Below are 70,656 nucleotides of genomic sequence, written 5' to 3'. Positions count from 1 at the left end.
ATTAACGACTGTAATTAAGCAAATTAACGATACTTATTCATTAATTCAAGTGTACTAGATTAATTAATGAGTCAAAGTCTTTGCATTCCTAAATTCCTTGTATCCTTGACAATCTCATTCTCCGTAATGACTCTTATATATGTACTTTGTGTTGTTTTGTATATGACTCAATTAGTGAGTGCTTAATAACTTAACATGATGAGGTAAGGATAACAATATATTAAACATGATATTTAATAATGCTGTCGTGTGGTTGAGGATCAATTTGTTACAATTAAGCTTCACTCATCATTTGGCAAACTGACATGTTTGTAAATGAACTTTATTAATGGATTAATTTTTCAATGAATGTGTGTGTGTGTGTATATATATATATTTGGTCTGATCAATGAATGTATATAAATCTCTATTATTCAACCATTTTAGAGAATATATAATATTAAGAAATCCTAGCTCCTTTGAATATTTAAACTGATAGAATTGAAAATCGAGGGTTTAGTGAATTTTTTTTTTCTCCTAGTTTTGATTGAAATGTGTTTTAATTGATTCGTTTTGAAGTAAAGTATAGAAGGAGAGATGTCAACGAGTAACCTCGTTAAAAGTTTATTTTTCCCGAAACTACAAAAGAGTGACCAACTTAAGCATGGGTTTCAACTCCATCTTGTAGCCATGAAGTCCTTTTGATGTTACAAAATTAGCTCTTACTCAACTAATCTCATACTCTGATTATCCTCTCTTGTCATTTTTTTCTGACATCATCATGTGCTGATTATAAATTATTTACTACAAGAATCATGTTACTTTATCAAACAGTCTCACATATATGTGATCAAATTATATAAAGATGTAGATTATTATTTATCGATCTAAATTAAACTATAAGAGATTGAAATTGACACTCATTTTTTGACAAATCACTTTTTTTTTATAAGTATTTTTTCAATGAACATATGCATGGAGGGCGGTGTAATTTGTAAAGAAGTGTCAATTTCACTCCAAACTATATCACTCTGTTTATTTGTTGAAATTAAACGGATATTATGACATTTTGGAGAATCGATCCTGTGAAAGAATTTTTCGCTTCTTGGTTGTGTTATGGATGGGTTGACCAGGTTTGCCTAGTCAATTTCTTCTTCTTCTTTTTGGTTAGTCCAACATTTCCATTTTATTCTGTCAGTCCAACCTTGCCTTTAGATAAGCCTATCAATTATTGGGAGAGAAAGAATTGTCAAAAGACCACGTGAATAAGACTCATACAAAATGAAGACTTTATCAGTAAGAGAAGAAAACCCTAAAACAGGATCTCCTTTCATCAATCTGATCAAAGCACTTGTTTATTAGAAAGATTACCAAGAAGGAAGGAATAATCTAATTATTCATGTACATGTAATAAGTATACTCATTAACTTATTCATTGTGGTCATATTGTCATAATCACAAATTTTATTTTGTTTGCTGAATAAATTCAGCTTAGCTCGTGCGCCTTGATGTTGATCAGAAACCCACCAGCAGCATTATTATATACTACAAGAAAAGGATTTTCATAAAAATATAAGCTTATGATATTGCTAGACTAAGATATCGATCTAATTAAGTAAGATTAGTCACAGAAGATCGAACATGTGTTTCTACAGAACAAGCTAGAAGGATTGATTAAATAAGCAAGCGATGATCTAGTACGCTAAAGAGTATGAATTATCTCTAATTGTGGAAATCTTTTGTAAATATTGCATTTTGATACGAATTGACAATACGATAATTTAAGAGTTAAGACGTTCAACAATTTTGGTTTTTAGGAGATAACGTAACCGAATTTCATATATTGATTTGCCATCCTCCCTAGGGCGCTCGCAAAGTATAGGCTCTAAAAGAAGGAGCCTCCAAAGCCGGAGGTGCACTACGCTCAGCTTCGGTCACACTCCGCTCCTTAAGATGCCGAATTAGTACGCTAGGGTCTTATGCATACATGTAGCTAGAGTGAAGTGCTGCACATTAACGAAAAACATAATAATATGAGAAGCTCTAAAGTACACCATACTAATAATTAATTGTCAAGCCTGTATCTTAACTAAGAACTTATAACCAAATGAATTATTAAGAATGGCATGATTATTGATTGGTAAGTGCCAAAGTATTTTGATGAATTTGCACGTGCACGTACATGTACATATTTTTTTGATTAAAGAATCAAAACTACAAGAAAAATCCTCTAACACAACCTATAGCAAGATTATCAAAATACAAAGCATTACAAGCTGAAAGTTCATTAGCACTAGAATTATGGCCAGTATCCGCTATGGCATACACTAAGAAATTTGCTTCGCTTTTGATGTGCCTATAAAAGAAACTCTGTAATTGACTTGCTAGGGAGAGAATGTCCTTCAAGATGAATTTGATACGCCAAGGGGAAGAGATGGTGCCCGGCTAAAGAATGAAAGCATGAAGACTAGCTCTAAGCGGTAAGACCTCAAAAGTAAGAACATCATTCAATCCCAAATTCTTAGAAGCAGCTAAAATTGGAGTACCATAACCTCCAGCATTTTGCTTATTCATTTTCACAGAGCCGTCAAAGTCGGTGAAAATTCTAGGGTTTTCAATAGATATACGTTTTACTATTTGATAGATGGAGAGATCAATCTAAGGTTTCAAGTTCAACTATATATATAAAAGTCAAGTGATCGACGTCTTGAAATATGACTTATGCACACTAACTTCGTTGCCTTAACCAAAGGACTTATTGCTTGATTATGCCCGTACGTTTTAGAACAAATCTAGGCTCTTGATAAGCTAATGGAGGCGTACGTGTAAATGTAGGTCAACACCTAGAGCTGGCAATACCGCCTTGCACCACAAATTCTAAATTATCAAGGCGATATCCTTTAGAGGGGTGACAAAAGTTGAAGTCGATCGAATTATCAAATTGATGATGTTAGCAAGAAATTTGTTTTTGTACATGTTTTTTTTTATTATAAGTAGGGTATCAGGTATATGTATTCTTCTCGCTCGCTCTTAACTCATTTAACTTTTTCAGTTAACAAAGTTTTGATGAGGCAACTCGAATTGGAATCCTCTTAGTAGATCGAGTAGTTTTCTCTAAAATATATAGGCCCGATCACAGGAGGACGTCCGCATTGTCGCTAAAGTGCAGATGTCGACACTGCAGCAGCTTCCAGGTGGCGCGGGGCTTGCCGGACGGAAGCCGGAGGCATCCCAAACCGCTTCTGGGCAGCGATCGAGGTTGAAGGATAGTCGCCGGCAACCTCATCTGCAATTGCAACGTTCTGGGCAGTGCTGCAACCTCGTCGCCGGCGGCTCCACCCTACTGCAGATTGGTCTGTTTGACCCCTGGCCTCCGTCCGGCAAGTCGCGCTGCGCCATCAACGCTTGATCAAAGCCAGAGGAGCGACGTTCGCACTTTTTCTGGGTTGCAGACGTCTGCTCTCGAACAGCTCTAAATATATATATATATATATATATATATATTATTTTATTTTATTTTAATGAGTTTCACCCACATGAGTCCATTCATCCCAGTTATGTAAGGAAAGGAAGGGTGGAATACATATGATTTCACTTCATTCCATTCTTACCTGCAGGATTATACTTTGTATATAAACAAGACAGAATTAGGAATATTGGATGGTAAAGATAAAATAGCAAATTACCAATAACTACAATCTCAAGCAATTTATTACCAATAGCAGACCTTTTTTTTTTTTTTTCTAATTCCCTTGCTGTACTGTAACTGAACCCAAATTACCAAAATAACCTCTATAGACTTAATGTACTGGGCTTCAGTATCATTCTGAGGAATTGCAGATTTAATGTACTGAGCTTTAGTATCATTCTGACATACACGACTAACTTGGTTCATAAACTCTCGCAAACGTACGAATCGTTGTCAAGTAAGGGGAGTATTTAGACCTTAGTTATCGTACCTCGGGGATTAGGTGCTAGACCTAACCGAGGTACGATAACTAAGGTCTAAACACTCCCCTTACTTGATAACGATTCGTACGCTTGCGAGAGTTTATGAACCAAGTCAATGGCGCCGTTGCCGGGGATTGGGGTCTTCGGATCTTAATCCCTTGGTAATTGGCATTTTGGGTCTCTTTTAGCATACTTTTATTTTATTTTTTATTTTCTCTCTTGTTTCTTTGGTTAGTTGTCATTTTTTTTATTTTATTTTATTTATTTTGATTTTTCATTTCTTTGGTTAGTGTAGTCAAATTTCGTACTACTTGTGTTTAATTTCTCTTCACCCCTTTAATTACTTGTCAATTTTTCGTGAGTTGAATTGGTGCTTATCTTGCTTATATTTTGGTTATTGAGATACTCGATTTCTTATTGGTTCTTCGTAGGTATATGAGCAACACTCTACTACCTATCAATTTGAGAAGTGGTCGTGCTTTGCAAAGACTACCTAGAGGAAGACCAACAAGGAGAGTTAGAAGACCAAGACATCGCTCACAAGCACCTTCTAGGTCTCCTATTCGAGTAGTAGATATGGCCAACGAGCGTCAAGAACTACAAGATGAGGAGGAGATTCCATTGAGCCATTATTCATGTCCTAGCATTGTAAATGCTCCATCTTGCATTGTGCTTCCTCCGACAAATGCCAACTTTGAGATCAAGCCTAACATGTTGTCTATTCTACCTACTTTCCATGGCATGGCTAGTGAGAGGCCATATGATCATATAATTGAGTTTGATGTCATATGTTCCACTATGCACTTGGGAGGATTAACCTTGGAGGGTTTGAAGCTTCGATTATTCCCATTTTCTTTGAAAGATCAAGCACGCACTTAGTTTCATAAGCTTAAGCCAAGATCCATTCTCTCTTGGGCCAATATGCAAAGAGTCTTCTTGAATGCTTATTATCCACATCATCGGACTACTTATATGCGAGATAGCTTGACCAAGTTCTTTCAAGAGGATAATGAGACTTTTTATGATGCATGGGAGCGCTTCAAGGATATTGAGTTAGGTTGCCCTCATCATGGACTCACCAAGTGGCTTCTTTGTGAACCTTTCTACACTGGGTTGATTATTGATGATAGAAGGAGATTGGACAATGCATCGGGTGGAAATTTTCTTAAGAAAGGTCCTAATGCCGCTTGGGATATTTGTGAGGAAGTGGCTACACAATCCGGTCAATGGGATAATCATCAAAGGAGAAGAGGAGGTAGAGATGACCACACCACATCTAGAGGCCAAGTTGATATGGAGCCTCGTGGTAGAGGCGTGTACGATGTTTCTCATGTTGATAAAGATGATGGAGTTATGAATTCCAAGCTTGAGAGGCTTGAAGCAAAGATTGACAAGAAATTTGAGATGCTTCTTCAAGAGCAAAACGGTAGTGGTTCGTCTTCTTCACATGTCAAGAGTGTTACTTCTTCACATCTTTGCTTGATTTGTGAGTCCCCTAATCATTCCACTCATGATTGTCACTTGGCTTCACAATTTCCCGAATTTGTTGAGGAGCAAGTTAGAGCTATTAATTCTTATCAAAGGCCACCAAGAAATGATCCTTATTCTACTACATATAATCCGGGTTGGCGAAACCACCCAAATTTCTCATGGAGAGATGGTGGAGGGTCCTCTAATGCACACCAAGTTGGTTCTAATTCATATGGAGGGAATCAAGACCCTAATTCTTCATCTTTTAGTCCCCACGGTCATGGGATCACGCAATTTGGTGCACAAAGTCATTTTGGGCAGCAAGCATCTACTTACAATTCTCAAGGCCAAGGGCCATCTTTTGGTGCTACACATGCTTATGGAGGAGCCCGACATGACACTCAAGGGTTTGGTCAAAGTTCTCATTCATTTGGAGGTGCCAATCCTACACAAAATCCTCCTCCCGGATTTCAAAATAGGCAAGCACCACAACCGAACCAAAGAAGTCTCATATGGATTATATATTGGCCACCCTAGCTCAAAGTCATACTTCTCTTACACAAAGCCAAGCAAAGACCGATCAAACTCTTAGTATTTTCGCTCAAGGTCAAAGTTCACTTGCACAATGTGTGGGAAAGTTGGAGGTTCAATTGGGTCAAATGGCAAAAGAGCTTGGAACACGTCCACAAGGAGCCCTACCTTCACAACCGGAACCAAACCCAAGAGGAAAAGTCCATGAATGTAATGCCGTCACCACTTTACGTTCGGGAAAGGTATATGATAATCAAGTTTACATGCCCTTATCTTCTAGTTTCCATTCAAATCCTTTATTTGTGCATGATCGATGATGATTTGCATTCATATGGGGCCAAGAGGGAAGAAAATGTACCTCTTGGCCGTGTTGTTGATAATCAATTGCATACACATCATGATTCTTTTTATTATAAAGAGGATGGGACCGGAAGGGAAGAAAATGTACCTTCCGGTAAATATGGAGTGGGTGATGTGACTTTGAATGCAAAGGGAAGAAATAAGAGGGTGGATAAGGTAGCCGGAGGGGAAGAAAATGTACCCTCCGGAGGAGCTATTCTTGATAGTGGCTATGGTTTCTTGTCATTTGAAAATGATGCAAGTAAGTATGGTTTGATTGATAGTGGCAAGGAAAGAGCTTTGTTGAGAAAGAACACTTCTAGGGATGAGGATGTCTCAGATCCTAGATTAGATGGTGAGGCCATGAAGGCTAGGGACCCATCTAAGGCCGATGACACCTCTAGGAAGGTTCTTGATGATATTAGACCCACATTCTATGAGTTTGAGCCATCTACTTCTACCGAAAAAGGGGGAGGAATAAGGAGGAAGGCCTACATGCTCATGGTAGCTCTAGTGATAGAAGTGGTCCGGTCTATTCATCACTAGGCGAGGCCTTGAAGGCTAAGAACCCTAGTGGGACCGTGACTACCCTTAGGGGCACCACCGGGAGTCTCACCTTTGATCCATCTCTTGATTTGAGCACACCGGAACCTCAACTTCCTTACCCTAATATGCCAAGAAAGGAAAATGTGAAGAAGGGTGGGAAGAAGAAGAAAGTTGGCTTGATGTCTGAAGTGCATGATATTTTGAAGAAGGTCAATGTCAATATACCTTTGATTGAGCTCATTCGACAAATGCCGGTTTATGCAAAATTTCTAAAGGACTTGTGCACCCACAAAAGGAAGATAAATAATGATGAGCGGTTCGAGATTTGTGAGGAGGTTAGTGCTATCTTGCAAAGACGAATTCCTCCAAAACTCAAGGATCCGGAGAGCTTTATTATCTCTTGCACTATTGGTGAGAAAGTCTTTGATAGAGCTTTGATGGACCTTGGTTCAAGTGTTAACATTATTTCTTTTGAGACTTTTCGAAAACTTGACCTTGGGCCTATTAAAGCTACTCCTATATTCTTGCAACTTGCAGACCGGAGTATTATAAGAGCTATGGGCGTCATTGAAGATGTGTTAATCAAGGTTGACAAGTTCTACTTACCGGTGGATTTGGTGGTATTGGATATGGATGATGGAGCTCATTGTGACAAGGACATACCTATCATTCTTGGTAGACCTTTTATGGCTACCGCGGGGATAAAAATTAATATTCAAAAGGGCACTATCAAAATGAAGGTGTTGGGTGAAAAAGTATTACTCAAGAGGCTTGAACTCATTTACCCTCCGGAGGTGGTAAAAAGTGTGATTTCTATTAATTTGGTCAAGGGCAATGAAGCAAAGAGAGATAGAATATTTGGCCCATTGAACCAAGTCCCACACCACAATCAAGAGCCATTGGTTACTAATTCTTCCTCTCCTTGCCAAGTGTTTGCAATTTCTACTCTTGATAAGATAAATGTGAGTGAGTATCTCGCATTGAGTGAGGAGCAAAAGAATCAAATCAAGACAATAGAGGAGATTTGTGGGTTGAAAAAGAAGAAGAAGAAAGGATATCTTGAGTGGAACACTCCGGGGAATATCAAGTTTCTTACATCATCTTGTGGAGGTTCTAGTTCTACCAAAGCTTGTGTGGGTGGTGGTGGAAAGAAAGAGCCACCTTGAAGAGACTAAGTTCTATAGACCGGCTTGGGGTCTTAAAAAACAAGCGCTTCTAGGGAGGCAAACCTTGGTAGTTTTGAAATTTTCTTGTTTATTTTGCATCAATAAGGCTATTTAGCCATCTTTTTGGGAGGATGGGAGGTGTTCGGAGTTGGAAGTGTGAAGAAAGCAAGAATGTAGCAGTGTGCAGTTTCTGTCTAGAAAGTTCAGTCGATTTTGGGTGACTATAGCTTCTGACTTACATGGTAATTTGAGCTGAAATTTTCAAATACTGTTCTTCTATATGTTTATTGTCATGTGCCAAAATTTCAGCCCCTTTGAGTTACTTAAACTCTAGTTATTTAATAGTCAATGCATGGAGGTCAGAACATAGACAGCTACTGTAGAGTGACTTTGGGAAGCTACAACTTCTACATCATAAGCAATTTGGAGCTAAAATTTTTCAAAGATGTGTCTTCACATGTCCTATATATTCAGGAGAAACAGTTTTTGATTTGAACCTTCCTAACTTCAGATTTAATGTTCCAGGTGACAAAGGTCAGAAACAGGGCACAGCAGAAATTGTAGAACAGAACAGTGAGTTTGGAGGCCAACGATTTTTGACTCAGAACTTATATTTCAGTGAAATTTTACCATCACTTAGCTTTATGAGTCTAGTTTCATATACGACTCACTCTCTTTGCACCTTTGGAGCCCGACTTATTGCAGTTTTGGTGACTGAGGGTCAGCAGAAGTCTTTATGACAGATTGGCAATTTTGACCAGTTTTGGTTTTCATCTCAGTTGGAGATAGCTGGCTCACTTTATATGGATAGAAAGCTCTCTGAGTCTACTTTCCATTACAAGTGGTTTCACTTATTTATCTATTTCTGAGTTTGAGATATGGGCATTTGAAGACATAAAGGTCATTGCTGGAAGTTTTCTACACTCACTAGTTTTGTTCACTCGGGTTGATTGGACTTCTTTTCACTTCATTTCATCTTTGAAGGATAATCTATGGGCAGTTGTGGAGTGTGTTGGATGTGTTCAAGGCCATGATCTTAATGGAGGACTTGTCCTTATTCTTTGGTGGCCTATTTGTGACGCATTACTCTTTGGACACATATATTTCTCAATGGAATTGATCTTTTCATGAGCACCTAGAGCTATTATGGAGTATACGTAAAGGAAGTCAAGGCCTTGTGCCTTGAGGTTGGTGTCTCATATTTGTCTTCTCCAAAGGTCGTGAGCAATGAAGGTTCTACAAAAGGGGTTTTCCGTAACTTTACTCCGCATTTATATTTTTATTTTCATAGTTAATTTTTGTGCTTTCGCCTGGACTTCACTCTCATGCCTAACTCCGACACTGATTTAGCTTTCGAGCTCACTTTATAACATTGAGGACAATGTTGGTTTTAAGTGTGGGGGTGAGGGCTCGGGTGCCCTATTTTCGTCACTAAAAAATAATAATAATAATAATTAATTAGATTAGATTAGCTTTATGTAATTATATTTTAGTGGTTAATGCCTTTTCCAACCCCAATGACGAGCCATGGACTTAACTTATTGTGATTGTGAATAGATTGAGCATGATCTAGGATTTTGAATTTGTTTTGTGATTAAGTATATATGTGATCTATGTTTGACTATATGTGTGCACATAGCCTATGTTAGGTTTGTTCATCATAATTAGAGAAGCATATAGTTTATTCGATTAACTTGCATGCCTTATTTGTGAGCTTTTGAGCCTAATATCCATAGTGTATGCATTGTTCATTCACTTTTTCTTCATGTGTGTACAATTTCATGACATTGCGTATCTAGATATTGCTTGAGACCTCTTGAGGCTACTTTTATCTTGCGACGGGATAGAAAGGATTGAAGCATTTTAGGTTAATATCACCATGGCCAAAGAAGCATGTGCCCAAAGATATTTACTACTAGATTGCCACTTTGAGCCTATGTATATATTTAGCCTTTTTGTTCATTCGCACCACAAATCCCTACCTAGCCTAAACACTTTTATCCTACCCTTCCGTGATAGTTGGTGAAGCGATTCGAGAGAATGACTTTATGTTGAGTGTGTTAAAAGAAAGAAAAAGTCAAAAGTCTGAGGTTACAAAAGAATAAGTGTGGGGGTGAGTGATATGTATAGAAAAGAAAGTTCTCAAAAAAAAAAAAAAAAAAGGAAGAAGAAGAAGAAAGTTTGTGCAAATAGAAAGAAAGTTCAAGGAAACGAAAAATAAATAAAAAAAGAAGTAAGTTGTGTGAAGAAAAGAAAAGAAAAAAAAAAGAAAAAAAGTATTACGTAGTCTAGTGTGGGTTGTACATTGGGATTAGAGTGAGTGAGTTAGCATTTGAAAGCAAAGTCATATATCTCTACAAGAGAGAGTTGCTTCACTGATTTCCATGGATTTTGTCTTTCCTTATCCTTCATTTCTATTAGCCACTTACCCTTAGCCCCATTACAACCAAATAAAAGACCTCTTGATCTTGAAAGTTGTGGGCTATCTAGCGGAGATGAGATCGAAGAGCAAGCTTATGGCGGCGCATGTTGTGAAATTGCTTTTGAGTGAAACACATATAGCCCCTAAACACTTGAGCGGTAATATTTAGTGAACCTATGTGAGTTTAGTGGGTTATGTCGGGTCTTCTATATGCCTATTTGATTGTGGTGGATTGATTTGACACATGGTCAATACATACATATACTTGCGCATCTATTACATGTGCATCTTAATTGCCTTACAAATTCAAAAATCTTATGTTGTGCTTTGTCAACCTCATGGTCATATACATAATTAGTTCTCCGAGGGTAATGGTTGGAAATGCTAATACCACACTTTCTTTAGGTTGAACACTTGTGTTCGAGTTTGTAGATTTTCGGTTTAGATTTAGTTTAGTTTGCTTGAGGACAAGCAAAGTTTAAGTGTGGGGGTGTGATTACACGCATTTCCATTGACTTGGTGGTTCATAAACTCTCGCAAGCGTACGAATCGTTGTCAAGTAAGGGAAGTATTAAAACCTTGATTATCGTACCTCGGGGATTAGGTGTTGGACCTAACCGAGGTAATTGGCGCTAGAATAACTTAAAAGCATACAATGAAAAATAAAAATAAAATAAAGTAAAATAATATTCACAAGGCACCAAGTCTCGGCAATGCTCGGCTTAGCTCACACTAAGCCTAATCAAAGCCACTAACTTGTAGTCCAAATGAGTTATGCACAATGGAAGGTAGAATTTTGTTTGGGAGTTTTGAATTGGGAATTAACTAAATTAAATGCAAACTAAAATAAAAGTAAACAACTAATTATCAAGCAAGAAATTAAATTTGGATTTTCAAATTAATGGGGATCATGGGAGTTTCGGGTGATTCACACTAACTATCTTGCAAATATCGATACCAATTTCACAAATGCATGCATTTCCTATATGTGTCGAGTCCCGTATCTAGTACCGGTTAAGGCTACTAAACCAATTATCCTTTCGGTGTTTTGACTATGCCGGTTAAGGCCACAATCAACTCTCTAATTTGGGCATTACGCCGGTTAAGGCCGCAATATCCAAAATTAGAGGCCTAGAGTGCAAGATAATAGAGACCCAAGCAAGCTTAGCTACAATTAAGCTAGCTAATGGTTACCACACTTAAATCCTAGATGCAACAAGACCAATAAGTTGTCAATTTATCAATCTATTCATCACAATTGCCCACAACATAATTTCAAAGGATGACAAAGCCTAGAAACATGCTTCTAAGGACCAATAAATTCGGATTTAAAGCATACACAATGAAAATTGCATTTATTAAAATTAAAGCATCAATATTTACACAAGATGAGTTAGGGCTTCACAACCCTAACTCCTAAAATTGAACTACTCACTACCCATACTCAAATACATCATCCAATACATAAGAAATTAAGAGAAATGATAGAGGAGAGAGGGAACACAAATTAAGCTCACAATTTGCTATAGGCAAACATGAACCCAACTTGATATTAAGCCCCCACTCTTTACCAAAGCCAAAATCCCTTGTGGTGATGAAGCCTTGATGATGTGAAGTGAAAACCCTTAATTGCTCCTTCCAATTTTTGAGAGAAAATGATGAGAGAGAGAGAGAGAGAGAGAGAGAGAGAGAGAGAGAGAGAGTGGGGAGGTGGGTTTCGGTGAACAAAGAAAAATAAAAGATGGAATTGGGGGTGGTTGCGGCACTGTTGGAGAAGAGAGAGGATTTTGGGGTCTGGGGTGTGCGGCCGTTCTGGGGTTGAGGTGAGATGAATCGAGGTGAGCGGCTACTGTTTTTGGGGAAGAGAGAGGATGAATGCGGTCTGCGGCAGGTGAGGAAGAGGGTAAGAGTAATAGGGTCCCGCTTTTTTTTTGTGTGAAGGAGGAAGGGATATGGATGGGTCGCACGTGTTGGAGAGGAAGATATGGATGTATGGCTCAAAAGTGGTAAGCAAGTCAATGGGTCTACTTATGTATAATTAGAAGGCCAACACGTGGAGATGGAGATAGAGAAAAAGCCATGTTTTTGCATGACTAATTAGTTAATTAATAGGTTGATTAATTAGCTAAATTAATCAAGCAACATTTTTTTCTTCAATTTTCTTCAAAGTACTCTTGTAGGCATTCTCGTTCTTGATCGGGTTCCGTTCTCTTGCCGACATTAATCATGTTTGACCGCACCAACTAATTCGTCTTTTCATCGGAAACTCCAATTTGCTCAATTTTGGATCATTTTATTTTATTTCCGCAATTCTGCTTATTTCCTACAAAAATAAATAAAAATGAATTAATTATATATTAATTGACATGAGGATTTGCTTAATTCTTGTGTTTTAGATACAATTACATGCATAGAAATGCGTGTAATCAACGACTTGCAATTCTTTCCAGTTTCTAGAGGCAATTCTAAATGATTAACCGATTGAATTGTTTTTATACACATAAAAGGGCAAAAGTTATGTGACCTTGCACCATTTTTTTTGTTTGAAACTTAGTAATAAAATCAATCCATTAACATTAACCAGTAAAGAAGACTTCAAAAACCCTGCATCTATGTCGACTTACTTTCATCAAAATCCTATCAACTCATAAACACAAATCCATGCCATATCCGTAAAAGATCAACATTTTGCTATTAATCTCACTTAACAAAACAAAACGATTCAAAATGATCAAATGTAAATCCTAATCCTAATCCAATCCAACCTATGGTCTTTGCTTGCCTTCAATTATCACCTACTTTCGAATACCAGCTCTTGTCAAGGTGAAGAAATCTCTCCACCATGGTTCTTCTCATGTTCTTCAATCGGTACATCCTTTTTGTCTATTGTAGCAGCTTTCCTCTTTGCCATTTGCGATTAATCTGTGTATATGATAAATGCAAATATATGGGTACTGAGCCTCAATAGTGTACTAACCCTCAATAGTTTACTGACCCTCAATAGTGTACTAATCCTCAATTTGATTAAAAATCACTGTAGCTTATAACCTAATCAAAAGATCCTCACAGTTGCAGCAGATCAATGACCAGAATTTCAAGCAAAAAAAAAAAAAAGACTAACAACAGTAATAAGATCAAACATCCATAGAGCCTATAGGTAGACATAATTTCAATGACCCTTCCATAAAGTAAAGCTAACAAATCTATCCAAAATCGCAAGCTCAACTGAACCAATAATAGATTTGAGTTGAATACCTCATGCAATCAAGCGAATGTACTCATGAAGCTAAAGCTAGTGATCCTCATATATAAACATCAAATGAGGTTGCAATACACATAGGGTTATTGACCCTCAATACACATGGTTCTCTAACTTCAGTTATACCATTCACAATCTCAAACCTCTTAAATCAACCATCACATACAGAAAGGCACATATGTCATTATTGCATATTAGAAACTTACAGGTGTCACTCAAAGAATTATCTTGACATGTTAATGAAGTAATCATTATGGAATATAAACTCGATACAATTCGGCACCATTTTGTATCCAAACATTTTAAGACCTGTCTAAGTAACACCATACTGACGTACAACAACATTCTCCAACAGAGCTTGTCAATTATGAAGATCACAAAAAAATAGAATGAATCAGTCTCTCTATTCTACAAAGCTCCAGCCACATCATCATACCAATTCGAAACACTTAATTACGAAAACCAGAACCAATAGTTATTCTCCTAACACAAGTTTGAGGACAATTGTTAGCATTGAAGCCACTCTCAAGTGCAAGAGGTACAAGTTATAGAATAGGGAATTAAGTAAGGATGTCGAACCCACGAGGATTGGTAAATCCTTTCCTAGCTAGGGAAAACGTAAGGAAAAACTAGAAGAATATGCAAATGTACAATCACAAACAAAGGCTCACAAGTGAACCAAAGTTCATGGTGAGTATGTGCAAGATGGTGTGTAGAGATTTGATTTTGATTTTGAGATTGCTTTCTATTCAAATTGAAATAATGAAAGCAAGTAATATAAACTAAGCTAAACTAAATAAGTTGTTATCAAATGGATGGGAGTTAGGGCATCGGGTTTCAACTTTTACGTCCCTTGCAAGCATTAAAGCAATTGAATATAAATGATGCAAAGCTAATTGTCCAACTACCCTCTTAGCATCCGGATTGGACTACTAAGGCTTAAACCCTTTTCATTTTATTAATTCTAACCGGATAAGTCTAGAGCTAACTACCTAGAGACAAATTCAATTACCGGATAGGTCTCAATACTTTGCCCCTAAATGCAGAAAGCTTAGAGTTTAGGTAACCAAGCAAGCAAACCAATCGCCCAATCCTATCTCTAGGTGATTTTAGCTCACTACCCTCACATGCACACATGGTGTGCTTTCATGCTCTCTTTTTGCCTAAAGGTAATCAATATCTAGGAAAAAAAACTTCATGTCATGGCAAACACATAACTCAAATTGATTAGGTCTAAGTAATGCATTCAACTATTGACTTAGCATGTGAGAATGACAACATAAATTTGCATCAATTCATAAACAAAAGCATCAATACAAGTAAGTTTGGCTAGGGCTTTCAACCCTAGCCCCAACTAATTCACTACTCACACATAGCTAGATACACAAGCTTCAACATTCTATTAAACATCAAATACATAAAGAGATAGGGAGTAAAGGGTGATTATTGATGATGCCGGAAGAGGTGGTGGAGATGGGTCTCTAAGACATGATGTGGTGGTAGTCACATCATTCTCCTTGCTCCAAGCTCTTGATATTGGTAAGAATAATGAAATTTGGAATCTCTAAGGTGAGTTGTGGTGTTGAGTGGTGGAGGAAATGGAGGTTGTAGTGGTGGAAATGGAGGTTTTAGAGGTGGAGATGGTGGTTTTAGTGGTGGAAATGGTGGTGTTTTCTCTAGAGAGAAAAATGGATCTTGGATAGGATGAAGATGATTGAATGGAGTCAAAAATGCTGAAGAATTGGTCTTTGGCCTATCTTTGATCAGCTATGTATGTCCTCTATGGTCCCAAAGTGTGCAAGAGATGCTCTTACACCATTGTCGCCCAAATGGTCCCAAATTGGTAAGGTGACAAAAGGACAAGGTGTAGGGAGATATTTGAATTTCAAGTGATAGGAGATTCTCACCACCATGGTCCTCCTTTGCTGGAGAAAAGACCCTCCATGAGTGGAGCTCGCTGGAAAAGTTTGCAGGAAAAATCGCCGGAAAAGTCGATTTGCAATTTTCTTCTAATCTTCGTGTCTTCTTCCCCTAGCTTCAAATCTCCGCATTTCAAGCCTCAAATAGTCATTTTATTCTCAATGCAAGCTTTCCTACAAATAAAAGGAAATGGATTAAAAAGGGTAAAATAGCATGGAAGACAAATCAATTTTCATAATTATGGGGCACAATTGCATAAGTAATTTGTGACTCAACAACAACAAACATAGTGTTAGTGAAATCATGAAGCTAAGGCTACTAAACCTCATAAACTAAAGCTCATACAATTTCTTTTGTACTATTGAGTCACAAATCTCATCATTTTCCATCTGAACAAGTAAATCTCAGAAAGCTACTGACCCTCAGAAACTATAGTTAATGATCTTTAGAAGGTCCATAAAATCATAGATTGCACATACTGCAGTATTTTAGTGCTATTGACTCTCAATAATCATAAATTGCACATATTGCAAGCATTTTAATGGTACTGAGTCTCAATAAGCTCATACAATTCATCATCAGTCACATAACATCAAGTTTCCCTACTTAGCAACTCATCTTAATTGATACTGACCTCGCTCTTCGGTGGATTTGCAGGCTGAGAACAATCCCTAGCTTCGCCGCGTTCCTTGCCGGTAGATTTGCAGGCCAAGACCAAAAAATAGGTTTTCTGTCTAGCTTCGCCACCTAGCTTCACCATCTTGCTTCTCCACCTTGCTTCTCCGATCTCATCGATGCCTTGCTTCTTTGCCTAGCTACACCGCGTCGCTTCTCCAATGCCAATACAAATCTAGATCTCTTCTCCCCCTCTCTCTCATTTACTATTCAAAATTCCAGTTTGAATGAGAATTTCAAATTCCTCGTCTTGATTGATTTCCATCTCGATCTCAATCTAGATCTGTTATCTCTCTCTCCCTCTCTCTCTCTCTCTCTCTCTCTCTCTCACCATCTCCATCTCTATCTTTATCTGTCTCTTTATTGATTATTATCTTCCTCTATTACCTCTCTCTCTCCATCTCCATCTCTATCTTTATCTGTCTCTTTATTGATTATTATCTTCTCTATTAATATGTTTAGGGACATTTTCGTCAGAAAATAGGCCGCACGGGGTTTGGGCCTTGCGCATGGGTCTGAAACAGTACTGTAAGGGATATAAAAAACAGGCCTGTTAATGGTAAATACTGGACTAAAAGTGTAGTTAGTGGTAATTTACTAAAAGTGTATTACTATGGTTTTTTTGTTTTTTTTTTTTTTTTTTGAGAATAAGAAACCATTATTGATAATAAATAAGATTACATAACACATGAATGACCGGTGGTGGACATGAATTCCCCACTCTCCTCCCTAAAGCCTAAACCAGTTACGGGTCTGTCATCATGAATGACCTCCATAGTCGAAAGGGCCCAACTCCTAACCACCTATATCGCCCAACCTCTCGGGCTATAAAACTTTCCGAGAATTTTGATACCACCTCATAGACAACCGCCAGAAAAATCAACGCCCCCTTCTACACTATGTCTCAAAGATACTAGACCACATGTAAGGATCACTCGTTAGCATATCGACCATAAGATAACACCGAATATAAACTGTTTCGTCCCCAGGAAAGATACCACATCCATGGCACCTCAATTTGACCTAACCCTAGCTGTAAAGAGTAGGGACATGCTAAAGACCAGAAATACCTAACCAAAGACCTAACCAAAAACCTAAACAAAAAAACTACTTTAACCGAGAACAAAAACTAGCCTCCACAATCCTCTTCCCTCCCCCTAGGTACCCCACCGGCAGACCCCCGCCACAAATCCCTACCTTCGAACTTACCACACTGAATAAACACAACCCAAGCAACCAGCCACACCAAACCCCCTTCCTGTTATCGGCGAGGTCCAGACTAGATCCACAGACCAAAATCGAGAACCAGTAACGGGCTTACTGTGCCCTGTCAACCTTCTGTGTCCATCCGATGGAGAGCACGAAACCACCATTGAAAACTCTGACTATCGACGCATCTCAGAGAAGTAAACAGCGCCATAAATCCATGGCATGCTGCCGCCATGATTTGGCCTTTGGCCACCTCCTCCATGCTTGCGCCGCCGCCTGAGAGGAGAGATGCATTGTACACTGCCCAGATCGATGAAGAAAACGCGAAAGCTAGAGCCCCGAGACCCCACGAACCCGTCTGGCAACACCTACCACTCGTCGATGAGGCTGGAAGCCATGGTTAACGCTGAGGCGCCATTGAACAGGCATCAGTGAATTCCTTGAGTTACCCAAACCCTAGTTACTGTCTCCTGTTATCTCAGAGCTCTTAGAGAGACTCCGTAGTTTAGTATTACTATAGTTTGAACTATGGACTTATCATAAATAGATATGTTTTCAATTTTAAACTCTTGTTATTACAACATTTAAGATATTGGCAGAAACTAATATACTAAATCAATCTTTTGGATTGTGCTTGGCCTTTTGTTGCTCCTTGTACTAAGCATAGGGTGGGATGAGCTGCTAATATCAAATTTGCTATGGTTTGGTAAACGGAAATTTCAAGGAGGTAGGGTAATTTACCTTAGCTTGCCTTTTGACACTTTGATCTTCTAGTTAATCTGGTATACGTTGCCAGCACTCAAATATTTGTTTAGCTATTAGTAGTTATTTGTCACCACGTTGCAGAATAATGTACATTTGAATGTCTCTGCTTTGTATTCTTCTTAAATTGTAATGAGACTATACCATTTACCTAAAAAATAAACGTAAAAATATAACCAACAATATTGAAAATGTGGGACAAGTGAAACGATTCAAAATATGGCATGAAATAAAATCATAATAGCAGCACCCTCATTATTTGACCATGTTTAAACTGTCAATTTGTAGTGGTAATTCCTCTATGTTGGGCTTCTCGGAGGAGTTTACAATATGGGTTCCACATATTTGAGTTCGTTTCATCCCATTTACATGAAACCATAAGAATGAGGTACATATGAATTTTACCATCTTATATAGGCCGTTTGTAAAGTTTATATATTGGGCCTGGTAGCTTTTGGAGATAGGTTGAGTTATTATTTTGTTGCATAACAACATGTTTCAATTTTATTTATTTTTGATAAAAAAATGTTTCAATTTTATTTACGGTCAAATGCATCATTGAAGATATTGGTGAAAACTAATTACTAATGTAATCACACATGAGAAAACAATTAAAAAAAAGAATGAAGAATCTTACAAAAGATTATAATACTCATTTGTTTTCCTTAAAACTCTGTCGCAGTGTTCTAAATACCCTCAACTCCTACCAACATCCAAACCAAACTCGGTTGCATATAAACACCTTTGTTGTTTAGATACATCAATATGAACTTTGCTATATTTTGGGACAAAATAATGTCATTCTAAACCTATTTTCATGCAGTGCTACAACTGAGATTCAATGGAGATGACAAGACCCAGTGTGAAAATTACATTTAGGTTCTACTTATGTCGAGTATCCATGTGTGTTGAATATTTGTTTGGTTCACAGAGTGCGATTGAGGAATCTATTCCTTTACTCTTTACTTTTTACTTTTTTATGTGTAGACACAAGAAATTTAATGAAAATAAAATTCATTAAATAAATCGATCAATCTTTGAAATTTTAACTAAACAAGATTAGTTGGCAATGGGTCCTACAAAAGGTACACGTGGCTCATATGTCACCAAAATTATGTGAGATTCAAGGATGACACATGTCAAAACATGAGTGATCCATTGATTGAATGACGCGGAAGCAGCAATTGTGGAAGCCTCAATTTATCGCTGATTGATTGTTGCTCGAGTTAAGCATTTAAAGCGGATCAATCGTATTAAACTGATTGATCTCGACAAAAATCAAGCATTAAATACAAATATCGATCATATTAAATTGTTTGATTCTGATTGAAATCAAGTATTAAATACAAATATCGATTAGATTAAATTGTTTAATTCTGATTGAAATCAAGTATTAAATACAAATATCGATCAAAATTAAAATCAAGTATTAAATTCAAATATCAATCAGATTAAATTGTTTAATTCTGATTGAAATGGAGCATTAAATCAAATCGAAATTGATTGACATATTCCTTAAATAAAAGGTAATTAAATCAATCAATTAAAACTGATTGATTTAATTACACAATTACGGAATGTGATTAATGCTATGTCATCAATGCATTCCAAATTGAGGGAGGCGACAACACTATAAATACCCCCTCTCAAATCAAGAGGGGGGACGACGACAGTCAGACGCAAGAAGACGGAAGAAACCTCTCCAAAGCTCAGTAGTCTCCCAAGCTTGTGAAGAACCATCAAGCTGCCAAATAGCCGGTCTCTTCATCTCACCAACTTCAGACAAACAAGGGAAATCACCTGCAAGCTCAGAAGTTGTCAAACTCGCGGAAAATCAACAAGCACCAAGCAAACGTGCCGATTCATCCGCCATCAAAGCCATACTCGCCACATGACACTTCTCGTGGTTCAAATCCTATCAAGATCAAGTCTCTGCAGCCCTTGATCATCCATCGTCTTCAAGTCGTCAACAAAACAAAGCTTCTACCAAGTTCTTCATCAAGCTTGTGGAGAATCAACAAGCACCAAGCACATGTGCTGATTCATCTGCCATCAAAGCTAAAGAACACTCACCACGTGATATCGCTCGTTGTTCAAATCCGATCAAGAGCAAGCCTCTGCATCCCTTGATCTAGGGTTGGGATTTAGAACCGTAAAACCGGAGGAACCGCACCAAACCACACCGAAAGTGTCGGTTCGGTTTGGTTCTACGACATATGTGTTAGCATTTTTCTTGGTTTGGTCCCTTGTAGTGTCTACTCGGTTAGGTTCCTGTGCTTGATTTAAAAACCTCCTTGCAACCGAAATACAGATGTCAGTGTATAATTGGATGATAAGGCCAAGCTTATTTTTGTAAAATAGACCCTTTCTCATGTGATCAGCCACTTCCAAATGCGATCAGAACCTTCCATCTTATCTCATAATCTCCTATCCATTCGATCAAAACCCTAAAAATTATCTCTTCCCAAGTTCCCTCAAACTCTCATTCTCTCACAGTCTCAGTCTCCATCCTAGACGACTCTCACTCTCTCACTCTCTCAACAATCCTATGATCAAAACCCAGACGAGCGAGACGACCTCCCTCAAAGTCTGGAACCCAGAAACATGCATGATTTAGTAGATCCTCTGCGTTTTCGATTTGTGTTTGCCATGGCTCAAGCCTCAATATAAGCTTTGTGTTGGCCATTGCGTCTTCCATCCGTCTTCGATTTGTGTTGGCCATGGCGTCTTCGATCCGTCTTCGATTTGTGTTGGCCATTGCGATCCGTCTTCGATTTGTGTTGGCCATGGCTCAATGCCTCAATGTAAGCTTTCATTTTTCTCTCATCGCTCTGCAATTTCAATACATGACTCTTTGTCCGTGAAATCTGACCACTTTTTTATTTTCGTTTGAACCCAGTCCTACAGTGGCTGCATAAAGGTCTGAACATTTTTGCTTCATTTGAAGTTCTATTTTAATTTTTTAAAATTATCCTATACCATTAACTGCAGATTTGTAATTTTCTATGTAGATTTAGTATTGATGGAAGGCTGGAAGCCTTGTTGCATTGAGGGAGAGGAAGCCATGCTGGAAATATGTTTGCAGTTGTGCACTGATGAAATATTGATGAACTATTTCAACCTTAGGTTATTTGTTCAGTTTGAGACTTTGAATTGCTCAGTTTCAGACTTTCATTATTTTAGTTTGCTGCAAATTGACGCAGCTGCATTGTTCAAATTGGACAGTCTATTCACTCTATTGTTTATTTTTATTTGGTGCAATTTGCTGGGAATGTGTATTATTGCAGACTTGCAACTTTGCATTGTTCTATAATCTGCTATTTTGTAGTTCTGCAGTTTGCAGATTTTGAGTTTGTAGTTGTATAGTTTGCAGGAAATTGCTTATTTCAGTTTGTAGTTGTATTGCTGGAAATTGCTTGACTGTCGAGTGTTTGACAGTTTGAGAGTTTTGAGTGTTTGATGGTTTAATGCTTTCATCAGTTTCATCTTTCATGCTTTGACAGTTTGGGAGTTTGCAGGAAATTGATTATTTGCTATGTTGATGTTGATTGTTGAATATGTAGATTGTAGATAATGTTGAGTTTGAATGATTGAATAGATTGTGCAATATTGAATCATTTGAATGTATGTATGGAAATCAGGAAAACTGGAAACTAGAAACTGCTGAAAACTGAAAAGTAGTGTTTTTATATGGAAAAACCGAGGAACTGAGTTTGGAACCAATCTGAGATTGGAACTGAAAAACCGAGCTAGGAACCGAACTGATATTGGAACCGAAAAATCGAGAAACCGACCCGAGAATGGTCGGTTCGGTTCTATATCAGTTCTTGATAAAAAAAACATCAAACCCAAACCGATGATCATGCACTTGTCGGTTTCGGTTCCTGGTTCACTACTTGAAACTAGAGAATCGACCCAAGGCCATCCCTACCTTGATCAACCGCCTTTTACAAGTCATCAACAAAGTAAATCCTCTACAAGTTTTTCATCAAGTTCGTGGAGAATCAACAAGCACCAAACACATGTGTCGATTTGTCCCCTAGCAAAGCCAAAGAATGCTCACCACGTGACACAGCTCATGGCCTAAATCCGATCAAGATCAAGCTTCCACAGCCCTTGGTCAATCTTCTTCCTCAAATCGTCAACATAGCAAGAAGTTCACACTACAACCGTTCGATTCAAGATCAAGTGCTCGCCACCCTTGGATCAAATCAATGTCAAAGATTGAATCAGAGGAGATTCTTGTGAAAGAGCATCTACAGAGATTGTAATCCTCATATTTATTAATAAAAAATATATTATTTTGTACACGTTGCTTCTTTCATTCGTTGCTGGATTTTCGTGTTTACAATATGAGAGTGGTAAAGCAATTGACATTCAAATAACAATGTTTCATAATGAAGAAATTAGTAGTATACGCCTATACGGACGATATTGGTATTTATACTCTTTTCCAAAGGTAGACTAATTCAAGTCGAAGCTTGAAAATGTAAATTACGTTTGAGAGAAAACCCTTCTCTCGTCTTCTATTTGGTGTCTCACGACATATTACTCCGATTTCCTGATCTTGTCCCTGCCTTGTTTTCCATCATCGTCTCCTCTTCCAAAATATCTAACGAGTACATCCCTCCCTTTTCGAAACACCAAAGCATGGTGGGCTTCGTGACTGTCAACGTTGTGTTCACGGTGACGACAGTGTCCCAAAATTAGATCATGCACTCCGATCTTGTTTTGATGACGGCTAGGGAACCTTTCTATTTTCGGGTGGACAATCTCTGCTTCCTGTTTTGGCTTCTTGATCCCAGGGGTAGAGTTGCTCCGGATAACGATGAAACTAGCGGTGGGGCGGTCGCCAACGGTGGTGGCGCTGGCGCGGTTTCTCAATACTGAAGCCCGGCTTGCATCCTTGGCAGCTAGGGTTCCTCTTGTGCCCTAGGGTTTTGTTTGGGGCTTCTTGGGCTTGGTAGTGGGAGCCAGGGTCCAATAATTTTTATGAGTTTTTGTCTATTTACCCAATTTTTAGAGATTTTTTTCCCACTTACCCTATTAAGTTTTTTTAATTCTCTCTTACCCAAAACACTATAAGAAGGTCATCCCTAATACCCCATTAAGATTTTTTTAAAATTTTTTTAATACCATTTTACCCTCATCCCTTTGTTACTTAGAGAGAGAGAGAGAGAGAGAGTGGAAGAGAGAGTAACCTTAGGAGACTTTACCGGAGGCAGTCACTGGCCGCTTAAATCCAGTCACCGGTCACAGGATTATGGCCAACTTTCGCCGGATTTTGACCAACTTTCGCAGGAATCCGATCACCGACCGTTGCCCACCGGAATTTTCTGAAAACCTCTATTGCCCCCAAATAGAGGGGCAATAGAGGTCTATTGGCCCCTAATAGAAGTCTACTGCCCCCCAATTGAATTTTCGGTCGCCGGAATGGGAACTAATAGTCTAAATTTAGTCAAATAAACTTTGATTAAAGAAAAAAAACAAGGAGATTACATAAATTGAAAACGTCTATTGCCCTCCAATAAAACTTCATTTTTGCCTTTTTTTCTCTTTAATTTTGAGCCTTCTCCCTTATTTTTTACCAAAACATAAGGTTTAGAATATCCACTTACATATTAAACATAACGTACATGAAATACCTTAATTAAGGCTGCAACATATATATGCTCACAATTTCACATAAGCAAAAGAGATGCCCAATTAGCTTTAGATTTCTTAGCCATCAGCAAACAATACTTAAGCCTTTTCATGCTCCAATTATTTTTTTTCCCTTTCTGAGCCTTCTGCCCACAGAAGAAAAAAAATTAAAATTAATTGAGCCAGATCGACGCGAATCCAGCTCGGTCAAAGACTCGGCCCAAGAAAACTCCGCCAGTGCTTTTCTCTTCCACCGTCACCCTCTCCGCCGATTTAGATTCAGGTTCTGGTTGAACATCAAGCTCTGGCGTTGGCTCAGGTTGAGCTTCTGGCTCTAGCGCCGGTGCTGATTCAGCTTCGGGCGCGAGGATTGCCTGTGATTTGGGTTGGGATTCTGGATTTGTAGTCGGAGATGACGGAGGCAAGTGACGTCGTCTGGGATTCTGGTTGGAGGCAAGCGACGGAGACAAACTGGCTAGTGATGTCGTCTGTCCGATTCCGACGAGGAGGGAGAGAGAGAGAGAGAGAGAGAGAGAGAGAGAGAGAGAGAGAGAGAGAGAGAGAGAGAGAGAGAGAGAGAGAGAGGCATAGTTTGATATTGTTTAATTAGGCTAAGGGTGTATTTGTCATTGTACTCTAAATTGGGTTAGTGGGAATCAAAATCTATTGATGGGGTTTAGCTGATTTTGGTGCTTTGGGTCAAGGACCCAATTTTTTTTCTTTTATTTTTATTTCCCTTTATTGTTGGGTTTGGAAGTGACATGCCGAGTCTCGCACATTGAGTTTAATTTTTGTATGCAGGATAATAGTGAGGTGTGTCCTTTTAGTATGGCCGTGGTCGGCTTAGGCATACCCACATATTGTTCTATATATGTGGACTCTAGGAGCTGGAGTCTTTGTTACTACTTAGGGTTTATTTTCAGACCATGGTTAGTTTCTTGTAACCTTATTATTGTTTGTCCCTAAGTCCGTTTCTTCTAAAAAAAAAGAAAAAAGGTTGACCAGGGTTTCAATAAGGATTCGATGTTCTAATGTTGGACTTACTAACCATGAAAAATGAAGCTTCTTGGTTTGGAAACCTTACACTTCGTACGGAACAAACAAGGTGTAAATGTAAACGTGAAGTACTGAGTTGTCATGTAAATTTGATGGAAAGAAATAATGCTAATTTTGATACTTAAGAAAAAAAGAGCCTGAAAATTTCTAGATCTCCCTCCGTCTCACTTTTCATACCCGCAACAACCAAACCATGCGTATAATAAGTTCGGAGTAGTCCTTTTTTTTTCATTTTTTTTTTTCAAAGGAGTTCGGAGTAGTCCTTTGAAATTCAAAGATGTTTATATCTTTATACGCAAATCCATTTTCAGACCAACAAAAATAAAATTAGATGAGAGGTTGTTTAAAATCTCAAAGATAGTATTCAACAGGTGTCATTTGATAAAACTTCCCCATCTTCTTGTGCCATAAAATGTGTCGTTTTGTTAGGTCTTGTGTCCTTTTGCAGATTGATCTCAAATTTAACATCTAAATTTCCTCTGTTTTAGTCTAATGTTTGTTGTTACGTAGAATCGTACAATATATAGCCAACAACTTGAATCGTGTTGTACTATTGTCTATATATATACCATATACCGGAAAGGATGATAAGGATATATGTGGTAAGCTTGGATGCTTTCTTTGAAGAAAAAATTATCTTCTTGTTCCCATTACAATAAGCTTTCTACAGCCAATACCAGTTCAATCGAATCTCTCAGAAATGTGACTCACATTGGTTTTTTCTCATGGTTAAACAAACAAGCATGCATATGCATAGGCATGTACTCTAACCCTGGCTATTCTGTTGCCCTTTTGGATTAACTTGTAGCCTAAGAAAGCATCTTTCGTTTTTGGCTAATGGAAGCCCAAGAAAATTTCGATAAGAAACAAAACCAAGAACATTTTGATTGGTTTTTTCTATGACAATTAGGGTACCATCAGCATTGTACATTTTCCTTAACTCGAAAGGGCGCCAGCCCAGCTAATGTCCAAGTCCGATCGTACAATTGGTACAGAGTCCCCTTTAGTACAATTGTGAGTTAATTCCTAGGATTAGTCCGTAATCCAAACAATTACGCAAGACTTGATAGGATCATGATTGTTTATATTTTTTTTTTTTGAAAATAAAGGGCTGGTGCTGCTGCCCTCAAGTCTTGATTAATGAAACTGTCAAATACAAGGGGGGAGGACATTGAACCTAAACCCCTGATTACAATAAGCATCTAGAGAATGTCCTGAAATACTATCATGAGTCTCTACCAAATAAATGTATTGAACAAGACACCAACTAGCAAAAAACGCTCTATTGACAACTCTATTTGCTTTGACATAGCGGTGACATAATGGAAAGATAACTCGATATGTAACTCGATTACAACGTAGCATAATTACCATATGCACAGCTTTCCTACTATGTTGTTGTCGGAGGATAAATCCGATGACACTTGGTCTCACCCTGTCACTAAGAGGTAGCGACCATTTGACAAAGCAAGGAACTCGCTGTCTACCTAGAGCAGACAAGGCACTTTGCGTGCACTGCGTGCACACACATGCACATAGCCTGACTAGCCCTACAGAACAAGGGTAGGGACTTATTACTCGCAAAATGTGCAACCAAACTAAACAACATAAATAAATACCAACTAAAAAGAAAATAACAACTAGGGTAGGGCCCAAGAAATGAGCCCAAACCCAACCTCCAACTCTGAATGGGCCCAAAGGCAACATCCAAGCCCAGAAGCCCAAATTAGCAAGGGCATCAACCCTCCAAGCCCAAGGCAACATCTGCACCAGTCCGTCCGCCCCTCCTCCGGGATCGCCGCCCCACCACCGCTGCAGGGACACGTCTCCGCCTACCTGTCTCAGCCTATCGATGTAATACCAGTCAGAAAACCACCATGGTTTTGCATCGGACACCAGATCAAGCCCAGCGCAGCCGTTGTCCCCCCCATCAGGACCTCTATCCCAGATCGCCTTTCTCAAATCACCCCACAACGTCGCTCCGACCCGGAAGAAAGGCAGCCCTCCTCCGAACCTAGCCTTCAGCCACGCCGCCGTGCCAGATGCAGCCAACGTCCGGCGAGAGAGATGAATCCTAACTTATCCCAACTGCCGAGTACCGGATGCGCCTACCAGCACCACAGCCCGTCCGGCTGCACTCACTGTGCACCGGCGCGACGAGGCGCAGCCGGCCAAGCGTGAACTTCGACAACAGCGTCCCTCTAGTTTCTCTCTCTAGGGTTTTCGCTCTCGGTAAATTATTGATTTGTAAGACTCATGATTGTTTATATACAAGTACTGTGATTGGAACAACACGTTTATTGTGAAATTTTTTAGGAGCTTTAGGTAACTCAAATCGATGAACTCCATTATATAAAGACGCTATATGTAATTTCGCTTTTATTATTCATCAATAAAGACAAACATTTTCTGTTCGAAAAAATTAAGCCGACATATTTTAGATTATGATTCAAGCTTCTTATTTAAGTGGAAAGTAGCTGAGTGATTCTACATTACATCATAATCCATCACTACTTAGAAATAAAACATTCCTACATGCAACACCACCTTGCCTAGCTATTAGTTTGAAGCACATAACAATCTGGCAATAAATAAGCGAAATCAATAGTATTCATGAGACGCCGCAACCATATGTAAATCCTCGAGGGTCTCAATAAAAATGAAGTACATTTGATCTAGAAACAACTTGTGTCCATACCCAAATAAGAAAGCCGCCTTGATCTCGTATCCAAATCCAAATTCAGTTACAGGAAAAAAGAAATAAAAATCAATCTGTGTAGGGTTTTCAAATCTGTCTAGAGTTTTCAAACACTACAGTCAAAACAAAAAGAAGTAAACACCATCAAGTACGATAGTCGCAGTAATTTTAACAAATTTGAATCGAGTATTAGAAAGAGACTGCGCGCCGTGAAGTCGACCGTTGTGTTATTATTATCAAAGATTCCAAACCCCAAAAGCAATTCAAGAACAAGATTCCAAACTCCCATCGAAGTAGTACCGAAAGGACTATCTGTGGGAAACCCCGTTAAGACCAAGAGAATGTCAACCCGTACGGCTTTCCCTATTTTGTCATCATCTGCATTCTGCAACAACAATCATCCAATCATTACTCATCATACGTCAATTTCTCATATCTTTGGAAACAGCAGTCGAGTTGTTTGAGCAGCTATGTTGATGCTGGCGACGTTGTTTCAGATGTTGAATCTTTGTCTTGTTCTTTCAAATGCCTCGTCTTCTGGTCTCTCACTGGCAGATTGTTTTATCATCTTTTCATGTCTTATATGGTGGAGGCGTGGCTTGCATGGCACTTATATATTCCATGTTCTCTTCTGTTCTCCAAGCGCACTCTCCATTCGCAGACTCTCTCTCTCTCTCTCTCTCTCTCGTTCGTTTTCGGCTTCTGGTTTGAAGGGTCTTGGTGTTCGGTGATTATCTCAAGTGGGCTAAGCAGTCTGCTTGAGTATTCTGCTGGATTTGGTAAATTTCCGCATTTTAATCATCTTTCTGATGACTGTGTTTTTGTTGCTCACCAGATGTTTCATTCAAGTTCTCTGAGAGTTTATGGTTACTTGTTTAGTTTACGTTTTAGTCTTCCATGTTTATAATTATGCTTTGAAAAGTGAGATAGGATCGATTAATGAGATTAGTTACCAGTGATCGAGGTGCATTGGAGATTTATTTTCCATGCTCATGTGAATATTAGTTCCCTCAGATAGTGATGAAATAAGAGGATCATTTCTCATAGATTGATGCCGCATTTTCTAAATAACGAAGCCTGATTTCTCATATTTCGAAATTGGTATAAGAAGCTGTGGTCTCAAGAAGTTGGAGGAATCATTTGTGACCAACCTTTATTAGATGTGTGTGTATTTGCTCTTTTTAACTAAATTCAACATCTTTTAATGACTACTTTCCGGTTCTACAGATTCTCCATCTTTGTGTTTCTTGTTGAGGCTAAGACTGTATGGCCGCAATGGATACATCAATTGCCCTTCAGCCTATTACGCAGGAAGCTGTTGATCTGGTGCATGTTCTAGACCTCTTTTCATTTATGTTAAACCATGATGCCCCCAAATCTTATGTTGATCGTAATAGGTTCTATTAAACTAGTGTGCATGATGATTTCCTCAGGAAGTAGTACTTATTTACTCGTCATATGAGATCATTTTGAGTACCTCTGCTCTTGATGAACTGGACAACAATCCTCTTGGAACAAAAGCATATTTGTGGTCTAGTACATATAGTCTAATTTTTTACTTTCAGTGTTTGTTGATGAAAGGAGCAATGTTTACTTTGTTGCAAGTTGGGAGTGATAACTACTTTTCTAAGTTGCCTATATCTAGTTCAGAGTCTAATGTATTTAATAGCTATTAAGGCTATCTATTTTCATGCCTCATAGACCGCTTTGATCCATCTTATTTCAAAGGCTGCTACTTTTTCTGAACTTGAATATGCTGGCAGGAGAACATCCCTGTGGAGGAAGTTTTTGAACAATTGAAATGTACAGCAGAGGGTCTCAATTCTGAGGAGGTGCAAAAGCGTCTGGAGGTTTTTGGTTTCAACAAACTTCAAGAGAAAAAGGTTTCAAAGAACTTGTTTCAGATTGTGATCTTTTCGCCTATTGTGATTTTGCTATACAAACGCTCTCTTAAGCAGAAAATTTCTTTGAATAGGCTTCCACCTTCTTGTTATATAACTATCTTTTGCTTTGCAGGAAAGTAAAATACTTAACTTTCTGGGGTTCATGTGGAACCCTTTGTCTTGGGTTATGGAAGCAGCTGCAATAATGTCAATAACTCTCGCATATGGAGGCGTAAGTGACTAGAAGTACACTTTATTGTTAAAAAAAAAAGAAAAAGGTTTCTGGACTGACTTCTTAAAATTAATTCCTCTCAGGGGAGAAAAAGAGACGTTGAGGATTTCTGTGGAATTGTAGCACTACTCCTTATCAATTCAACAATAAGCTTCATCGAGGAAAACAATGCTGGAAATGCAGCTGCAGCGCTTATGGCCCGGCTTGCTCCAAAAGCCAAGGTTACCTCGCTATTTGATTTCTGTACCAACCACTTGATTACATTTTCTTTCTTTGCCATACCGAAGATTGTTTTTTTCGATTTTCTCCATGTAAAATTGACATTTCATCGATTCTCAACAGGTTTTACGCGATGGGAAATGGAATGAGGAAGATGCAGCTGTGCTGGTTCCTGGAGACATTATTAGTATCAAGTTAGGAGATATAATTCCTGCTGATGCTCGCCTGCTTCAAGGAGATCCTTTGAAGATCGACCAGGTAGCTAAGTTATATTCTAATGTGTAAAAAATCATGTCTAGCTTATACTCTTTTTCATTCTGGAAACCATAGCTTAAGATCGTTTATATGCAGGTGCATTGACATTTGAATATGAATATGATTAGATGCATCACTTCATCATATTGTTATGTTATTTCAGAATTTCAGTTCCAAGTTTTTTTTTTTTAATTATTATTCTGTTTTCTTTTCAGTCTGCTCTTACAGGGGAGTCTCTCCCAGTAACTAAGCATGCCGGTGAAGGAGTATACTCTGGCTCAACATGTAAACAAGGTGAAATTGAAGCAGTTGTCATCGCAACAGGAGTACATACCTTCTTTGGAAAAGCTGCTCATCTTGTGGAAAACACAACACATGTTGGGCACTTTCAGAAGGTTCGTTTGAGAAATCTTTCGCCTTAGTGGAGTCAAATCATGTTCATGTTGGTAGAATGTGAAGCCAATGGGCATGTTTCATATGATAAGCTTTTGAATATAGGATCAGAAGCATAACCAATTTCAGTTTTTGAATTACTGAATTACCATATGGACTACTTGTTTCAGGTCTTAACAGCCATTGGAAACTTTTGCATCTGCTCAATTGCCATAGGTATTGTGATTGAACTAATTGTCCTAGTTCGTCAAGGAAAGAGTTATCGTTCTAAAATAGATAACCTTCTTGTCCTACTTATTGGCGGCATCCCAATTGCTATGCCAACTGTTCTCTCTGTCACCATGGCCATTGGTTCTCATCGTTTGTCTCAGCAGGTATAAGAAACTTCATTTGATTTAAAACCATGAAATTTCAGCTTTGAGTTGGCTCTCTTTAGTATGGAAATCAAAGTGAGAGCTTATCCGAGTTTTATTTCAGGGTGCAATCACAAAGAGAATGACAGCCATTGAAGAAATGGCTGGGATGGATGTGCTCTGCAGTGATAAAACAGGAACTTTAACTCTCAACAAGTTAACAGTGGACAAGAATCTGATAGAGGTGATACTTTTTTTATCCTGTCATATGACTTTCTTCCCTTTCCTTTTTTTTTTTTTTTGGTTTCACGGATTTTGCAGTGAAATATGCAATTAATCTAGCTCATCAAGCTAAATGCACATTTTGATGGAGTGTTCTGCACAAAAGAACTATTGACAATGCCAACAGTTTCCATACTTGATATTATAGTATTATACTGAAATACATTTTGCATCTACCAATATATGAATATAACCTCAATACTCTGGGAAAACCATATCTATGAATAAAGTACCTGTTCTCCGAAGCTGTCTTCTTGTAACCATATGTCTCAAGATTAATTTTCAGCTGCTTAGGTCGCTTGCACAAATTAATATGAAATCTTATTGTATTTTCTTCAGATGTAAATTTCATATCGGATTTATTTGACATTTGACTTGCTCTTCCATTTGCAGGTGTTTGCTAAAGATGTTGAAAAAGACTCGGTTGTATTGATGGCTGCAAGAGCTTCAAGGTTGGAAAATCAAGATGCCATTGATGCAGCAATTGTTGCAATGCTGGCTGATTCTAAGGAGGTAGTAGACCTTATAACTGAAAATGTTAATGCAATTCTTACAGGCTTGTAAAAATGATTTTTTTAGAGAAACTGGACAAGAATATGTGATTCAATGTAGTGATTTCTTTATTAAAGGTTTCATTGAGCTGAGTTTTTCTTCTTGCTCAATTGTAAGGCACGAGAGGGAATTACAGAAGTTCACTTCCTTCCTTTCAATCCAACTGATAAGAGGACAGCACTTACATACCTAGACAAAGCTGGTAAAATGCACAGAGTGAGCAAAGGTGCACCAGAGCAGGTACTTAATATATCCATTCAAAATATTGAAATCATATCTCACATGGGAAATGATCTAACCTTCCAAACCCTTCTATTTTTAATCTTATAGATACTCAATTTGGCATGGAACAAATCAGATATTGAAAAGAGGGCACACACAGTAATTGACAAATTTGCAGAACGTGGTCTTCGATCCCTTGCTGTTGCACGACAGGTAACCAAGATTTAATCATGTCCCTGATAATAGATTTCTCTTCCTCTGATGCTAATGGATAATGATTTCTGTAATTTACAGGAAGTACCTGCTGGAACCAAAGACAGTCCTGGTGGACCTTGGGAGTTTGTTGGTCTTCTACCTTTGTTTGATCCACCACGTCACGACAGTGCTGAAACTATTAGAAGAGCTCTAGATCTTGGTGTGAGTGTTAAGATGATTACAGGTATTAAAAAGTGACATTTTTCTGTTTTCAATTCAATGGAGACTGCTCAGTGTAATAAACTAATTCACTTGACTAGACTTTTGATGCAACTTCTTAGATTCTTACTGATTCCACTCCAGCCATATCAAAATCTAACTCTAATTAGTTTTCAAAACTTTTTTTTGACTACTCTATTTGTTTTACTTTCCCAAGGCGATCAACTGGCAATTGCCAAAGAGACAGGGAGACGACTTGGGATGGGCTCAAACATGTATCCATCATCTTCATTGCTTGGTGAAAATAAGAATGGCTTAGATGCAAGTCTACAAATTGATGAACTCATTGAGAATGCTGATGGTTTTGCTGGTGTCTTTCCAGGTAATGTTGGTTACGCTTGCGTCACAGTTTGCTAACGTACTTTGCATTGCTTCTATTTGACTAGATGCTTCATTTCAGAGCATAAATATGAGATCGTTCAGCGATTACAAATTAAGAAGCACATAGTTGGAATGACCGGTGATGGAGTTAATGATGCACCTGCCTTGAAGAAAGCAGACATAGGAATTGCTGTGGCAGATGCCACAGATGCTGCTCGTAGTGCATCTGATATAGTACTGACAGAGCCTGGATTGAGTGTTATTATTAGTGCTGTTCTGACAAGCCGTGCAATCTTTCAAAGAATGAAGAACTACACAGTAAGGGGATTCTCCCTTCTCATTTTTTTAGGAATTGGACCAGCCTGGTCGTAAATCTTGGATTTCTGTTTTCCGTAATTGCATTTTGTTATGGTTTCCTTTTTCAGATATATGCAGTGTCTATAACAATACGTATTGTGGTAAGTATCTTGTAACGCCTCTTTTATTTGAAAATAGATTATGTACATACAAGCAAACAGAATTGTCAGTTCTCATTTCTAACTGAGTTTGTATAACAGCTTGGTTTCTTGTTGCTAACTGCATTCTGGCGATTTGATTTCCCTCCTTTTATGGTCCTCATCATAGCCATTCTTAATGACGGTGAGAATTATCATCCTTTTTAGTTCTCTTACCTTTTGTCTCTAATCCTATGGATATGAATTCTCATTTTTCTATTATTCTTTTCATTTATTCCATTTCTTACTTCTGAAAATAAATCTGAACTTTGAACTATCTTCCAGGTACTATTATGACAATATCCAAAGACAAGGTTAAGCCATCTCCAGTTCCTGACAGTTGGAAGCTCAGTGAAATATTTGCAACTGGGATTGTCTTAGGGAGTTACCTTGCCGTGACCACTGCTATATTTTTCTATATCATTTACGAAACCCACTTCTTCCCGGTAATTATGCATTTCTGTGTAATCATTGCCAAATAGTTATTGTGTAGGGCCTAAATATAATTGTGAGCGCTCATATTGTAGACTTGATGACAATGAAGAAGTTATTAACATATCTCTCTGTGTCTCTCAGAAACACTTCCATCTAGACCTGGACTTCAAGAAACTCGCTGATCTCAATGAGTCGAGTTATACAGAGACACTGAATGGCCAGCTAGCATCTGTTGTGTACCTTCAAGTTAGCACCATCAGCCAGGCTCTAATTTTTGTAACTCGCTCCAGAGGTTGGTCATTCATGGAAAGACCTGGTCTTCTTCTTGTTGGTGCCTTCATAGTTGCTCAAATGGTAATGATCGCATGCAACTTTTGAAGAGCTTTCAATAGATACTATTAGATGCATATTATGTGGGATCATATAATGCTTTCACATCCTTCAGACTTCATACATTCTTTTCTCCACAAGCAAACTAACAATGGTTCATATTCATGAAATGCTTCATGCTCACAGGTTGCAACAGTAATATCTGCTCAGGCAACATGGAAATTTGCTCAAATTCATAGCGTTGGCTGGGGTTGGACTGGAGCTGTATGGATTTACAACATTATAATCTATATGCTTCTTGATCCTATCAAGTTTTTTGTGCGATATGCACTCAGTGGGAGGGCCTGGAGTTTGGTACTGAACAAAAGGGTGAGTGAGTTTAACCCTTCCATATTGAGTATTTGATTAGACATCTAGATTGAATGAAAGTATGTGCTTGATTTGCTGATCGATCTCCTATATATATGGTTCCATTAGTCTTTCTAATACTACTTACACACATACCTATGTTTCTGCAGACTGCTTTCACCACCCAAAAGGACTTTGGTAGGGAAGCTCGTGAGGCTGCATGGGCAACAGAACAGCGTACACTTCATGGCCTCCCAACTATGGACAAAAATATCTTCCATGAGAGGCACACATTCAGGGATGTTAGCATGATGGCTGAAGAAGCCCGACGACGTGCAGAGATTGCAAGGTTGGTCTCTTTTTCAAGTTTGGACATTGCTAGTTCAAGTTCTTTTCAAGCTAGTAACTACATATATAGAACATATATCTGCATAAACCTTGCTCATTTGGATTGCTGTTTTCCTTGCAATGCAGACTAAGGGAAATTCACACGCTCAAAGGGAAGGTAGAGTCCTTTGCAAAGCTAAGGGGTTTGGACATTGACGTCAATCCACATTACACAGTCTAAAATCATTTTCCACTTCTACTGCAGCTTCCCTCATTGTGTTTCAGTTATATACATTTTTTTTCCTTTGTTTTCTTTGTTGTTATTAATCTTTTTCCATGTATGAGGTTGATGGCACATGGAGCTTGATGATGATTAATAAAAACTTTTCCTATCATGATTATCCATTTTTCTCTTGTTATCCTTTCACCCAATTGAAGCCTACAAGTGATTACAATAGTACTGTGATCATCAAATTACAAAATCTCTTCACCAAATTATGATATACATATCCCCACATATCACTTGTATAAAATAAACACCTGCATCATTTGATGAACAAACGTAACGACTATACTAATACACATTTGAGTTTGAAGTAGTTATTGAGAAAATATTTCTTCAAAAATAGAGTAGTACCATATTACGATCATTGTTTAAAACTCTTCTCCTCTTGTAAATAGTGTTGATGACTAAGATGACATTGTTTTTTTTTTTGATGAAATAAACAACTCATATATATACAACAACTAATTTATTGTGAGTCGAACTCACGACCTCCCACTTGTAAAAAGAAGACTTATGCCACTAGACCAAATGGTAATGGGCAGATGACATTGTTTTTATCACAAAAACAGCAAAAATATAATTAAGTGAAAAAAATCTTATTGTCTTTTAGATCAGAAAATATATCAACATTAACTCTTTTGACTGTTTTGGACCCATCCCTAGCATATATATATATATATATATATATATATATATATATGCATCAGAATGCCAGCAAATATAATGGCCACAAAAGAGTCCCTATCCATCTCAACAATCATTGCACCACAACCACTAAAATTATTGCAACAATAAGAGATTTTTTTTTTCAAATATTGAGACAATAAAGAGACTTTGTTGGTTAATAGAGAATAAAGAGATATTAGATTTTTAATATCTTGATGGAAATTGTGTTCCTTGCAAGCCATCACCATGTTCAAAATAATCTTACCTAATTAGTGACAGAAAGCTGCATATAAACGTGTTTAGCGTAGCCTTTGATCATCCTCCAATCAACATTCTAACAGACGAATGAAGTGCAACAGGCCTCCTCTTGCCATCCCCAACATGCCCATAAAATTCACATGTTCTGTGCCTCTGTGGTATTAATCAGGTGTGAACTAGAGTAAAACACTTCTCTTAATTTTAAAGGGAATGAAATAAACATGAAATTAAAGGTGTCAACAAATTATTATTTTTTTGTTGAATGCGTGATAGATTATTATGAAATTACATCGAATATAAATTTAGATGATAACTCATCATCTAAGCTCAAATGTTGAAGACGTAACACAAAAAAGCATTTCGAATCCTGAAAATCTAAATGCACTGGCTGAACCAATCATCTAGGAACAAACAAACTAAATGCACACATACCCGATTGGAAAAATGGAAATATATTCATATTCATGGTGATAAAGTCAGCATCACTATTCTTCATACGCCTATTACTCGACAAACAAAGAAATCATTGGATTCTGTGTATGGAACCAACCCTCAATGTATTACCGAGACTTTTCCTGAGTTGTACGTGGAAGGTTAATTAGTGCAAAATGTAACCCACTCCTAACTATAGACTTAAGAATTAAATACATGAGTGAAGCATCATTGGCTTGCTCACAAACCGCGCGCTAATCAGAGAAAGTTACAAAATTTTCACATTGCTGACCAAGATGGAATATGAAATGCACCACTTCTGTCAATTCACGGAGGACGTGTGAGACTATCACCCTCATTTTTTTCAACTGCATTCCTCAACCGTCGAGTCAGAACTGGACTACTATGGTCTATGTCTCTTTCCCACATTACCAAAATTTCCCACCTTTTGGGTTAAGTTTACCAGTCCTTCCTCATCATCTTCTCTCCATTTCACATAATAAAGCTCTTCTCTAGCTTTTGTTTAAGTTTCAATTATTCCATATTAGGCTGTTTGTATATATCAGAACTGCACCCCACATATTTCACACCACAAATCAAACAAGCATCCCCACTTGGAAAATCTTGATTTCCAGATAAGATGCATGCCTTAAACATGGATTTTATTGGCCGTCTTCACTTGGGTTGTGCCAATTTCATTCCTTTTGTGCTTAACTTTCTCCTTCTGCATTTCCATCTCTTTTAACGCCTTCTCTGACTTTCTGCTCTCAAATTCCAAGTCATTGCATAATTTGTATTCACTTCCCTCGTTTTCTTCACACCCCCGCTTCCAAAACGACTTCGTTAAACGTGGCCTCGCTTGCTTGGCTCTACATGTTTAGTTGTTTATGTAACTCACAACCAGCTTGCTTAATCTGCAAGCTAGCCTCCAGGTTCTAGATCATTCGCAGCGGTGAATCCTATGGTGGTTTCTTGTTCTTGAGCGTTGTGCGATGGGAATGTAGATGTTCAGGGGGAATGTTATATTGAGGAGTAGATTTCATTGGATGGTACAGCTGTGGTTTTTTGTTTAAGGTAGTTGGGATTTTGGATAATGTCTGTAATGGAGATGAGCTTGTTTCAATCGAAATCTCTGTCTGCTTCTGAGATGGCTCAGGTAGGGAGGATGTACTCAAATTCGTTTACGAGTTTCAGGTACTTACCGGCTGGTGTCAAAGTATCTCCACAGTTCTGTTCTTGCACAGGTAATTGCTTTCACAGTCTTATATTTTCTTATGTGATTTCCAAGTTTTTGTTTTGTTATGCCCTGCTTTGTAGTGTATTAGTTGATCAAAGAACATGGCAATTCTCGATGAGTTTGCAGCTAATTTTGCTGGGTAAAGTACCTAATAAGTACAGCATATGAAAAGAGGACTTATTCTATCAGAGAACAGAAATTTAAGTCGATTATTCTCTCCATTATGTGGCACAAATTAGTCCTAGTATGTAATTCTGTTTCCTCATTAGCTGTATTGATTAGTAATCTTGGAAGTCATTTCTCTTTTAGAGTGCTCAGAAAGTTAGATCTTTGTGGGAATTGAGGCTTTGAGGTGATGAAAGTTATGGATGATTTCTTCTGTTTTTTCGATTTCATTTCCAGGGAATCCTCTGAAGGCTTCTTCCTTTTCTCATCCTTCTAGTTCAAACAATAGATATCTGTCAACAAACGCCATTGGTAGTGTTGGAGGGGATAAACTTGCAGCTGAAACTTCCATATTTCAAATCTTTGGAACAAATGGTGCAAGGTCAAATCTATTTCCTAGAGACATTAGAGTACTTGATGCCTTTGATGATGAGTATGGGGGAGTTATCGTTGATCCAGAACGACTACCAGAAAATGCAGATGCCTTTGCTTACATCCTCCACTCCTCGCTTTCTAATTGGAAAATGGAGGTATCTTCCTATGCCTTTCCCTAGGAAAGTTGGCAACTTTAGTCACTTGGGGAGCCTGATTCTCTGATCCTCCTTAAATATAGTTGAAATGTATGTAGGTTCTACTTGGTTTTATACATTCTGAAACCAACATCTACAATTTGCCTATTTGCATAATCAGAGGCTTGAGTTCAATCTTGTTGTCCAAACATGGTTTTAGTGATGATTATATCCTTTTATTAGCCTGAACCCTAAGCATATACCAAATAATTCAATTTGATTGCAGGGAAAGAAGGGAATTTGGCTTAAGCTGCCGGTAGAACGAGCTGAGCTTGTTCCAGTTGCTGTTAAGGTAACTTCTCTATACATACTTTAAGCTATGAAACTATTCTTTCTTGAGACAACAATCAATGGAGTTCATGTTTTGATCGGTTTCTTTCCCGATTGCACAACTACAATGCTAGCCATTCCTTTCTTTTATCTTGATTATGATTATTCACTGAAAGTGTTGAATACTGGGAGTATATGAGATAAGTTCCTTGGTTTCAGGAAGGTTTCCAATATCACCATGCAGAACGAGGATATGTGATGCTGACATATTGGATTCCAGAAGGACCATGCATGCTTCCCGCTAATGCTTCACATCAAGTAGGGGTTGGGGGATTTGTCATCAATGACAATAATGAGGTATAGTTGCTTCTGTTCTGTTTGCTGCGCACATTATATATCACTTTCCTGATTAATAAAAATATCCTTTCAAATTGAAAGGATAGATAATTCTTATTGCTCCAATCAGATTTGCATTTTTCAACTGGCCCAGCTCTTCCGATATTACTAGGAGTATCAAAGTAGCAAACTTATACATAAATCTGTTGGTAAACAGCCTAATGGGCACCACTCGACCATAGTTGTGAAATGATTCTTTTGTTCTGTTCAACTGACTAGCTGTGGTCCACATTATTGATTTAGATACAGCAAGATTATTATTAGTCAAATCTTTTGATCTGCTTGTTCAGGCTTAAATCAAGTACTAATGAACAGATGACTGATCGCAGGTTCTTGTCGTACAAGAGAAACACTGTGCTCCTACATGCGTTGGTTTCTGGAAAATACCAACTGGCTTCATCCTTGAGGTACTTTATCCAACTTTGGACCTTGAACACAATTTTATAAGTTTCACTATGTTCTGCTTGGAAATTATCTGATTTTTCCTTTGGTATCAGTCGGAAGAGATTTTCACAGGAGCTGTGAGAGAAGTTAAGGAGGAAACTGGAGTAAGAATGTGTATTTATTTCTAATTAAGATTGTATTTCATCTATTGTACGAGTGTACTCTTGTGTTGCAAAATCAACATTTCCAATCAAGCTCTTGGTCTAATAGCTCTAGCTGCACTCTCTTTTGTTTCAGATTGATACGGAGTTTGTGGAAGTTATAGCATTCAGGTAATAAACCACATACACATAATTCTTATTCTTATAGATATATGATAGAAGATGATTACTGTAGGATTTAAGTTTTTAGTGTTATAATCATCATTGCCATACAGAATGCTGCATGTGTTTCTCAGCAAAAAGCATTCAAGTAGTGAAAGAGTTGAAACCAATGCAACTGAACAATTCCTATAAATACTGCATGTGTTTCTAATATTTTCTGTAACTTCCATGTCCAGGCATGCTCACAATGTTGCTTTCGAAAAGTCAGATTTGTTCTTTATCTGCATGCTAAAACCACTATCGACTCAGATTATAGTTGATGATCTTGAAATTGAAGCAGCCAAGGTAAGACTTTGCACTAAAACAGAATTCTAAGCCTATTACTGTCTACAATTCTTGCTTATTACCAATTACCACACCTTACCTTTTTGTTCTGCAATAAAGTTGTGAAATTTTGCCATAGTGGTTTAAAATTTGCTAATGCATGCAAATTTGAGGCAATAAGCTACAGTTTCTTATATGCATCACTTGGAACATTGGATTAGTTGACTTGAAGCACATGCTATTATGCAGTGGATGCCTCTGGCTGAGTTTGTGGAGCAACCACTAGTAAAAGAAGATTCCATGTTCAAGAAGGTCATTTCTATATGCATTGCCCGGCTAGGAAAGCATTACTGCGGTTTATCTTCTCATCAAGTGGTCTCCAAGTTCGATGGCAGGTTGTCTTCCTTGTACTATAACGTCGTTGATACACAAGATTTCAACTGTTCAAATTGCTGAAGCTGTAGACTCACTGCCCAGAAACATTCCTGCCTGTCAAGTCATCTGTGATCTGTTGATGTATATATGCTTGTAACCAAAGCCAACTATTTGGGGTTCACTCCTGGAAAACGTTTTAAGCAAAAGGTTACAAGTAATGTTTAACATGTAATTACAATGTTTTTACTTAATGATGTGTAAATATGTCTTCTGATATAGACAGGATGCATGGTAACAACAACGTGTCATCCTCGGTTATGATCATGTACGAGGTTGTTGTAAATACATTGTCGTCAAATTTCCTGATGTTACTGGATGGATACCATTAGTTTTCCTTGAAATTCACATTTCAGTCATGCATAAGCCAATGGGTCAACTGAAATTAACATAAAAGACTTCAAGTTTTATAGCTATAGTGATTATGAACATTTCCTCGTATACTTAATTCGAATTGTCGGATCGTAAATTCAAATTATGTTTCCTGATATGGGTCCTCCGTCGATGACTAAAACAGCCAAACATCCAGGTAATAAGGGGGTAAAAGACTAGACAATACCATGTGTGGTATGATCATCATGCATCATTGCCTCATGCCATAAGGGTAGGTTACAATACAAGTCACTGGGTCATTCACATCATTATTTTGTCTTGCGATTAGGTGACATAATTCAAAATATCATGATCTTGATATGACATTACTATATCACACTTGACAATGATTCATTATGAAACCTGCTTGTTAAGGAGGACCAGCATTTCTGGGGTTTCACCAAAAAGGGAGCCCTTCCAAAGATGAGCCAGACCGGTCTGGAAATAGTTTATAACCACCAGCAGCAACAGATGTACCTCATTTACAATGAAACAATACTTTTTTTTTTTTTTTTTTGTAAGGGAAGAAAATTTATTAATCTAAGAGATCACAATGACGGAGATGACTCCATAAAATCGCAACTACTCCAATTAGAGAAGATGACCTACTCATATCTCTAAATCTGTAATGTAGAACTAGCAGTTATAGATACTATGAACCGATAGGGACTTAACTCTAATCACATGAATCGCCTTTTCTTCTGGGCTACAAACAATCAACTTATCCCATGAGTCTTGATACATCCTTACAGCCAACCTCAAGAAGAGACTAACCCTCTCCGACACCATATACCAAAACCTCAAGAACGAGATAGTACTTTGGCTGCAATTAGATGTACAAACAATTATTAGGATTCAATACATGTACCTTTTCTTTTTAACAAAAACTTTGTTTTCTTGGTGAGTCAAACTTCGAGCAAAATACTTACATTTTAAAGTGATTATTTTGACAGTTTGACACTCTACTTTGTCATACACTATACCACTTGCACTTTACTTTTATGTAGTTAAAAGTGAAGTGCCATAATCACTTCCTTTATTTTTTGTGTCTTAATTCAAAATGGCTGAAACATTCTCTAAAACAATTTGTTGCAAAGAAAAAAAAATTAAATACTGCAAATTACATATATAGTCATCTTAAATGAAAAACCACCTTGCTCATGTAACACTAGATTCTATCACTTTGAGACTCGTTTTCGCGCAATACAGAGCATCTCTTCCTAAACAACTAAAGCGCCCTTCCGTTTGGGAGGCATATTCGGTTTCACTACAATCCTAGTTGATTTCTTGTTCTTGGCTGGAACCCCCGAATCATGTGCTTCAAGGTCAGGGAACTCGGAACAGTTGGCTAACTTGAGCCGGCCTAGCTAAGCTTTAGAGGATCCCAGTGCAACTTCACTAACGCATTAGCCAACCTATAACCTTGTTAGCAACAAAGGTATCTTCTTTGGCACATTTTCGGCATTGGCCTAATACATACTCTATTCGATATCAGCCTTGATTAGAAACAATCTCTGGATGCCTTGATGACCCTGCCCTTGCCTTTTAGTGAATAATTTTTTTTTGTTTTGTTTGGCAGGTAGAATAGTTCATTGTATTAATGAAATCAACCAAATCGGTTAGAACAATGCGGGTAAAAAACCTACATCGGTGCACGACTGCTCGGTAAGCAATAAAGCTCAAAAGAAACTTGTTAAAAACATAATCAAGTAATTAACATTTGAAAAACAAAACCAAAGATTTGAAGAAACATAGCTTTAATTCAAAACTAAAAATATTAACAGAGACCTAATACAAATTAGTAGTCATAAGACAACTTGGTGATAAACCATAAAAACCGAGGGCATTGTCCAAAAGCCCCCATTAAAGTTTTGCCATTCGCCAACTTAGCTTTCAAAATCCAACCCCCAAATTTTGAAAACGCATTATAAATAATCCAATCCAATCCAAATTCCACAAATTTTGGAAACCCATATCTTCAATTCGCAATCCAATTGGCGAGAAGAAGATGATGAGCTTGTGATAACCCGATTAGGGTTTTAGCGACTTCGATAATCCAATGCGGTTGTTCCCTTTGAACTCGAGCCCGAGCTCGAGCTCTAGCTCTAGCGTAGAGAAGGAGCAGCAGACTGATCGGAAAAGGACTCGCGCCCATTTGTACCTCAATGTCTACGATCTCACCCCTGTAAATAACTATCTTTACTGGTTCGGATTTGGGGTCTTCCACTCTGGCATCGAAGGTATGGGAAATTAGGGTTCTTTCTGCTTCAATTTTGGATCTTGAGGTGTTCTTGCTGCTTGATTGTTGTTAAATTTTTGAAATTTGAGAATTGTTAGAAAGGGTTTTTAGTGTTTTGATGGTTATGTGGGGTAGTGAGTTTGGTGGGGCAATTTTGGTTGTTGTTAGATTGAGCTAGATTGTGGTATTCTAGAGTGTGTTGAGATTGTATGCACACAAAGATCGAAATTAAGTGGTTATGGTTGATCTGTGTTGATATACAAGGCAACTCTGTTTCGGGCTTCATTGGGAGTATGCTGATTATGTTCTTGTTGTTGTCAAATTAGGAAGTTTTTAGTTTGAAATATGGTATGTTATTTTGTTCACGGTTTGAGATAGTTATGGGGGGAAGTGAATTTAATGGTTGTTAGATTATGCTCTGCTGACTTGCGTGGTATATAATCGAAATCAATGCAAGCAATTTGCTTGCATGCATGCAATCTCTTCTAGTTTGCCAGTTTGGTCACTCGGTTATTAAGAAGCTATAAGGATAGCAGAGTCTGCAGAGTTCATTCTAACAGCAATCAAAATGTACACCAAATATCATAATGTTGTTCAAAATACAAAGTCTTCTTAATTTAGCAACATGAAGAACATAATCAGCATTTAAAATGAAGAACATATCAGCATGCTTTGAATGAAGCCCAAAAGAACTTCATCCTCTATTAATACAAATCAATGGCAACCGATGAATTTTAATCTTTGTGTGCATGGAATATCCTCTAGTTGCCAATTCAATCACTCTTTTCTCTATAACAAACATCAGTACAGCTTGAACAAACTTTAAGGAATCTAAGAAGTTTCTTTTTTTCTTATCATGTGAAAGTGCCGTTGCATGCATAACTAGATAGTAGTAGTGCAAATTTATATAGCAAGGAGTTGGAGATTCTGTTAAACTAAAATGATAAGGTAGTTTGAGGATCTGTCATAGGAAAGGCAATTTGGCATGAGGGAATTCTAAATTTGACAAGATCTTTAGTAGAATCTGGTAGATTATTTATGGTCTTTGAATAGAAGCATCAAATTACTCAGACAGAACATATACTTTTTGTAAAGCAACTGCTTCAGCTTAAGTAAAGGGTTTTTGTAACTATGTCAAAAAAAGCTGATAGTTATCTATGCTACTTTGGCACAATGTATCGTAAATTATGGTACACATGAATACCAAATGTACTATAGAAATGTTGGAGATTGCATTAATTTTTTGATTTTATAAAATTCTTGCATTTATTATTGTTTGTTTTGTCATGGAGTTTTTAGTTAGTTATTCCATACGTGAGTGTTAGATGGGGTGGCATCCCCTGTGCAGCCTTTGTATGATTATACTTCAGAAGCCTGATACAGTTCTACCTGTTCTTACAAACAGTGCATGGCATGGAGTATGGCTTTGGAGCCCATGAGTATCCTAGCAGTGGAGTTTTTGAGGTCGAACCAAGAAGTTGCCCTGGCTTCATATTCAGAAGGTCTGTCCTGCTGGGCAGCACTGATATGTCTCGTACAGAATTACGCTCATTTATGGAACAGCTTTCTGGAAAGTATCATGGCGATACCTATCATTTAATTGCCAAGAATTGCAACCATTTCACTGATGAAGTCTGTTTGCGGCTAACTGGAAAACCTATCCCTGGATGGGTAAACCGGCTGGCACGAGTAGGTGAGATTAAAAATCCTCTACTTCAATATCCACAGGACCTAACAAGCTACCTTGATACTTGATAGTCGCTTTTTTTTTTTCTCTCTCTCTCTGTTTTGTTTTTTTGTTTTTGTTTTTGGGGTTGATCTAGACCATAGAAATAACATATCCTTTGATTATAAATGCCTTTAGTTTGGAATTTGGATATTATGTGATTAACTTAGTTACATCTGTCCATAGACTCCATGCCGCAGGCAGGTCCAACCATTATGGAAATGGGTTGTAAGGGTCTCCAGGGGTTTCTGCCATGGTTGCTAGCACTTCACCTTGTTGATATTAATTGTCTGGACCAGAGTTAATGGGCTTTTCCAATACTGAGTAAAGAATCTTCTTAAGTTTCAGGTTCCTTCTGTAATTGTCTTCTGCCAGAAAACATTCAATTATCAGCAGTCAGACATCTTCCTGATCATCCGCCATATTCTGGTATGTTTCTAGTGGACAAACCATGTTTCTATGATTTTTGAATCACAATATTGCATGCTTTTCTATCCTTAAGAGAGTTATGCTCAGCTGTCACAAAGAAAGCAAAACAAAGCTGGTATATGAATATGATCTTCCTATCTATATTACATATTAGTAAACGTATAAATGTATATGTTTATCACAGAGCATGAAAATAAATTGACACAGTTCTTTTCTTCATAGTACACATGATAGGCATGCAATGTGGTCAGAGTTGCTATGCGAAGAGAGAGAGAGTTTGGTGTAACGGAGGAAGTTGAGAGTATAAGCCGGAAACATAGAACTAAAGTAGGGTAGTCATGTCCTCTTCAATGTATATACACACAGTCACACAGATACATAATCAACAACGAAGAAGAGCTCAGTGACTGCATTTGGACCCGAGTTTTATATCAGTTGGCCCACCCATGATTTAAAAAGTCTACTTCATAAATCCCTCTACCAAAACTACCTTGATTAAACAAACCAATATTACCGATATAACTTTATGTTTGCAATTCCTCTCTAGACTCATAACTTCATTCAATCTCACTCCCTCAATACTTTGTACTCATCAGATTACTATAGGATATATTGTTTGATTTATAGTTTACCTTAAATTGTTGATAACTTCCATTGCTTTTGTAGCTTGATTCTTGAATGTTTTTGAGATGCCCTATAACTGAACAAACATGAAATGGAGCATATTAGTCGACATGCATGGAACATACTGAAGTTTTTGATTGCCAGGTTAGGTGCATTATCATTTGAACCTGGTTGGCTGAAGGAATCTTGGACCCATAATTGTAAACAAGTATTATCAATAAATTTCACATTTTCATTTGCCAAACGTATTAAGATACACTAAAAAGTTAGAGACTTTATATGAGAAGCTTGGCCACAATTAGTGGAGAGTGCGGAGTAGGAGAGACGAAGTAAAGAGAGAGGGGGTTGGTTGTAAGTGGTGGGGACAGATAATACGTTAGTTTCATGAGCTTGATTTTATCTGTTTATGGTTATCATTGTATAAAATCGTAATCTAGATATTGAAATTTGCACCAAGAGGGAACTAAGATGGGTTATCATCGTATAGCCTATTTTCGGTTTCAAAAGTAACACTACAAGTCTTTTGTATGCCATAACTTTTAGCCTAAAGGTGTCATGCTCTGTGATTATCTTTGTGAATCTTGTGGGAAGTCATTTCAAACACCAGATGGATGGACAGAAGCTTAGTTGCATATCAGCTTTTGGTTGAAAATTGATGTACTAATGTACGATTAGAAACTCAAATTGGCTAAGCTATTTGTTGTGAGGATGTTCAGTGCTATTTTGTTGGATCTTGTGACAGAATGTTATGCATTCTGACATTGATTATGTGTGACGACACTAATTGTAGAATCTATGGTTTAATTATTTGGTGATAGCATTTATATATGTAGGTGTTTTGGTGCTTTACATGTGTTTCTCACATGTTATGGTTTCCCTTTATTTTTATGTCAATACAGAAGATGATGATGATGATGGATCAGAGTCAATTGCTTCATCTGGAACAGGAAGTGATGAGGATTCAAATCATCACCTGCTGAATGCACCAATCGGGGATGTAGCTTTCGTGAAGGAAACACCAGTAAGGTTAGCAAGGGAGCTCATGTAACTCCCATCGTTATTTGTGTGGCATGTCTCTTTGTGTGCCCTTGTAGTCTATGATTCTAAATGTACCACTAAAACATGTCTCATTTATTTGAGCATTCCCAATCTCAGGGATAGTTCCTTGATTCTTATAAAAAAAAAAAGGGCGATAGTTTGCTTGATGGTGCTCGAGATTTTCTGCTGCCTGTATTGTTCTGAAATATATGTGAATGCTCCAACTTATATCCAAACTACCATGCATTATTATGCAGTTGTTGCATTATCATTCTTTATATAATAGATTATGCCGAAATGCTATTTGATTGAAAAGAAATTGCAATTATGAATGTGGCAGATCCCTGACAATGTCTTGCAATGGCCTTGTTTTTTATTAAATACTTGATTATTAATTCTTTTGATCACCAAATATATTACTTGTTTTCAGCCAAAAAAAAAAAATATTAGTTGTTTGGAAAAGTTAGCAGAAACAAAAAATTTTGGTTGGCGAATCAGAGTTTTCTGGGGAAAATATTACTGTATGCTAAATTCATAAATAGTACTATACCTCATGCAAGACTGATGAGTATTTGTGGGAGCTGATATTTCATGAAAGAGTTCTGAAGCATCCTTGCAGGGTTTACAATGTTAATGAAGCTAAAGCAAATTTATGTTCCATTTAGGAGATGACATTTCAGAGTCTAATGATGCCTGTCAAGGGTTTGGAACTCGGGTGGAAACAAAGATGGAGTCAGATAAAAGGTAAAAATCAAGTCCTGGGGAAGATTTCATAGGATATCAGGAGAAAGAAAGGTTCAATTGCCAGTAATTTTCAGTCTTATTTTGCACATTTGCATTCTCTTGATATCAGACTATCAGTGATTGAGGTCTCAAAGGGAAAAAGACAAACAAACAATTGAACCTCGTTCACAAATATTGAAATACATTCTTATAGAATGACTCAATGCAATGAAGATTATTGAATATGAAAAGCTCAACAACATGCTAATTGCCTAATCCTAATTGAGCGTAGATGAACATGCTGCTGCCGCAGCGATGTGACAACAGAGGCTCCATCGAGACCCCGTTCCCAAGCAATACACGATTAGCAAGTGGCATTGCCAGCTTAGATATTATGCCGTGCAGGGCCGGTGCAAAGCGATTAAGGCCAAATGGTGGCTTTTAGTTTTCTTGTCCGTTCAAAGATTAGGCTCCAGCTCTACCTTCATCACCATACTCATTGTCCTCATCTTTTTCATGATCAGCCAACACCCAAGACCCATCATCACTTTGAACCGTAGACTTGTGGTACTCTTGCCACCACTTAGCAACGGCATTATGTTCATCCTATAGACCATCAATGTTGCTTAAAATTTAGCTAAGTTTATTATGATTGGTTAATGAAAATTAGTTGATTAAGTTTATTATGATTGATTACATGTAATGTCCAATTTAATATAAACTCTTATATGCAAAATTAATGTTTAGCAAAATCTATTGGAGATGATCTAACCCTTTTCTTCAAATTGTCATCCTACACATTAGAATCAATTAAGGGTTCTGTGAATTAATTTTGATCTAGTCCTTGCACAAGCTCAATATAATCATAAGATTGAAGTTTTCTCCCTTTACCAACATAATTTCCTAAGAGAACACGAAATTGCATACGTGTAATCGTTCAACATTAGTTTTTGTTCCGTATCTTTTAAATTGGTGGGAGGGAAGACGTGGTGGAGGAGAAAAGATTGAAGGCCCATTCCATCTTTGTATTCACCATACTTCAAACGTAAAATTCTTTCCTACATGACCCGAGCAATCGAGATAAAATCAGACCTTACCATCATGAATCATGATATATATATATGACCTGTTACATTGGGTTCTTTTTAAACTTTAATTTTAGTCACCGATGATGCAAGTCTTCAAACCTCTTTCTTACTTATAAAACCGTGCAGTGTAACAGAACACCACATCTGTTTTGATTTTCTGATAACCAAATTTACTTACCATTATATATACACAAACAAAAAAATTGCCTACAAGGCTATAAAGCAGAGTATATGATGATAAGTCCTTGCTTCTATTATGGCTCTAAGAATTATACGAGGTATGGTCCTTTCAGATTCGATGAAACCTATGCAAACCTAACCATCACGTTGTAGTACGTAACAGAATAAAATAATGCATGCAGCACCATGCAGGGCACTATAAATACAAGAGCCGGCGATGGCAGAAGAAACTCAGAAGAAGAACAAGAAACTCAGTCCTTTCTAGTTTTGTTTACTCGAGCACGAAAACTTACGGCGATGGCTAGCTTTGCAGAAAACTGGAGGGATCTGAGCGGCAAGAACGACTGGGAGGGTCTACTAGACCCTCTCGACAGCAATCTCCGCCGCGCTATCATTCATTATGGTGAAAGGGCTGGAGCGGCGGTATTCGTGGTGAAGGAGCCAAAGTCGAAGAACTACAGACTTCCGCAATACGCAAAAGGACATTTGTTCGCAAAGGTGGGTTTGGAGAGTGGTAATCCATACAAATACATGGTGAAAAAATATTTTTATGCAACTCATCTGAAACTTTCGCCCAAGAAATCAAACTTCCTGGGTTTTGTTGCGGTGACAACTGATGAAGGAACCAAAGTGCTAGGCCGGAGGGATGTCTTGATTTCATGGAGAGGAACCACATTGGTACATGAGTGGCTTGTTGACGCGAACATCAATTTGGTCTCAGCTTCTCACATTCTCGGAGTGGAGAATGATCCTAAGGTGCACCAGGGTTGGCTTTCCTATTACACTGATATGGACCCTGAGTCCTCACACAATCAACTTACTAGTTCCAGAGATCAGGTATTCTATTTTTTTTTTTCTCTTTTAGTTTGAATATGAAACTAACTGAAAAAAACAGTTACGTAGATAAGCCGATCCTAGCCTCTTAAGTGATTAACCACAATATGATTAACTGCATGTACTAATTAAGTGACGGAGTTCAGATTTAATAATTTCTTTTCTATGTCTCAGGCTCTAGCTGCACTTAAAGAAGTACTTGATGAATACAAGGGTGAAGAAATCAGCATTACTGTCACTGGTCACAGCATGGGTGCTGCACTCGCAATTCTAAATGCGTCTGATATTGTTCATAACGGATACAATAAAATGACAGATCAACCAAATAAGGTCATTCCTGTCACAGCTATTGTGTTTGCCTGCCCTCGTCTTGGAAACCAGGGTTTTAAAATTGTACTTTCTGGTCTTGAAAATCTTCACGTCTTGCGTGTCACAAATGACCAAGATATCGTCCCTAAAGCACTAGAATCGGTGGATTATGTTCATGTCGGAAAAGAGTTGAGAATCGACACTCTCAAGTCGCCGTTCTTGAAAGTTATTCCTGATACTAATGTCACAGAAAAACTTATCCATTTGCACGATCTGGAGGCTTACTTGCATGGAGTTGCAGGGACACAGGGGATCAAAAGTTCTGATTTCAAATTGGAAGTTGATCGTGATCTGGCACTGGTAAACAAGTTTATTGATGGCGTGAAGGATGAACATAATATAGTTGCTCAGTGGTGGACTGAGAAGAATAAGTCTATGATCCAAATGGATGATGGCTCTTGGGTGTTGGATGATCACGAGGAAGATGAATAGTTAGGCTAGTCTATGATCCAAATGGTACCATTGGCTTGCATATAATATATAATCTGGCATTCCAGCTTTAAATAAAGCTTATAAGCTCTATCCTAATTCGAATAAGGTTTCCTTCCTCTGGTTTGGTGTTGTGTTGGGTTCCCAAAATCCCCTTTTCTGTTGGAATAGGGGTCTTTGTTGGAACTTCCGTAGTCTCATGTTGTTAATTCCTTCTTCTACATGTTAGCAACAGTCCAATCAGCATGTATTGAAGTCTTGTCATATTGAATAAATTAAGTTCTATTGTACGCATATCTGTCCTCTTTTTTTAATTTTTTCCTATTATGCAAAATGGTTTAAATCTTGCAAGTCTCTCACCTCACAAACTCTCCTTGATATATTATATAACAAATTGCATATAAGTTATTGAAATTGTTTGACAGATTCACAGATACATCATTTAAAGATGAAATTAAATATCCAAGGACAAAATCTTATAGAAAATGATAATATGCTCTCCACTTGCCACATGTTATAAGGTAAATTACTTATTTACCCTTAACTTATTATTTTGGGTTCTTTATTCCCTTTCTGCTAACGTCAAGGAGAGACCGCCTCTCTCTCTCTCTCTCTCTCTCTCTCGTTGGTGACCCCTTCTTCTTCTTCTTCTTCTTCTTTAATTTGAAAGCAGTGAGAGAACCCGTCCATGGAAGCTTTCCAATTTCTCTTCTCCTATTGAAACGATCAAATTTCCAGGTTAGTTTTATGATTCTTCATGTCGTCATGCTTCAAATTCATGCTTCTGTGTCAATTTCATGCTTTCTAATATTTTGATCATCTACTGATTCATCCAATTTCTTGTGAATTTCTTCTAGTTTTGGTTCAATTTGTTTCGTTTTGAATTATTGAACTTGTTTTAGGTTGAATTTGATTCTTCTTTTTTCTTTTTACTTTTCAATTTTGAATTTGTGTGTTGGTTTTTTACCTTATGTGTTTTTGCATAATTGGTACAGGAATATATATTCAATCCTGAAGTTTGAGGTCTGAGTTGGTTTATAATTGGAGTATTGTGATTTTAGTGTCTGATAGTTTATAATTGTGGTACGATTGTAGTAGAGAGGTAGCAGGTGTTTGAATTTGTGTAATAGTAGTAGCAGGTGGTTGATTGTTGTGTATGTGAGGTTTGATATCTTGTAGAGCAGTAGCAAAGTTTGATGTGATGTTTAGTTTTAATATTATCATAGTAGCTGTTTTAATTGTTTTGCTCTTAGGTTGTGCAGTAGCAGTATATAACATTAATAATAGTTTTCTAAATGTGTTTAGGAAGCAAAGTCGTGGGCAGGGTCAATCCTCTCTTGCTAACTTGCCGGCCACCCGAAAACTATGCTATTGCTTGCTCTGCCAAAAGATATGGCGAAATGAGTAATTCTTTGGCAGAGAGCTTCAACAACATGGTCAAAGATGAGAGATGCATGTCGCTGCCTCAGTTGCTTGAAGGCATTCGTGTGAGAGTTATGGAGATGTTTTGTGAAAGGAAGGTCCAATCTTCTACTTGGAGGAGTGTGCTATGTCCTAAGCTTGAGAAAAAGTTGTCGAAAAGGATAGAAACAGGGACAAATTGGAGAGTTAGCCAGTCTACTAATGATATTTTTGAAGTTTGTACAGAGGATAGCACCGTCATGGTGAACTTGGTTGAGAGGGAATGTTCTTGTGCTTGGTGGCAGTTTAGGTGCTTCCCATGGTCTCACGCAGTTCAAGTAATGCAGAAGGCAAACTGTATCCCTTACTGTTACATTGAAGATTACTGGAAGACCTTATTCTATAGAAGTGCTCATGATCTTCCTACTTTTCCAGTCCTGGATCTTGATAAGCCCGATCCTAGTAGTTTTGGTGATTCAGCTTTGCAGCCTCCCAAGACTCGAAAACCTCTCGGAAGACCACAGACAAGGAGGATCAAGTCATTTGGGGAAGAGTCCAGACCAGTGAGATGCACACGGTGTGATCAACTTGGCCACCACAACAGTAGGTCATGCAATGTGGAGTAGCATATTTAGCAGTAGCAGTAGCATATTCAGCAGTAACAGTAGCACATGGCATGATTCAGCAGTAGCAGATTGATTCAACAGTAGTAGATGGCATGATTCAACAGTAGCACATGCAATTTTTTGATTCATATATGTTTGCACTGCAATTTTATATAGTAGCAGTGCCTCAGATTAAATTTTTGAGCTCTTGAGAAGTTTCTATGTCATGAGGAACTGAGTATTGTAGGGATAAATGGTCATGGATGATCGTTTTTAAGCAGTAGCATATTCAACAGTAGCAGATGACATTAAAGATTTTCAAAATTTACAGGAAAAAGTTTAATTTCAGTGATTGATATTTTTGGTTTCCAGTAATGAAATAGCAGATTTGTTTATGTTCACTCTTCTGTCTTTTTTTAGTTTGTGTAGTAGCAAAATGTTTTATTGTAGTAGCAGGGCCTGTTGGAGGTGCAGCGGCATGCTGCCTTGTTTTATGTTAAATCTTCTGCCTTCATGTATAATCAATTTTTTCATTTTATGCTTAGTCACCACAAATGAAGCAGAGAGTAAAGGACACCAAACCCGAAAACCACAATCAAATGCCTTCCAACATTTTGGTTCCCCAACAAAATATCACACCAACTTAACATCAATTTTTGGTTTGGCTTAGAAAACTTGAATCAATTTCAACCTTTTAAGCAACTTTGCAATTCAAGATTTTGATCCCCTTCCCATCCTGCTTGTTCAAAGATAAAAAAATGATAGGCAATAGCAAATCTATAAACATATCCCTATCTTCTGCACATGAGAATATATGCTAATTTGGATGACTAACTTAACACCAAATCTCATATGATTGGTGCACCAAAATAGACTACTAATATATTTGTGAATTCCTTTAATTTCTCTTCTTCCTTTGTTTCTTTGATGGCTTCTGCACCTCAAAACCTTCTATTTGCTTCTCATTCCGATCGGTTCTTTCTTTGATTTTCTTTATTGCTGATCGTGTCCTCGGTTCATTTGTAGGAGTATTAGCACGAGCAAGAACAGCAGTAGGAGCATCTTCATCTGCCTCTTCATCTTTTTCTACCCTTTGCACTATCATCATTAGTTGTCTGCATTTGTTTCTCCATTTTCTAATCTCTTCTTGCTTTTTCTTCAACTTTTTGTATTTGTTTGACACTTCTTCTTTTTCATCCCACAACCTCTCTATATAAGCTTGACAGTAGCAGATCCATAAACAATGAATATCATATCATTAACATAAACCATAAACTAAAAAGTAGCATATCAATTCGATTTAAACAGTAGTAGATCATATCATTGACAGTAGCAGATCCAGCAGCTAGAAAACATATCATTGACGTAAACTATAAACTATATAATAGCATTCAAACATAATACTTTCTAATTTATTCACTGTTAAGGAACAAAAAATAATAGAAACCATCTAACCCTTTGAAATATGGACTATATTCAATGACAAAATAATAATAGGTTTTCTTGAACAGTTATTAAATGGGGATGCCATGATTACTGATCCAAGGCACATCCAACCAATTTTCATATAATTGATGAGCTATCATAATCGATTCAAATGTTGAATCATCTAGCAATCAAAGTGCCTAGTTTTGATTGTAACAACCACTCGAAACATTACTGACAAAAATTCACAATATAGCAATGCAAATACACCAGTTCCATTCATAAACAAAATGCACAACAAATACATAAATAAATGAAAATAGAGACACAGTAACAAGCAAATACCAAAAAAATCAAGAAGCTAAGTCAAACTAAACAGAGACACAGTAGCAAGCAAACAAGAAGCTCAATCAAACAAACCAGAGACACAGTAGCAAGCAAACAAGAAGCTCAATCAAACAAAACAGAGACACAGTAGGTCATCTCTCTCCCTCACTCTTACTCTCACTATCTCTCTCTTACTCTTAAATCAACATCATTACGAATTCATAATGCTATATGTTACAAATCATTTGATAGGAGCATAAAATGCTATGAATTTATAGTTCAAACCTCTATACTTTTGCTTAGTTTATTCCTTAAAAAGATCAATTTTGTTTAAGGATATGTGTATTGAGAGAGATTGATGAGAGAATTGTGTGTATTATTATTGAGAATAGGAGCCCTATATATAGGGATTACAAAGTGCTAGTTCTAATGTTACAAGGAATACCAATCCGTGTAGGATTGGGAAATCTAGAACCTTCTCTCCTATTGCTACTCCTAGTTTGATAAGGCACACTAAATCGATATTCCTTCAACACTCCCCCTTGTGCCGCTTCAAACTTGGTGGTGACGCTTTATCCGTTGCCTCGTTAAAAACCTTGCCAGGTAACAAAAAACCCTGTGGGATAAAAATAACCCTGGTCGAAGGACAAAAAGAGCACAACACGTCCTTCACTCTTCGAGATCGAACATGTAGACATCATAACTCCCCCTGATGTCGATATCTCCCCCTGATTGCTATAATCGTGGGAGTTCGGATAACTTTCTCAATCCGATGCTCTTCACATGTTTCTCGAAGGTGGATTTAGGTAACGACTTAGTGAATAAGTCCGCTACATTATCCTCTGATCAGATTTGATTCACTTCAATCTTTAGAAGTGATTGTTGTTGCTGATTATAAAAAAACTTAGGCGATATATGCTTGGTGTTGTCGCCCTTGATGAAACCTAACTTCATTTGTTCAATACAAGCTGCATTATCCTCATAAATGCATGTAGGTTCATTTGTGGTAGACTTCAAACCACAACTTCCTTGAATGTGTCGAATTACAGACCTTAGCCATACACATTCACGTACAGCTTCATGTAGAGCAATAATCTCTGCATGATTTGAGGAAGTAGCAACAAGGGTCTGTTTTGTAGACCTCCAAGATATCGCAGTGCTTCCCATGGTAAAGACATAACCAGTTTGGGAGCGACCTTTGTGAGGGTCAGAGAGGTACCCTGCATCAGCAAAACCCATCAAGACATCATTGTCGTTTTGATGGAGGGAGATAGGAGAACGCCGGCCACCATGAGCGGTGGCGGCGCCGGCGGCGGCAACATGGCCGGCGGCCATTCCATGGACAGGGGCGTTTTGCCTTTTGGGGTCCAATCCCAATTTTCCGTCATTCCTTTTCTCTCTGTAGGGATAGAATAGGCCCATATCCATCGTACCTCTTAGGTATCGAAAGATTGTCTTTATACCAATCCAATGGCGGCGTGTTGGCGTAGAGCTATGTCGAGCTAACAAGTTCACTGCGAATGAGATATCCGGTCTTGTGCATTGAGCTAAGTACAATAATGCGCCTATTGCACTCAAATAGGGCACCTCGGCCTCTAATGGTTCTTCGTCCTCATCCCTTGGACGAAACGGATCTTTTCCGGGCTCAAGACTACGGCCGATCATGGGAGTACTTGTAGGCTTTGCTTTATCTTCGATCATTAAAGCGCCTAAAGATTTTCTGAGTATATGCAGACTGATGGATCAAGATTCCATCACCACGGTGCTCGAGTTCTAAACCGAGACAAAACCGTGTTTTCCCAAGATCTTTCATCTCAAATTCGGATTTCAAGTATTTAGCAGTTTCCTTCAACTCATCTAGAGTTCCAATTAGGTTCATGTCATCGACATAAACTGCTACGATTGCAAATCCGGAACTTGTTCTTTTAATGAACACGCATGGGCATATTTCATTGTTAATATATCCCTTCCCAATCAAGTAGTCACTTAGACGGTTATACCACATCCGTCCGGATTGTTTTAATCCATATAGTGAGCGTTTTAATCTTATTGAAAACGCGCTCCGTGGTTTAGAGCCACTTGATTTGGGTAATTGAAGTCCATCTGGAACCTTCATATATATCTCTGAATCTAGATCCCCATAGAGATATGCTGTAACCACATCCATAAGCTGCATGTCAAGTTTTTCGGAAACTACCAAACTGACAAGGTAGCGGAACGTTATAACGTCCATTACGGGAGAATATGTCTCCTCGTAGTCAATTCCAGGGCGTTGTGAGAAACCTTGCGCCACAAGGCGGGCTTTGTATCTAACAACCTCATTTTTCTCATTACGCTTTCTAACAAAGACCCATTTATGGCCAACAGGCTTTACATTTGGGGGTGTCTGCGTTACAGGCCCAAATACCTGTCTCTTTGTTAGTGAATCCAATTCAACCTGGATCGCATCTTTCCATTTAGGCCAATCCGCTCTTCGTTGACATTCTTCAACAGAGCGAGGTTCGATATCATCATATTCTATAATTCCTTTTGCAATATGATATGCAAATGCATCATCAATCGCCATAGAATTTCTATCCATCATCTCATGTACACTAGTGTAATTTATGGAGATCTCTCTATTCTCTGGAGTTGGTTCTGACATTGGAGCGTCCCCCAATGATGTCTCTTGGACATAACCATAATCCGGAATATTCTCATGAGATGGATTATTTACATCAATGATTAATGGATTATTTTGTGCCGAACTCGCTTTCTTTCTTGGGCGAGAATCCATCGAACCTATGGGCCTCCCGCGTTTCTTGGCGGGAGCCGTGGGCCTAGCCATAACGTCACCATCATTGAGAGATGGGACGTTGGCGCCATGCTCATGCATTCTTGAGTTGGCGTCATGTCCTATACTTTTAGGGACATCAATCCTTGCAGGCACGTTTGCAGCAGGTATGTGTGATCTTGTCACTTTAGCGATATCAGAAAACGCATCAGGCATCGAATCTGCTACGTTCTGAAGATCGAGAATTCTCCGCACTTCAATTTCTGACTGTGCGGTTCGGGGATCAAGATGAGACATAGTGGGGACAGACCACGACAATTCCTGTCGTTCCTGTTGAACATTTATGTTCCTATCTCCCCCTAACGACGGGAAGACTGTCTCATCGAAGTGACAATCCGCAGATCTAGCGGTAAAGAGATCGCCTGTCAAGGGTTCTATGTAGCGGATAATCGTTGGAGAATCATATCTAACATAAAGGCCTAATCGTCTTTGAGGACCCATTTTGGTGCGCTGTGGCGGCGCAATAGGCACATAGACTGCACACCCAAATATGCGTAAGTGTGAGACATCAGGCTCATACCCAGTAACCATCTGGGACGCAGAGAAGGGTTGAGTGGCAGTAGGCCTCAGACGAATAAGCACAGCTGCATGCAATATTGCATAGCCCCAAGCAGAAATAGGGAGATTGGTGCACATCACCAATGCTCGAGCAACCATTTGTAGTCGTTTAATGGTGGCTTCTGCGAGACCATTTCGGGTATGAACATGAGGAACAGGATGTTCAACATCAATCCCAATGGACATGCAATAATCATCAAAAGTCTTTGATGTAAACTCCCCAGCATTGTCTAATCTTATAGACTTAATGGGATGATCAGGATGGTGAGCCCGTAACTTAATTATTTGTGCTAGGAGTTTAGCAAATGCAGCGTTCCTTGTGGACAATAGCATGACATGTGACCAGCGTGTCGATGCATCAACCAACACCATAAAATATCTAAATGGTCCGCATGGTGGTTGAATAGGTCCACAAATATCACCTTGGATTCTTTGCAAGAATGGTATATTTTCTTTGGTGTCCTTTGCATAGGATGGTCTCGATCCTAACTTTGCTAAAGAGCAGGCTTTGCAGAACGAATGATGGGCTTTGGAAACAACCAATGAGGATTTTGGTTGAGCCATGAAGTCACAATGGACCGTAGAAGTAAAAATGGGAGTCAAGGGAGCAGGGGTGGCGTCAAAGCCACCCTTGGGCCGCAGGGGGACGGCGGCACCGACCAGGGATGGCCGGACTTGAGGGGGAAAGGCGCCGTGAGGCGCATGTGCTCCTCCTTGATCCAAATTTCGAGTTTTACTTCCTTTCGTTCTGAAAAAGGGATGTCCGTGTGAAGTCTTTAATATACGGATCATCATGTCACGACCTGGGTGTCCCAAACGGTCGTGCCAAAGCCTATATGTGTCGGAATCCCATAAATCATCTCTCATGACATGGTTGGATTCAATGACTCGAATAGTGGTTGCATACAACCCACTAGAGCGACACATAAGTTTCTCTAAGACTCTTTTACGTCCGTAGTCATTAGAGGTGATGCAAAGGAACTCTTGTCCATTCTCACAATGCGTTTCCGCATGAAAACCATTGGCTCTTATATATTTGAAGTAATAAAGTTCGAAAAATATGTCCATGACATGAGATAAAATAAATCGATACTTTATTAATAATAGCCAATGATTACATCAAAGTTTCGTGACCATAATCTAATCCAAAGAAAAATCAAACATTAGACAAATTGTAGTCACTCAATTCGTTCGGTAATTCCAATTAAATATGACCAGGGAAGTAGAGAGAGATGTCGGTGGAGCAAAGCTCTCTTAAGTACCACTAATCTCAATTACTTTCCTAGATATCATACTTAATTGAGTACGCCTAGAAGAAAAGAGATAATCCAATAAGTCATTTTATTGATTAAGGCATAATTGCCATTACATAATTCTTGGAAATTAAAAGACTATTCTAAATAAAAATCTGCGGCATTCTATCTTCATCGCCAGATTTAAAGTCTTTTATAGCTCGATGTATTACCATTGATCAGGTACTCCATAAAATATCATGAAGAGGATGCTCTCTTGATTGAGGTGTATTGACACAATACATATGGTCCCTAGAACCAATGGCGTTGGAATAGTGCAATCATGGCCAAAAATGGCGCCATGGTGTCCAACCCTATACCCTCAACGTCATGACTCCTATGGTCATGTTAGGGTCTTCTCAATCAATTTGTTCTTTTGTGTTTTTCACAATCATGCATCAATAATATGATGTAGAGAGCCTCCGAACAATATTTCATAACTCTTTCAAAGTTTAGAGAAGCGGATATTATTCCATTATGCTTCTAAGTCCGGAAAATTGTGAATGTTACTAAAACGTTCACGAGGCGCAACCCAAAGGTTGTTAGTGTTATCCTCATTCATGTACTCAAACTGGAGGGCCATCTTCATGTGGCGCTTCATCAGGGTAAATGCCCTGGAATTATCTATCTCAGTTTGAGGGCCTTGAGTGGTTCTTTTAGAACAAGACTCCTGGATTGTAGGCAATAAATCAAGGGCCATTAGGTGGAGCTCAACATTTTGAGTCCACATGAAAATTCCGTGCCCGTAGAATCCAATGGAGTAAAATCGAGCTCGTTCAAGTCTTACATCTTAAAAAAGGAAAGCAAGAACGTATTAGTTTCGGAGTCAATGCTTCCACGAAAACTAATATGAGATTTCTGAGCAGTAATGCTACCAAGAAATCGATTTCCAAGAAATTTGGATTAGACCGAAACAATGATGTTTAAATGGTCAAAATCTATGCTCACGAACGCTCTTAGTCCGTAGCTTACGAACGCTCTTAGTTCGTTAAATCGATGTTTACGGACGCTCTTAGTCCGAAGTCTTACGAACGCTCTTAGTTCGTTAATTGCGTGAATCCCCACGATTCCGCTTTCTCAAGAATCGAACCCACGTTATAAGAAAGGTGGGATGTAGAAGAAGGGAGGTTTTTAAGTCCCCGAGAAAAGAAGAAATATTTAAATTTCGAATTACAGGAACTTCAAAACTTACTCTTTTGAATACTTACTTGGTGAAAATTTGGAGCAGATTCTGTTCTGAACAGCTTGTACCTCGATTGGTGTACAGATCTCAATATGACTCCGATAAGGCTGAAATTCGGAGGTTAGATGGAAGAGACAGAGACGAACAACTTTGATGAAGAAAGTTTTTCGATCTGAGCTTCCTAACTAGACGTTTCGAGGCTTGCAAGAAGACAGATGTGCACAGGAACGGGAAAAAGATGCAGTGGGTGTGCGTTGGCTTGTTTGCGCAGCAGGGATGCTTCGGTGGCAGCAGGCTGGAACGCAGGGCTGCAGGGAGGGGGCAGCAGGGGCTGCTGTGCAAGGTTGCAAGCACACGGGTGCTCGGGCTGCAGCGAAGGCTCGGCTAGCTCGGGCTAGGGGCTGCTTTGTGAATGAGTTTTGGTTTTCTTTTTTGTGGTTAGAGTCGTGCTGATAACGTGTTTAAGGATATGTGTATTGAGAGAGATTGATGAGAGAATTGTGTGTATTATTATTGAGAATAGGAGCCCTATATATAGGGATTACAAAGTGCTAGTTCTAATGTTACAAGGAATACCAATCCGTGTAGGATTGGGAAATCTAGAACCTTCTCTCCTATTGCTACTCCTAGTTTGATAAGGCACACTAAATCGATATTCCTTCAACAAATTTAACTTTGTTATTTTCTTAGGTACTTTGAGAAGCAGTTAAGGAGAAAAGAGAGCTACAATGGGGAAATCAAGGCACTTCACATGAAGTAGTGATGCAAAGGATGGATTATGATTGATTCAGTTGGTCCTAGAACTCAAGAGAAGATGGAGAGAGTTGGCGTTAAAAACAGTTGCAGAGAAGCAGAAAACAGAGTACAAGAGTCTGCCTTATTTTCTTCTGTTTTGGGAAGCTGTTTTGAAGAACCTTCGAGTGGAATTATGAAGAAAGGCCTGGTAAAATTTTAAGATCACATGTTCTACTATAACTTCAGTAAAATATTTGGTCCAGAATGATAAGGAGGAAGCCGGAGTCTGTGCTCAAAGTTGGTTCCTCGAGAAGACTGTTTCCATCAGCTTTTCAAGAAGCTTTTTCAAGGACTTTTATACTGGACTTAAGGGATGATAATCATGAATTTCTCTGCCCAGAATTTAAGAATATATGTTGTAGAGCAGTTTAGGATCAAGAATCATCCAGAAAGGTGGTGTAATGAAGAAGTTATGATGCTGCAAATATGATCAGAGGATAAGGAAAATCTGGAATTTCTGACAAGTCTTTATGCGAAGCATTTTCAAGACCGTTGTTGGGCCACGTTTCAAGAAGCTTTCTAGAAGGTTTTTGCACGGTTTTAAAGGGTGACATCATAAGTATTATGTGTCAGAATATCACCTTCGAATCTGCTGGGAACCCTTGTCAAACATGGAGAGGGAAATCAGTCCTAGTTGAGGAAGGAAAGTGAATTAAAGGCTATATTTTCTGAAGATATTCTTGGCAGATTTTGGGACGAATTTTATTGGATTTTTGGCTGCATTATACTTATCAAGAGACTATTAGAAAGACTTAAGGAAGGTTCAGAAGATTGTGGGGCAACCAAGCAAGTGGAATTGGAGAAGAATAAGGAGAACTCAACCCGGTTTTGAAGAGAAAAGTTAGGGGTTTGTAAACAATAAAAGAGGAGTCTTCTTAGCGTCATTGGCAGACCATACCATACAGATTTCATGCCTCAAAAGAACCCTAGCTCTCTGATTTTCGAAGCTCCATACAAGCATAAGGAAAAGAAGCCACCAAAGTCGCCATCTGCCACCACCGTGACCATCCATCTTCAAGCAACATCCACCGTGCCTCTTCACTCTCTTTTTCTGCGACTTTGCCCTTTTATTTTCAATATGTTACTGTGTGTTTACCTTAGAACAATGAGTAGCTAAATACTTTTGTGTTAGGGGCTAGTTTGAAGCCCTAAACTATGGTTCAAGTTTCATAATAAATTTCTATGTTTTAGTTACTTTGTCGATGAGATTGTTCTTTGGTTCTGGATTAGATGAGTCTTTTATATGTATGTTTTATGTGGTTGCAAACATATAGGATATGCATGTAATTGGTGCTAGGTTAAATAGCAATTCACCTAATAGTTTTGTGATTTTAACCGAAGTAGTAAAACCTCTCGCCTAGGTGTGTACCAAAGATGAGGAATGCAACTAGACACGCTTGTTGTACTAGTTTGTACACTTAGATTGACATCCTTCCATATGTGCTTAATGCTTTAGAACCTGCTAAATGTAGGAGCTGCTTGTGATCTCTATGTTGCATGTTTTCAAAAGGTTCTAATAACGGCGCTTGTTCTTGTTAGAACATTATAGGGAAGTAATATAAGGTATTTAGCTTGCTTCTAGCTTTGTAACTTGATCAATCTCTCTCTCATGACTTAGTAATAAACATAGGAAGAAAAATTGGAACTTGGATTGTGTTTAGTGGTGGATAATGAACTCCTAACTACTCATCATCATATTCACAAACTTTACTTTAGTTTCATCTTTTGTTCTTACTTTATTTTCAGCATAATTAATCAACAATTCCCGCCAATTGTGTTTTTAAATTTGTTTTATTATAGTTTCTAGTTTTCTTTGTTTTCTAGGTTACATAAATTGAAGGTGAACCCTTGATCCTTGGCGTAGAACGATCCCTTACTTTCACTACTACAACTTGACAACAAAAGGGTTTTAAATTGTGTGCTATTTTTAGCAGAGCATCATCTGCTCAAGAGCAGCAATAGAATTCTCTCTATACAATTCAACAAAATCCAAGCCAAACAAAAAATGTCAGAATCAATATTTCTACTCTTCAAACAGTTCTTAAACAATCAAATTTCCAATTCCAGATTCCAAATTTTTCAGCTCAAAAAATATAAATTATTAAATTTTATGAACCAAACAAGCCAAACCGGCGGTGCGATCAAACAAGTAAACCAGAATCCTCTGCGAGTAAATCGAATTGGAGGTTTCAAGCTGAGTAAATCAAATTAGAGGTTTCAATCGATTCTACTGCTACTCCTACCTCATCTTTTCATATCCTAATTCGAAGAAACATAAACGAAGGTAGCAAATTGGGGTAAGGGCTTACCTTACCGACCTCCATTGGAGCCAGATTCAAGCTGCGTGCTACTGCTTCGGAAATTTTGCAATGCGTTTTGGATCTGTCGCTGGAGCTTTTAGGGTTTCTGATTTGGGTTTGGGCGTTTTGCATTTTTCGTTTTGGGCGTTCTGATTTCAGGTTTGGGTTGTTGAGGATTATGTCAGTGGCATGAGCGTAAATTATAATAAAAACTGAGCATTTTAGTCATTTTCTATCAAAATTTGAAGCCAGGCCTGCTTCATCTGGTTTTGGGCCTGAGCTTATGTCCTTATTTGTATAAAACAAATTGAAGGTGGGTTTTCTGTGTTTATATCTTTGGTCAGGTGCTACTGTGTAATTTTCTATATATTATATTTTCTTATGAAATAGAAGTCAAAGACTCAAAAACAGGTCTTCATTTATTCATTGTTTTCTCTTATGCTGTAATCTCCACATTTCTTTTCTCAATTAAAGTTTTATTTATCTAATTTTAAGGAGATTAGTCTTTTTTTCATCAATAAATTTTTATTGTCTCCCAATAAAATAAAATTTTATTTGAGGAGAGGGGGGAATAAAAGTTTATTGGGGGTAATAAAAGCCTATTGGGGACAATAAAAGTCTTCAGTGACTTATGAGATCTCCGAAAACCTCTTTGGATACCTCTAGTAACCGGATGCCAGAGTTCGACGAAGTCTCCGATGACTTTTCTCTATTCCACTCTCTCCCTATGTGACAAAGGAATTGAGGGCAAAATTGTCCTAAAAAAAATTAATTGGGTATTAGGGCAAAAAATATGTAATTTGTTGGGTAAGTGGATCATCTTATAAGATGTTGGGGTAAATAGAATTAAGGGTTTTTGTCCATTCACCCCATTTTTAGATATTTTTTCTCCACTTACCCCATTAAGTTTTTTTTATTCCCTCTTGCTCAAAACACTCTAAGGACGCATTCCCTAATACCCCATTAAGATTTTTTTTTGTTTTTGAATTTTTTTTAATACCATTTTACCTTCACCCCTTTGTTATTTAGAGAGAGAAAAAAAATGGAAGAGAGAGAAACCATAGAAGACTTCACCGGAGTCCGGTCACCGGCCGCCGGAGTCTGGCCAACTTTTTCCGGATTCCGGTCACCTGCTGCCGCCCACCGGAAATGGTTTTTTTGACCCCAATAGACATCTATTGCCCCCTAATAGAGGGTCTATTACTAATGAACTCTCAAGAATTCAACCAATTACCAATGAAAAAGTAGAAGCAGAAAGAGCTGAACCAAATCAAAGCAAGCAAGAACCAACCCAGAAAGCCAAAATGTCAATTTCACATCCACAACCAAATTCCAAATCACCATCCCAAAAAAATCCCCACCTGTATAACAAACCACCTAAACTAATAAGCAGCCACAACGGCAAACCCCACGGGCACTCTGGCAGACGTTGCCGAGATCTATCATCCCCGTCCGCCGTTTTATCAATCGAGCTCTCATTGCTCCTCTCATTCAGCAACCAAATCACCTTAGGCATCAATTCCACCACCAAAACATCACCAGATTTCTCGTTGTAATCGGAATGAGCATATGAGATTCCAGAAACGCCCGGTCGGCTGCGGTTGCGAGGTGAGCTTCGTTGATGTTAGATTAAGGTTTCGAGGAAGGAGAGGCTCCAGTAAGGCTTTCATGAAGACGTTGCTGCTCTGTGACGATGGGCACCAGAAATTGTCCATTTGAAACTCCAGTCTCTGACATGCTACCGCGTCCCCAGAGCTTTAGGTCTCTGAACGACTCGCTCCGGCGAGGATGGGAATTTGAGGAACTGGACGTGGTGTTTGCAGAGAGATAGAAGAGAGAGAGCGATATGAAATTGGGGAGAGAGAGAGAGAGAGAGAGAGAGAGAGAGAGAGGACAGAGCGCGATCTGAAAGAGGAGAGAGATGAGGGAATAAACAATTTGGTTAAGGGTAAAATTGTTATTTTGCTTGAAATTGGGTAAGTGAGAATAAAAATTTGTTGCTGGGGTAAGTGAGACACTTTTAATTGATTTTGGTGCTTTGGGTCAAGAAACCTAGAATTAAAGTAGTTGAAATTTGGGTAAATAGACATTTTCCTTTTCTTTTTTTTTTTGTTCGTCAACAGTATGTTTTTTTCGTTGACAGTACCTTTTTAATTAATGACAATAGCTATTTTGACATAGTGGCATTTTCATAAAGGGTGACGCTATTTTCACCCTACCAAATGCTTTGTTCACGCTACAATTAAACTTTTATCTTGAAACTTTCAATTTCACCCTCAAATAATTTAGAAAAAAAATATCACCATTGAAAATTTAAACTAGAAACGGTAAAAGAAAAAAAAATAAGCATACCATTATGCTGCAACCCCACGCTTTCTAGGTTTTTTTTACTCTTTCGTTTTTTTCCTCTTCTCTATCATCTCCCTTCATTAGCTACTATGACGTAGAATCAAACACGAGTTCGATTAAGTAGAACTAAATAATACTAACCAACAATTCTTTTCACTTATTGCTATAGCTTGAAAATTTCGTTTAACAAATTGTTTGGTACTAGCGATGAAGAAGCTGAGATGATAATTTTTTTAATTTTTTAATTTTTTTGGTATAGAAAGTTGAGATGATAATAGGGATGTCTGGGTGAAGTTTTATTTACTACAATTATTTTTTATGTTAATAATTGTAGTTAAGGACAATTTTGAGATTTTTATACAAAAATTTCACTGTAGGGTGAACAAAGTATTTATTAGGGTGGAAATAGTCTTACCCTTTCATAAATGATGAAGATAAAAAATGCGATGGTATTTTTGTAAATATTGATATTTTTTTTAATATATTTTGGTGGCTTTATGAGAGATAAAAATGCTATGTGGCCTTATCCTCAAGTTAGTAAAATGACCTTATATGTCATTGTCCCTTAAAATTTTAAGTTTGATGGAAACTTTGTTACTTTCAATTCATGAAAATTTAGAATGTCGGTTGAATTTTAATAAATATCAGTCAATATTAGTACTTAAATACTACTTTAAAATATACTTTTGCTTATGGTCAAAGAATTACAAAAAATTCAATAATTTTATAGAAATTTAAACCCCTTCTTTCGTAACCTACACAATAGAAGGAAAATAATGTTCTAACTTCAAAGGAAAAATAAAGGATTCAATTTTTTTTTTTATAAGAAGAAACTTCATTAATAATGAACTGGTTACAATGATTTTGGACAACATCTCTTACACAAATATGACCACTAGACTTCACACTGGAACTCTAAAATGACCGACTAAAGGAGCCAACGAGGCTCCAACTAAAATAAAACTTACACAACAACTAAATGACAAGGACAACATGCGCAGAAGCAGTGAAGCTTTGACACTCAACTTTGTCAACACTAAAGGATTCCAATTTGCTCACCATTTTTATTTTGTGGTGATATCACCACCCAATTAAAATTTGCCACGTCATATAAAAATTAATTTAATACTTAAAATTTATTTTTTTAATAAAACATCATGATTAACATAATTAGTTTTATAACACATGACAGTTTTATACTGAGTGTTGGTATCACCACCAAAGTATTGGTGGTGAGCAAATTTGAATCCCCAAAAAAAAAAAATCTACTAAAGTCGATTGGTGATCTTTTGGCACACGGCTTGCAACACGTTGCATCTCACGATTCACGGTTCCAAGTAGTGATGTTAAGGGTGGGAGCAGAAAACAGAAGAGTAGTCATAGTTGAAATAGTTTGGTTCTCCAAAGTTCAAACTTTTCCTATTCAAATTGGATCCCAACTGCAACATATATGTTTACCCAGCCTAACAACCATCGTTGGGGTGGTGGCGCAGTTGGCTAGCGCGTAGGTCTCATAGCTAAAAGAGTGAGTTATCCTGAGGTCGAGAGTTCGAGCCTCTCTCACCCCAATCTTTTTTTTTTCCCCTATTGATTGCACAATTTTTTCCAGGCAAGATTATAGTGAACTTGCAACTCCAATTTGAGAGGATTGATACTCTTGATTTTTGAAGGTGCACGGAGTCATGACAGAAGCATGCACCAACTGAAAACAATCCTCTAAAATTGCATGTTAGAGGCAAAGAGTATTAATCTTGTTTCAAGTTGGTAACTAATTAAGCAAACAATAAGCTAATGGGTAGCATAGCAACAAGGTGGAGGCTTCTGAGCGGCGAGAACGAGTGGGCGGGTTTATTGGATCCTCTCGATATAGATCTCCGCCGCTACATCATTCACTATGGTGAAAGGGCCGGAGCCATAGGCGATGGCTTCATCAAGGAAACAAAATCAAGCAACTGTGGACTTCCGCGATATGCAAAGAGCCAATTCTTCACCAAGGTGGGTTTGGAGAACTACAACCCTTATAAGTACGTGGTGAAGAAGTATTTGTATGCAGCAACAATGTTATCTCCCGGCAGATCGAACTGGTTGGCTTATGTTGCGGTGGCAACGGATGAGGGAAAGGAAGTGTTGGGGAGGAGGGACATTTTGATTTCATGGAGAGGAACTGTGCTGGACGAAGAGGCCGGAATTGATTTGTTGTTCGATTTAGTCTCGGCTTCTGATATTCTGGGAAGTGAGAGTGGAGCTAAGGTGCACCATGGTTGGCATTCCTATTACACTAATGTGGACCCTGTTTCTCCATACACTAAAACTAGTTGTAGAGACCAGGTACGCATGAAATGAATTAATCACATATCTAGGTACATGTAGCAGTAATCATTTAAGAAGATATGATTACAGCTTCACAAATTAAACACTCTTTTCATTTGGCCGATTAATGTTAAGTGATCTTTTTTCTTATCCCATCTAGATCTCACTTCATGTGATAGATCATATAGCATAGGCACATCATTTAATAATAAAATCTGATAAGATTTCTGTACTACATGGCTGCCACATAAATTTAGAGTCGGTCTGATGCAAAAAAAAAAAAAAAAAAAAATTTCATCCAGCAGTATTCTTTTGGTCCACCCCGCAACATGGCTGAGCTAGAACTGTTTATTATTTATGCTACCTGCCCTTCAAATATATATAGTCTACACAATATCAGCTATTGGTGCTGATCAACAACGATCATGATCCTTTTGTTGTTTCAGTTCAATAGAAAGTATTTTATTTGCTTGTGTAATTGTTACGAAATCGATCACAACTAACTAATCTATCATATGCTGTTCAAAGAATCTAACAAGTTTATACTCTTCTTCCAGGTTTTAGCTACAATTAGAGAAGTAGTGGACCAATACAAGGATGAGGAAATAAGCGTAACTGTCACTGGCTACAGCATGGGTGCTGCATTTGCAATCTTGAATGCAACGGACATTGTTTACAATAGATACAATGTGCCTACTGCATATCCAGATAAAGCCTGCCTTGTTACATCCATTGTGTTCGCTAGCCCTCGTCTCGGAGACGAAGGATTCAGAAAAGTATTCAGTAGTCTCGAAAACCTTCATGTCTTACGCATCACAAATCTCCACGATGTTATAACTATTCTACCGCCATCAAGCAGTTATGTTCACGTTGGAAAAGAGTTGGAAATCGACACTCTCAAATCTCCCTACTTGAAGGATGCATCGCAGTCCCTACACAATTTGGAAGTTTACCTTCATGGAGTTGCAGGAACACAAGGGATAAATGGTTTCAAATTGGAGGTTTATCGTGATCTTGCATTAGTGAACAAAAAGCTGGATGGTCTAAACGACGAACATAATGTAGTTGCTAATTGGTGGACAGAGAAGAACAAGTCTATGGTTCAAATGGATAATGGCTCCTGGGTTTTGATGGATCGTGAGAAAGATGATGATAATTGACCAGTCTGAAAGAGGTAGTCTATTAGTAAAGTTTACCAATGGTATTGTATGCGGCCTTTCATGTGTTCGTGCTTAGTTGTTTGGGATCAATGTCCTTCCCATGCCAATTCCAGCAAGAAAATATATATTGGATGATTCTCGCTCATTCCACTATTTGGGAACGTTTGAATTGTTGATGACGAAATATAAGCGCACAAATGTGAATTGTACTACAACTAGAATCAGAGATAGTTCGAGTCTTCAATATATAAATTATCATCTGTAACTCTGGCAACATTTCAATGTGTATTCACTGATCGAATTGCTATTTGTATTTTCAAAATATAACAAATGTACATGAAGAATTTCGTAAAACTTGGTGGCGTAAGTACTTGATTGGCGTTATCAAAGGTCGGTGTGACTTGGTGGTGTGGAGGTAGGTGTAGAGATAATGAAAAGGCCATGGCAGCGTGAGAAGTTATTAAAAAAAAAAAAAACGAAACAAATGGAGAGATAGAGAGTTAAATCTTAAAGTCTCTAATGACACGTTTTACTCAAGTATGAGAAATTGAGAATTGAAGAATTGATTCCACCAGATGAATTCTCTTGATTTTATTAACATACGTATATGGGTATGTATAAGAATGAGTGCGGATCCCATATCAATGTTATGAATCGATTCCTAAATATCTAGGAAATTGATAACTAATGGGAAAGTAGGAATGATCCACGAGATTGAAATTTTTCTAACAAAAATATTCTCAGGTATTTTCATTAACACAATATAACTATCTTCTCTATTTACATAAAATTTGTTATTTATTTTTATTATTACCACTACCACTACTACTACTACTATTATTATTATTATTATTATTATTATTACCACTACTACTATTATTATTATTATTATTATTATTATTATTATCATCATCTTTATTGACACATGTAATGCATGTATGAAAAGTTTGATTTTTATTTTTACTTTTTGGAGGAAAAAAGTGGGAAGTTATATTTGTAAAAAGTGAGATTGAAAGTTATTCTTGACGGTTTTCTTCTTTTTCTGAATTTTTATTTTTAAGTTATTATTTTGCTATTTACCATAATATCTTGCATATATTAAAAACTATTTTATATTAACCTTATGATGTAAGGATATTTATGTTATTTCACACTCACTTTGGTTGACAAAGTGAGTTCTCTTAATAATAGTAGTATTGTTCAAGTAAACCCTAATTTGTGTTTGGCCCACACTCTAGGTTACTTGCTCTAGTGGTAATAGGATTAGATTAGAAGGATCTAGATTCCTATTTAATGTACGATTACTTTCCTTGTATGATTGAGATTCTATACAATGTAAGAGGCCCCTATTATCAATGAGAACACACAGCAAATTCCTCTCAAATTCAGTTTCTCTACAACACGTTATCAGCACGAATAGAGGTGGTAAACGGGCCACTAAGCACGAGCACGGCACGGGCCCGGCACGCTTAAAAGCGGCCCGGCACGGCCCAAGCCCATTAGTGGCTCGGCACGACTCGAGCACGTTAGATTAACGGGTCGGGTTGGGCCTAAGTATATTGGCCCATTGGCCCGGCAA

The 70,656-nt window shown here is 38.0% G+C and overlaps 7 protein-coding genes, 1 long non-coding RNA gene and 2 other non-coding genes across 12 annotated transcripts; 9 read left to right on the top strand and 1 right to left on the bottom strand.

Annotated features, from left to right (window-relative positions):
• Positions 1–4,902: 4,902 nt before the first annotated feature.
• LOC112181088 lies at positions 4,903–5,006 on the bottom strand. The gene has a single exon (XR_002928693.1). It is a non-coding gene; the product is annotated as a small nucleolar RNA R71 (small nucleolar RNA).
• Positions 5,007–6,941: 1,935 nt separating this feature from the next.
• LOC112177598 lies at positions 6,942–7,982 on the top strand. Its single transcript, XM_024315880.1, has one exon. The coding sequence runs from the start codon at positions 6,942–6,944 to the stop codon at positions 7,980–7,982; it is 1,041 nt and encodes a 346-aa protein (XP_024171648.1).
• Positions 7,983–19,925: 11,943 nt separating this feature from the next.
• Positions 19,926–21,386, top strand: LOC121050388. The gene is made up of 3 exons (XR_005802813.1): positions 19,926–21,033; positions 21,129–21,149; positions 21,241–21,386. It is a non-coding gene; the product is annotated as an uncharacterized LOC121050388 (long non-coding RNA).
• A 6,970-nt stretch (positions 21,387–28,356) lies between these two features.
• Positions 28,357–34,987, top strand: LOC112178761 (plasma membrane ATPase 1). Its single transcript, XM_024316973.2, has 22 exons — positions 28,357–28,405; positions 28,854–28,952; positions 29,390–29,509; positions 29,643–29,741; positions 29,825–29,962; positions 30,084–30,218; positions 30,431–30,610; positions 30,779–30,982; positions 31,086–31,205; positions 31,637–31,756; positions 31,913–32,035; positions 32,126–32,230; positions 32,312–32,456; positions 32,649–32,813; positions 32,892–33,130; positions 33,238–33,270; positions 33,370–33,451; positions 33,592–33,752; positions 33,883–34,095; positions 34,258–34,440; positions 34,590–34,768; positions 34,894–34,987. Exons 2-22 carry the CDS (start codon positions 28,893–28,895, stop codon positions 34,985–34,987), a joined length of 2,898 nt encoding a protein of 965 aa, XP_024172741.1. The 5' UTR covers positions 28,357–28,405; positions 28,854–28,892.
• Positions 34,988–36,845: 1,858 nt separating this feature from the next.
• LOC112175310 (nudix hydrolase 8) lies at positions 36,846–40,797 on the top strand. Its single transcript, XM_024312984.2, has 9 exons — positions 36,846–37,632; positions 38,028–38,320; positions 38,586–38,651; positions 38,849–38,986; positions 39,355–39,432; positions 39,523–39,573; positions 39,707–39,741; positions 39,969–40,077; positions 40,306–40,797. Exons 1-9 carry the CDS (start codon positions 37,482–37,484, stop codon positions 40,510–40,512), a joined length of 1,128 nt encoding a protein of 375 aa, XP_024168752.1. The 5' UTR covers positions 36,846–37,481; the 3' UTR covers positions 40,513–40,797.
• Positions 40,798–42,700: 1,903 nt separating this feature from the next.
• Positions 42,701–47,187, top strand: LOC112179574 (deSI-like protein At4g17486). Of its 3 annotated transcripts, none has more exons than XM_024318034.2 (4): positions 42,703–43,100; positions 44,505–44,792; positions 45,168–45,254; positions 46,778–47,187. In XM_024318034.2, exons 1-4 carry the CDS (start codon positions 42,920–42,922, stop codon positions 46,924–46,926), a joined length of 705 nt encoding a protein of 234 aa, XP_024173802.1. In that variant the 5' UTR covers positions 42,703–42,919; the 3' UTR covers positions 46,927–47,187. The 3 variants fall into 3 exon arrangements, with proteins under 3 accessions (XP_040367761.1, XP_024173802.1, XP_024173804.1); XM_024318036.2 differs by having other exon boundaries at positions 42,705–43,100; positions 45,174–45,254; XM_040511827.1 differs by lacking the exons at positions 45,168–45,254; positions 46,778–47,187 and adding an exon at positions 45,012–45,161 and having other exon boundaries at positions 42,701–43,100.
• LOC112179573 (phospholipase A1-IIgamma) lies at positions 46,778–50,789 on the top strand. Its single transcript, XM_040511826.1, has 4 exons — positions 46,778–46,904; positions 47,582–47,660; positions 49,090–49,744; positions 49,916–50,789. Exons 2-4 carry the CDS (start codon positions 47,644–47,646, stop codon positions 50,540–50,542), a joined length of 1,299 nt encoding a protein of 432 aa, XP_040367760.1. The 5' UTR covers positions 46,778–46,904; positions 47,582–47,643; the 3' UTR covers positions 50,543–50,789.
• Positions 50,790–51,939: 1,150 nt separating this feature from the next.
• LOC112177597 lies at positions 51,940–52,566 on the top strand. Its single transcript, XM_024315879.1, has one exon. It carries the CDS (start codon positions 51,940–51,942, stop codon positions 52,564–52,566), a length of 627 nt encoding a protein of 208 aa, XP_024171647.1.
• A 14,519-nt stretch (positions 52,567–67,085) lies between these two features.
• TRNAM-CAU lies at positions 67,086–67,175 on the top strand. The gene is given in 2 exon segments: positions 67,086–67,123; positions 67,140–67,175. It is a non-coding gene; the product is annotated as a tRNA-Met (tRNA).
• Positions 67,176–67,398: 223 nt separating this feature from the next.
• LOC112177596 (phospholipase A1-IIgamma) lies at positions 67,399–69,343 on the top strand. The gene is made up of 2 exons (XM_024315878.2): positions 67,399–67,935; positions 68,475–69,343. Exons 1-2 carry the CDS (start codon positions 67,399–67,401, stop codon positions 69,075–69,077), a joined length of 1,140 nt encoding a protein of 379 aa, XP_024171646.1. The 3' UTR covers positions 69,078–69,343.
• Positions 69,344–70,656: the final 1,313 nt, after the last annotated feature.

Source organism: Rosa chinensis, chromosome 7 (genome assembly GCF_002994745.2).
Source record: "Rosa chinensis cultivar Old Blush chromosome 7, RchiOBHm-V2, whole genome shotgun sequence".
Taxonomy (NCBI): domain Eukaryota; kingdom Viridiplantae; phylum Streptophyta; class Magnoliopsida; order Rosales; family Rosaceae; genus Rosa; species Rosa chinensis.
Note: the sequence above shows the minus strand (reverse complement) of the source record. Positions and strands in the feature narration are given on the sequence as shown.

Bases quoted from the DNA above. Each gene is read 5' to 3' on its own strand.
- LOC112177596 (XM_024315878.2), top strand. From the start codon at position 67,399: ATGGGTAGCATAGCAACAAGGTGGAGGCTTCTGAGCGGCGAGAACGAG. The intron at 67,936-68,474 runs GTACGCATGAAA...CTCTTCTTCCAG, and splicing joins AAACTAGTTGTAGAGACCAG to GTTTTAGCTACAATTAGAGA.
- LOC112179574 (XM_024318034.2), top strand. From the start codon at position 42,920: ATGCGGTTGTTCCCTTTGAACTCGAGCCCGAGCTCGAGCTCTAGCTCT. The intron at 43,101-44,504 runs GTATGGGAAATT...TCTTACAAACAG, and splicing joins CTTCCACTCTGGCATCGAAG to TGCATGGCATGGAGTATGGC. The intron at 44,793-45,167 runs GTGAGATTAAAA...AATCTTCTTAAG, and splicing joins AAACCGGCTGGCACGAGTAG to TTTCAGGTTCCTTCTGTAAT.
- LOC112175310 (XM_024312984.2), top strand. From the start codon at position 37,482: ATGTCTGTAATGGAGATGAGCTTGTTTCAATCGAAATCTCTGTCTGCT. The intron at 38,321-38,585 runs GTATCTTCCTAT...ATTTGATTGCAG, and splicing joins TTTCTAATTGGAAAATGGAG to GGAAAGAAGGGAATTTGGCT. The intron at 39,574-39,706 runs GTAAGAATGTGT...CTTTTGTTTCAG, and splicing joins AAGTTAAGGAGGAAACTGGA to ATTGATACGGAGTTTGTGGA.
- LOC112178761 (XM_024316973.2), top strand. From the start codon at position 28,893: ATGGCCGCAATGGATACATCAATTGCCCTTCAGCCTATTACGCAGGAA. The intron at 28,953-29,389 runs GTGCATGTTCTA...ATATGCTGGCAG, and splicing joins CGCAGGAAGCTGTTGATCTG to GAGAACATCCCTGTGGAGGA. The intron at 33,753-33,882 runs GTAATTATGCAT...TGTGTCTCTCAG, and splicing joins ACGAAACCCACTTCTTCCCG to AAACACTTCCATCTAGACCT.
- LOC112177597 (XM_024315879.1), top strand. From the start codon at position 51,940: ATGAGTAATTCTTTGGCAGAGAGCTTCAACAACATGGTCAAAGATGAG.
- LOC112179573 (XM_040511826.1), top strand. The intron at 49,745-49,915 runs GTATTCTATTTT...TCTATGTCTCAG, and splicing joins TTACTAGTTCCAGAGATCAG to GCTCTAGCTGCACTTAAAGA.
- LOC112177598 (XM_024315880.1), top strand. From the start codon at position 6,942: ATGCCAAGAAAGGAAAATGTGAAGAAGGGTGGGAAGAAGAAGAAAGTT.